We start from the raw sequence: 72,089 nt of genomic DNA on the forward strand, positions 1-72,089 counted from the left end.
ACCCCAACATGTGACAACATTTTTGGAAATTACACCAGTACATTGTAGTGCCCGTACATAGCTCGTGCTGGAGACCCACATCCCATACTGTCACGCTCCCCGGTCCCCGTGCTGCGCTCCCCGGTCCCCGTGCACTGCTCCCCGGTCCCCGTGCTGCGCTCCCCGGTCCCAGTGCTGCGCTCTCCGGTCCCCGTGCACTGCTCCCCGGTCCCCGTGCTGCGCTCCCCGGTCCCAGTGCTGCGCTCCCCGGTCCCCGTGCTATGCTCCCCGGTTCCCAACGGCGCGCTCCGCTCACCACTCCCGCTCCCGGTTCTCCTGCTCCCTCTCCCTCGCCAGGATCCTCCAGGCGTTCCCGCTCCAGGCGTCCCTCGGCTTCACTGGACACCCTGCCCGGCACTCCTGCTTCCTCAGCGCTGCTTCCTTCCCTGGTATCTGGCACTCAGGCCTCGCGCATGCGCGTTAGGGCGCGCGCACGGTCATTCACCCTTTCTTAAAGGGCCAGCACCCAGAAACAGGATATTGGCTTGCAGGTACAGGGTATAAGAGGATTCTTATTCCAGGTGGGCGGGGCCTGTTCTACATGTTTGATAGACTAGAAGTTCAGGTCCCCGTATTGTTTGCTCTGTATTAACCCTGTCCTGTCTCGTAGAGCCTGTTTGCCACGCCAGCCGCTCCGAACCACGTCCACTACAGTACCCTGACGGTGACTTCGGCGGATGTTCCACCACCTCTGCAGCTCCGCCAGTCTCCAGTCCCTGGCTCCGGTTGGTGACCCGTCCCATCGCTCAGCAGGTTCCGGATCCCGCCTGACCCTACCACCAGGCCTCGGACCCTGAGCCACGTCACCCGGACTACCGTCCAGAACTCCGTTTGTTCCACGACATCCACCTTTCCAGCTCACCTACGGACTGCCTGACTACCAACAGTGCTTCGGCTGCCATGCATCCAGACCCTCTGGCGAGGTGACCGGCCTGGCTGCCTCCTCAGGGGAAACTGGTGTACGGTCCAGAGTTTTCACCACCCGGACGTAACAGTTAGAACAGGCCATGGATCCCGCCGAAGCACTAGCGGCCTTGCAGCAGGAACTCACACGGCAGCGCGAGACCCAGACCCGCATGCTGTCTTTCATGTCTTCTGTGGATACCCGCCTGAACACGCTGCAAGCAACGGCCACGTCCTTGGCATCTCAGGTTTCCACTGCGCAATCCACGGCCTCAGCTCCCGTGGCAGTCTCCTCGAATGCTTCCAAGCTTCGTTTGGCCTCACCACCCCGGTACGCCAGAGATCCCAAGACCTGCAGGGGATTCATAAATCAATGCTCCCTCCATTTCAAGCTGCTGCCGCACCTTTTTGCCTCGGACCAAGCCAAGGTCGCGTTCATGATGTCCCATCTAGAGGGAGAGGCACTGGCCTGGATGAACCCCTTGTGGGAGAAGGAGGATCCGGTAACCACCGACATTCAGGAGTTCCTGCAGGCTTTTCGTAGCCCCTTTGACGAGCCCGGACGCGCCTCCGCGTCTGCCTCATCCCTCCTCCGGCTATGTCAGGGGACTCTGACGGTGGGCCAATATGCTATTCGTTTTCGCACCTTGGCCTCGGAACTCGGCTGGAAGAATGAGGCCCTAACCGCCGCCTTCTGGGAGGGACTCTCGGGTCGTATTAAAGATGAGCTGGCTGGCCGTGACGTGCCTTCCACCCTGGATGCCCTGATTGCTCTAGCGACTCGAGTGGATCTTCGCTTTTAGGAACGATCCAAAGAGGTGTCCCGCGAGAGGCGTCCGATACGGCACTCCTCTTCACCCCAGAAGTCCATCGCTCCCCAGTCGGCGTCACCTGGCGCGTCTACCTACGAGCCCATGCAGATTGACTGCCTGAGGCAGTCGGAGCAACGCCGAGCAGAACGACTAGCAAAGGGTCTATGCTTCTACTGCGGTGATGGCACACACCTGTGATATAGAAGGGTTAATAGTTTCTCTTTTTCTTTATTAAAGATTTATTGTTATTAGTAAGTATATCTGATGGTAGTTCATAGTCATTATGGAGCCTACGGAATAAGAGACAGACTCAAGGATTATTATGGTTTCTAAATGTTCTTCTTATCTCATATGCATGACTCTACATTTTTGTTTTGCTAAAACTTAAAGGTCATATGAACAATTAGTAAAGTTCAGCTCGAAGTTTTTTTCTTTTTCTTTTGCAATATCACATTGATCTGTAAATGGTATAAATAAACTGTACTTTGATGAAATAAACAGAAGAAATTGATCATGCCCACATGGATGCTGGTCTTTTCTCTCCGAGCGCTCGATCTTGATTAGGTCTGAAGAGGCCTAACTCAAGAGGACCTCACTGGTGATCCCATAAGCTGACTTGTGACAAAACAGAACAGCTACAACAGTTTGGCGCCCAACGTGGGGCCGTGGCCAACCAGCCTATTCGGAAGAAGTTTTGGGGACTCTTGAGACAGTGAAATTTCAGCTGCAGCAAGGTGAGAAGCTTTATTCTTACACTTCATTTCACTCTCTCTGATTTCCCGAATATTCTGGGTAAGGCTGTACACACGGTTCAAGAACTCTGGCATCACCAGTGAGTATTGTTTTTTTCATGCATGTCTGAATGAGAGTTGAAATATAGAGTAATAAGATAATCTGTTGTCCGTCCATTAACTGATTGCATAGAGTGCATAGCACGGAATTTGGGATAGTCTCTGTATAATTGCATTTGCTGTGTTGCTGTGTTTTGTGTTTTTGTGGCAATACTCTGGTCTAGGGATATGTGTTCATAAGTGGTTTCATATTAATGCCTAGATAAAGTAGGGAGGCAATAGGTTGTTGTATATTGATGAGAAGCCTCTGAATAACAAAGTGACAAGTAATTGTGATAAGAGACTTGGTGAAATAATATGTATGTATAAGTCTAATGGTTATAGGTCATACTGTGGACTGTGAAAAGATGTTCCGGTTGTGAAATGTCACAGGGCATAGCCATATAGAGTATTTGAGTGGATACCTGACATATGTATTTTTTCCCATCAGTATCAAGAGCGGTTTAGATAATTTTATTTGCATGTGAGGTTAACTGATCCTTGGAAGGTGTATTGTTACCTATGCTTCTGGAATCAATGAATGAGTAAGACAAGTGGTCCTGGGATCTGTCCTTATAGTGAGATATTGTGTGTTTCTTCCCCTCAAAATGGGGATGAAGGTTTTATAGTAAAGTAGAATATTAGTGCTGTGAAGGTATATAAGTGGTCTCAATTTTCTGCAGGGATTGTGTATTATACCAGTGGGTATTAGGATTGTGTTATGGAAAGCTGAATCTGAACGAGATAAGACTCTTGCTAAACAAACTGTGCGCTGCTGACATTCTTTTGGGAGGGGTCAAGTGAACAGCTGCGCGATTTTCTGCCCTCTGTGAGAAGTCAGCTCTGTTAATTGTTTTGGTTTAACTCTTACGTTTGTTGCTGAAATACTTTGTAAAGGACCAGCATGGAGTAGCCAAACTGCACACATCAGGTCAAGTGGGTTAGAGAGCCGTGTGGCCTTCCCACTTACATGGAGGTGGTCTAGCAGGTGAGAGGACTATCACACCTGGTCCTTCCTGCTTTAGTCATCTGGTCTATTGGGTGAGAGGTGTTTTTAACCCTTCCCAATACGCCCTACAAGTGTAGCAGGTGAGAGTGAATGCTGATTGAGCCTTCTTGCTACCACTTGAGAGCCCATTCTGACTTGCCAGGAGACGTGTGGCCTGTTAACAAGGTTCAGGGACACTGAGAGGGTATTTGCAGAAAGGTGGGCTGTGTGGGAATAAGTTGAAGCCATGGGCAACTTGTTCAGTGTGCAGCGTGGGGCTCCAGCAGGATCCAAAACAGCCAAACAGATAGTGCAAGAAAGAGAAGGCAAAGAAGCAGTGAAAAATGTCAGACCGATACTCAAAAAGGCAGACATGCCAGAGTACGGATGTTTGGATGTTGAGAAATGGCACAGATTCAGGGAAGAAAAGAGAGGTTGGATAAAAGACAAGAGGGTAGAGCAACAAGTAAATAAATGGTGTCGTGTGGCTGAAGAGGTGCAGCATTGTGGATATAAAGAGACCACAGCGGGAGATAAGGTGTATTATGAATGTTTTAATGCACCAAAAGCAGGAATTGTGACTGCTACCGCCCCCCCCTTCTCATAAGCAGAAACCCAGACCAGATGAATGGACTTGTAAACATTGTAGTCAGAAAAACCCAGACTGGAGAGGTACTTGTGCTACATGTAATGTTACTCGCCCTAAGCGGATTGCACTAAATCCTGTTCGAACCAGATCACATGTGATGACAGAGGACGCTGACACTGAGACAGAGGTAGTGAAGGAATTGAGTTTTGCGGAGGAAGCTGACGGTGAGGAAAGGAAAGAACGCGCTGGGACCAGTACAAAAAAATCAGATACATCCCGACCGAGGAAGGTCACAAGAATCAGACAGACACAGGAATATTACCCCTGGAGCCCCTCTGACCAGCTAGCTATGTTGAAACAGTTACCTGACCCTGAAAACCAACCTTTCCCATTTTACAGGCAAATACAGACAATACAGGTGACTTATAAATGCACTTGGGCAGACCTCGAGAGTTTGGTGACTGCAAAAGCAGGTGACGTGCTGGGACACATAATTAAGACGCATACTGATATGATGAAGGAGCAATCATGGGTCATGGACGTTGAGTCTGAGAGGTCTGGAATGACGTACTGTGAGGCATTGAAAGGATGGGCTACAAAGAAACAAACAGAGCAGTCTGTACTGATGACTGACGTGACACAGCAAAAAGGGGAGAGTATAGAGACGTACTTTGGGAGGTTACAGCTGAAGTGGACAGACATGGGGTACAGTGCAAGAAACGACCTTGATATCAAAATATTGGTGAATGCATTCATTGACGGTATGAATAAGTTTTTACGAGAAGCAGTACAGACAGCTAGACCTGAGTGGAGAAACATGGACCCAACAGACCTTCTGCAAGTAGCTAAGGGGGTTGAACTGACAAAATGCAAGCGACCAGTTATGTATGCTAGAGCACAAGGAAGACAGTGGAAACAGAGGGGGGGGGGGCACCAGGTGACCGAGCGACCGTACAGTGCTGGAATTGTGGACAGAATGGACATTATGCCAGACAGTGCAAAAACTCCAAAAAGGAGAGTGAGCAGACTGATTTCCCTCCTCCCTTGCCTCTGACCTAGGAAACTGGCAACCCAGTGACAAATGTGTACCCTGTTTTCGTTCCCTCAGGACCTGGTCCCACCTTACTTACGACCATAACCATGCCAGGGGGGAAAGAGGCAGAATTTTTAATTGACACTGGGGCAGCCGGCACTGTGGTACATAAAGACCTGATAAAGCCAGATATGATCACTGACGAGACTGTGGAGTGTGTTGGGGTGGAGGGATTGGTGTCTGAAACTCCCTTGACAAAACAGATGAAGCTGAGATTACAAGATAGCCAGGAAATTCTCACAAAGCTTATTGTTAGTGAAAACACTCCTATGAATTTGCTGGGGGCTGATGTGTTAAGTGCTATCCAGGCTACCATACAATACACCCCAGAAGGTATTACAGTCACAAGTCCCCTCTCTGACAAACACTTGTGCAAGATTGCAGCAATGGTGTACATGTCCAAATCTGCGAGAGTGTCCGATACCAGAACTAGTGAAGACATAGCAATGCAACAAGTTCCAGACATTGTATGGGCAAAGGGAAAAACTGATGTTGGTCGGCTTCCTATTCCCCCAGTCATGATAAAATTAAAAGAGGGCTCCACTCCTCCTTGTTTAAAACAGTATCCCTTAAGTCCAGCCAAATCAATGGCCCTGACCAGAGATATAAGAGAATATGTGGAAGCAGGGGCTCTAGTACAAAGGTCCTCCCCCTGTAACACTCCCTTGTATCCAATCAAGAAAAAAGGGCCCAAAGGTTCCCCTGACACGTACAGAATGGTGCATGATTTGAGAGCTGTCAATGCTGTCACTGAGAGTGTAACACCAATTGTTCCAAACCCACATACCTTACTGTCACAAATCCCAGGGACCTCCAAATGTTTTACAGTAATTGATTTGGCAAATGCCTTTTTCTCAGTGCCTCTACACCCTGACTGTCAGTATCTTTTTGCCTTCACACATGAGGGGAAACAGTACATGTGGACAGTCCTCCCGCAAGGAGGAATGAATTCACCTACCATTTATTCTACAGCTATGGCAGGAATTCTGGAGCAGTGGCAACCGCCTCATCCACAGGTTACGCTATTGCAGTACGTGGATGACCTTTTGCTCTGCTGTCCAGACCAGACGTCCTGCAAGGAAGCCACAATTTCTTTGTTGTGTTTTCTGGCAGAGAATGGTTGCAAAGTTTCACGTGAAAAATTACAGTACTGTAAGCAAAAAGTAACATTTTTGGGTCACTGTATCTCTGAAGGTACGAGACACCTGACTGAGGAGAGAAAACAAGCAGTCCAAAATCTCTCCTTACCCAGGTCCCACCGGCAACTGCGCACCTTTTTGGGCTTAGTGTCATACTGCAGGCCTTGGATAAGGTCTGCCTCGCAAATGATGCAACCCCTCTATGATTGTCTGTCATCTGACCCCTTTGACCTCACTCAGGAAGCTATTGATTCCTTTCATTCCCTTAAACTACTCATTGTATCTGCCCCAGCCCTGGGTATTCCAAATTACGATCAACCATTTTTCTTGTTTTGCACAGAACAGGGAGGGCATGCGACAGCCGTCCTCACACAGCAACATGGTGACAAACAAAGACCAATAGCTTACTACTCAGCGCGATTGGACCCAGTTGTCAGAGGGTCACCCACGTGTGTCCGTGCTGTAGCGGCTGCTGCAGTACTGCTAGGGAAAGCTTGCGAGATCACATTGACATTTCCCTTAACAATTTACTCCCCGCATGACATTCATGCTATACTTGTGCAAGTCCAACCAAAACACCTGTCTATGGCCAGACAGCTCAGACTTGAATGTGCCCTTCTGATTCCTGAGTATGTCACCCTCAAGAGGTGTAATGTTCTGAATCCAGCCACCCTTTTGCCAGTAGATTCAGAAAAGGGGGAATTGGTGACAATGGTAGCAAGTGAGGATGAATACTTTGACATGACGCACGAGCATGACTGCATAGAGCTGATGAGTCAGGAGACAGCAGGTTTTCCACATGTCTATGATACACCTATTACTAATGCAGATTTTGAGTTTTTTGTAGATGGCTCCAGATACCACCTGGATGGGAGATTCTACACTGGATATGCAGTAGTATCCTCGCATGAGGTAATCCGAGCTGAACCACTCCCGCCGCACATGTCCGCGCAGGAGGCGGAGCTAACAGCGCTCATTGAGGCGTGTAGAGCGGGGTCAGGTAGGAAAATTAATGTTTATTCAGACTCAAAGTATGGATTTGGGATCTGTCATGATTTTGGCCCTATCTGGAGAAGTAGAGCTTTTCTTACGTCAGCTGGTAAGCCTATTAAAAATGCAGAATTGGTAAAACAGTTAATGGAGGCACTAATGTTACCAGTCCAGGTTGGCATCATTAAGGTGAAAGCACACACAAAAGGTGACTCACTGGAGGTAGCGGGCAATAGAAGGGCGGATGCGGCTGCGAAAGCAGCGGCAAAGAGGCCTAGGGATCAGAGGATAGTGGCAGGGAGCCAGCAAGTCCCAGCCACAGTGAGTCTGGATGTCCTGAAATCCCTCCAGCATCAGGCTGCCCAAACAGAGAAGGAACACTGGGGGAAAATGGGAGCTGGGCTGAACTCGAATGGAGTATGGGAAAGTAAGGACAGGTTGTGTTTACCAAGGTCCCTGTTCCCTATGATGGCACAAGCAACACATGGCCCCACTCACGCCTCAAAAAGTCACATGTGTAACCAGGTGAATGCCTTCTGGATCGCTCCTGGCTTCAGTTACGTAGCCTCCAAACACGTACAATCCTGCATTATCTGCGCACAACACAACCCAGGTAAAACAGTAAAAGTCCCTAAGAAAGCAACACCCAAACCGCTCTATCCGTTTCAACGACTGCAAATAGACTACATACAACTACCCAAGGTAGGAGTGTATGAATACGTCCTGGTATGTGTAGATCTCTTCTCAGGATGGGTTGAGGCCTATCCAGTAAAATGTGCAAATGCTAAAACAACTGCAGAAAAACTGATGAAGGAACTAGTCTGTCGGTATGGCATCCCAGAAGCCATAGAAAGTGACAGGGGTACACACTTCACTGGAGAAATAATGAGGGACATTATGCAGGCCCTGGGAATAGAGCAGGCATTCCATACCCCTTATCATCCACAGAGCAGTGGAAAAGTAGAGAGATTAAACGGGACACTTAAACTAAAAATTCAAAAGGCCATGGCAGAGACAGGAAAGAATTGGGTAGAGTGCTTATCCCTGGCACTCTTTTCAGTCAGACACACTCCAAATAGGAAGACAGGCTTGTCTCCTTTTGAAGTCCTTTTTGGTAGTGCCCCAAAAACAGGTCTCTACTTTCCACAAGTGTTACAGATGCAACACGGCACTATGACAGCCTACGTCCAGGCCTTACAGGAAAGACTTAATGTGGTGCATAAACATGTCTTTTCATCCATTCCAGATCCCAATGCAAGTGCAGATGTGCATCAGCTGAATCCAGGTGATTGGGTGGTCGTGCGCAGACACGTGAGAAGGAGCCTAGATCCACGCTTTGATGGCCCATTCCAAGTCCAGCTGACCACATCCACCTCAGTGAAACTTGAGGGAAAACCCACCTGGATCCACGCCAGTCACTGTAAAAAGGTCACTCCACCGGCAGAATGACAGTCTTGCTAATTATCCTGCTAGGTGTAGCAGGGTTGCTGCAACAAACAAAGACACTGAGCGAACTTTTTAATACGGACTGGGATAATAAACTCATTCGCCACCATATTTCTCTTACTGAGGACATGGAGGGAGAAAAGCCAAAAGACTGTTGGATCTGCACACACAGTCCTATTTCTTCAAAGACTATGCCTTATTTAGCCTTACCTCTGGAACCACAGGAGGTATTGGTACCAGACTGTATACACAATGAAACCTGGACTCAATCTAGATTTTTGGGAGAAGATGTACCTCGTGATGTATCTGCTACATTGACTATAGTTGGATGGGTCACTAAACCCTGGTTCCAGCTAAATATCACTCGACCCGATGGATACTCGTGGTGGATGGAATACGATTCAGACATGGGCATAATTGCCAAAATAAAGACTAAGATTCCTCATTCGGGCCCCATTCCCCATGATGGATTATGGTTCAGTCTTCAATACAATGGTGTTGGAAATTGTGGAGAAGACAATAACTGTTTCTATATACATACACATGACTCAACCAAGGACAATGAGACAGTATATCAGAAGGGTATTGAGGGCTGTACATCATCATTTATTAGACGGACTTTTAGGAGGGAGCGGGGTAGCTGTATCTCGGGTATGACCGGAAAACAAATGAACAATACGTGGTGTGCTCATAAAGTCATGAAGGGGCTTCTGAATCTGCTTTATTGTGTACAAAGTCAAACTCACTTTTGTATTTTCCCAGAGGGAGTGTTTTTGGTTTGTGGGAATCGTGCTCACAAGTGGGTGAGCCCTGACATGAGAGGGGTTTGCACACTTGCCAGACTTACACCAGCCACTTTCATAGTTCCTCATAGTGAAGTAGATGTAGCAGCTGTCCCAATTCATACCTTGTATAAACGAGCAGCAGATAATAAACCCCGGCCAAATGGTAGGCCTCATGTAGTAGAATTGGGAAAAGCAAATAAGGTATTTAGTGCTATTTTCATACACCCTTTCTTAATGCAAATGTGGGACAAGCTAGTAGAGTCCACTGACTACCTGGATGATCAAATTTTTCGGGTTCTTGAGATTCTAAATGCTACCAATGCTATACAAAAACAATTAATTGTAGTCACTAACCAGCATACTATAGTGCTAGACTTTGTGACAGCAAAAGACGGCGGAATGTGTCAAATAATTGGTCCTGCCTGTTGCCATTACATTGACCCTGCAGGCAACCTCCAGGTTAGAGCAGATATACAGAAAACAAGTGAACTTAGGGATAAATGGTTAAAAGAGCACGATGCCAACAAGGACTCCTGGTGGGGAAATACATTTTCTTTTATGAATCCAGCCAATTGGTTTAAAGGCATAGCAGGTTGGGTTTCTGGCATTATACAAACCTGTATGCAAATATTGTTGTTCTGTCTACTGCTTTATATAGCTGTAAAAACATTGATATATGCATTACCTAAACTATTGAATAATGTATGTTCTAAGAGTCCCAGCATTGAACCCTCTGTAGTTTACTACGGACCCCAAATGGCCTCTGCTGACCGGGAGTAGGTGTCCACACTGAGGGTGGATGGGTGAAGTGGTAGGAAGACCCCTCATGGGTACTAGGCCCATGAGCCAGCAGCTCCTGTTTGGACGCCTACTGACCCTGTAGTGAAGGTTAAACCATTTACAAAAGGGGGAAATTGATATAGAAGGGTTAATAGTTTCTCTTTTTCTTTATTAAAGATTTATTGTTATTAGTAAGTATATCTGATGGTAGTTCATAGTCATTATGGAGCCTACGGAATAAGAGACAGACTCAAGGATTATTATGGTTTCTAAATGTTCTTCTTATCTCATATGCATGACTCTACATTTTTGTTTTGCTAAAACTTAAAGGTCATATGAACAATTAGTAAAGTTCAGCTCGAAGTTTTTTTCTTTTTCTTTTGCAATATCACATTGATCTGTAAATGGTATAAATAAACTGTACTTTGATGAAATAAACAGAAGAAATTGATCATGCCCACATGGATGCTGGTCTTTTCTCTCCGAGCGCTCGATCTTGATTAGGTCTGAAGAGGCCTAACTCAAGAGGACCTCACTGGTGATCCCATAAGCTGACTTGTGACAAAACAGAACAGCTACAACACCTGCTACGCTCTTGTCCCGAGAAGCCGGAAAACTCCAAAGCCTAGGCTTAGTAGGAGAGGCCACCCTAGGTGCTGGGACTCTCTCAGACTCCGTTACCTGGACTATTCAAGTCACTACAGAAGGGACCCGGTTCACGGCCGAGGCGTATCTCGATTCCGGAGCAGCAGGCAACTTCATCCAGCAGGCCACGGTGGATAAGTACCAGGTGCCTGTCCTCCCACTAGAGAAACCACTGGTGATCGCCTCTGTAGATGGGAGACCCCTCTCTGACACCGTCTCACTGATCACCAAGCCTGTGGAAGTACGGATCGGTGCCCTGCACACCGAGAAGATCACCTTCTACGTCCTTCCTCGCATGTCTCATCAGATCCTGCTGGGACTCCCATGGTTACGGACACACGAATCGTCGGTCAGCTGGAGTACAGGTGAAATCACCCGATGGGGCTCCTCATGTCACGAGAGATGTCTGAAATCCATCCAGCCCGTCCGACGTCCTCCGGTTCCAGAGTCTCTACCTGGACTGCCTGCGGCCTACTGGTCCTTCTCGGACGTGTTTGATAAAAAGGAGTCAGAGGTACTACCGCCTCATCGTCCCTACGACTGTGCCATCGATTTACTGCCAGGAACTACGCCTCCTAGAGGAAGGATATACCCCTTGTCCCCTGCTGAAACATGGGCTATGTCTGCCTATATCACAGAGAGCCTGGCTAAGGGGTTCATTCGGAGATCCTCGTCCCCTGCCGGAGCAGGTTTTTTCTTCGTCAAGAAGAAGGAAGGAGATCTGCGCCCTTGCATTGACTACCGGGGATTAAACCAGATCACCGTAAAAAACAAATACCCTCTGCCGCTTATCCCCGAACTATTTGATCGGCTCCGAGGAGCTCGTGTATTCACCAAATTGGACCTCCGTGGGGCCTATAACCTGGTTCGCATTCGCTCTGGAGACGAATGGAAAACCGCATTCAACACTCGGGATGGGCACTACGAGTATTGTGTCATGCCCTTTGATCTGTGTAATGCTCCGGCAGTCTTCCAAGAATTGGTGAACGACGTGTTCAGAGATCTCCTCTATGTCTGTGTCGTGGTATATCTGGATGACATCCTGGTCTTCTCTCCGGATCTACAGACCCACAGAGAGAACGTGCAGCTTGTTCTCCAGAGGCTTAGAGAGAACCGTCTGTATGCCAAGTACGAGAAATGCATCTTTGAAAAGTCATCTCTTCCCTTCCTGGGTTATGTAATCTCGGACACTGGCCTGCAGATGGACCCAGAGAAAGTGTCTGCCATCATCAACTGGCCTCCTCCTTCCGGACTGAAGGCTATCCAACGCTTTCTTGGCTTTGCGAACTATTATCGTCAGTTCATCCCGCATTTCTCTGCCTTGACTGCGCCTCTCTCTGCCTTGACTAAGAAAGGAGCTAATCCTAAGGACTGGCCACCGGCGGCCGATGCCGCGTTCTGCTCATTGAAACAGGCGTTTGCTTCTTCCCCGGTTCTCCATCGCCCTGAATTGAACCGACAGTTCACCTTAGAGGTGGATGCCTCCTCCTCAGGAGCCGGGGCAGTGTTGATGCAGAACTCCCCCTCCGGAAAGATGGTCACTTGTGGATTCTTCTCCAAGAGCTTCTCGGCACCCGAACGCAACTACACCATCGGGGATCGGGAACTACTGGCCGTTAAGCTGGCCTTGGAGGAATGGCGCTACCTCTTGGAGGGAGTGGTTTACCCTGTGATGATATACACGGACCACAAGAATCTGGAGTACCTGCGGTCTGCCCAAAGATTGAATCCGCGACAAGCCCGCTGGTCCTTGTTTTTTGCTCGATTTGATTTTCAACTCCATTTTCGGCCGGCGGATAAGAACGTGCGGGCAGACGCTTTGTCCAGGTCCTTCGTGCCCATGGAGTTGGAAGAGGAGCCGTTCCAGCCCATCATCAACCCCAGTAAAGTAATTCCGGTGACTCCTGTCACTCTAACTCAGATACCCCCTGGGAAAACCTATGTCTCAGATACTGACAGACAGAGAGTCCTGCACTGGGGCCATGCCTCGAAGATCGCCGGCCATGCTGGTCAGAAGAAGACTTGGAGTACGATTGTCCGTCACTACTGGTGGCCGTCCCTCCGTAAAGACGTCGCAACCTTCATCTCAGCCTGTCCATCCTGTGCCCGGAACAAGACACCCAAGCATCTACCATATGGACGTCTTCTGCCTCTGCCCATTCCTTCCGTTCCGTGGCAACATATTGCAATGGACTTCATTACGGACTTACTCTTATCCTCCGGACACACGGTCATATGGGTTGTGGTGGACCGTTTCTCAAAGATGGCTCACTTCATTCCCATGGCTGGGCTGCCCTCTGCCCAGGAACTAGCTGACTCCTTCATACAGCACATATTCCGATTGCATGGCTTCCCCGCACACATTGTGTCCGACAGAGGAACTCAGTTTACCTCGCGCTTCTGGAGGGCGCTCTGCAAACATCTGGGAGTATCCTTGGACTTTTCTTCGGCCTACCATCCTCAGTCGAATGGCCAAGTGGAACGGGTCAATCAGATCCTGACCTCCTTCCTGCGCCACTACGTCAACATCCATCATGACGATTGGTCCACGCTCCTACCTTGGGCTGAATTCTCCCACAACCAACACATCAGCGAGTCCACCTCCAGCTCTCCCTTCCAGGTCGTTTACGGACTTCAGCCTTCTGTCCCGTTGCCAGTATCCTCGGCTTCCGATGTCCCCGCAGCAGATGCTCTGGTCCAGGACTTCTCAGCTACATGGAACTCTGTCAAGTCTTCCCTAGAACGTGCTTCTTTGCGGATGAAGAGACATGCGGACAAGAGGCGCCTGGATCCCCCGTGTTTCTCCCCAGGTGATCTGGTCTGGCTTGCATCCAGATATGTCCGATTGAAGTTGCCATCGTACAAGTTGGGTCCTCGTTACATCGGGCCGTTTAAAGTCATCAGCAAGATTAATGCAGTCTCCTACAAGCTGCAGCTCCCGGCCACGATGCGGATACCCAACTCCTTCCATGTCTCCTTGCTCAAGCCTGTTGTCCTTGGTCCCTTCTCCGCTGGTCTCGGTACTTCTCCTCCTCCCATCGCTGACGATGACATCTATGCGGTAAGGGATATCGTGGCCATGAAGACCGTGCGAGGTCGACAATACTTCTTGGTGGACTGGGCGGGTTATGGTCCCGAGGATAGGTCCTGGGAGCCCCGGGAGAATGTTGGCACTCCTCTGATTCGTGCCTTCCTGTCCCGGTTGCGGGGAGGGGGGCGTGGGGGAGGGGGTACTGTCACGCTCCCCGTGCTGCGCTCCCCGGTCCCCGTGCTGCGCTCCCCGGTCCCAGTGCTGCGCTCCCCGGTCCCCGTGCACTGTTCCCCGGTCCCCGTGCTGCGCTCCCCGGTCCCAGTGCTGTGCTCCCCGGTCCCCGTGCTATGCTCCCCGGTTCCCGACGGCGCGCTCCGCTCACCACTCCCGCTCCCGGTTCTCCTGCTCCCTCTCCCTCGCCAGGATCCTCCAGGCGTTCCCGCTCCAGGCGTCCCTCGGCTTCACTGGACACCCTGCCCGGCACTCCTGCTTCCTCAGCGCTGCTTCCTTCCCTGGTATCTGGCGCTCAGGCCTCGCGCATGCGCGTTAGGGCGCGCGCGCGGTCATTCACCCTTTCTTAAAGGGCCAGCACCCAGAAACAGGATATTGGCTTGCAGGTACAGGGTATAAGAGGATTTTTATTCCAGGTGGGCGGGGCCTGTTCTACGTGTTTGATAGACTAGGAGTTCAGGTCCCCGTATTGTTTGCTCTGTATTAACCCTGTCCTGTCTCGTAGAGCCTGTTTGCCACGCCAGCCGCTCCGAACCACGTCCACTACAGTACCCTGACGGTGACTTCGGCGGATGTTCCACCACCTCTGCAGCTCCGCCAGTCTCCAGTCCCTGGCTCCGGTTGGTGACACGTCCCATCGCTCAGCAGGTTCCGGATCCCGCATGACCCTACCACCAGGCCTCGGACCCTGAGCCACGTCACCCGGACTACCGTCCAGAACTCCGTTTGTTCCACGACATCCACCTTTCCAGCTCACCTACGGACTGCCTGACTACCAACAGTGCTTCGGCTGCCGTGCATCCAGACCCTCTGGCGAGGTGACCAGCCTGGCTGCCTCCTCAGGGGAAACCGGTGTACGCTCCAGAGTTTCCACCACCCGGACGTAACACATACATTAAGCAGGCTCTCCTCACTACAATAATGTCAAACTTGTGGAGGCTAAATGTGGTTTATGCCAATTATGGGGTTCAGAAGGGAAGGGGGCATTTGGATTTGGGAGTGGAGATTTTGCTGGATTTCTTTTTTGAGAGGGGAGCCATAGTTCTTTTCCAGAGCCTTTGGGCTCCCAGTAATGTGGAAGCCCCCAATATTTCCAGAACAGATTCCGGATCCAGGAGTGGGGACTTGAATTTTTGTAGGTTGAGTTGAATGCTGTTGGTGGGAGATTGGGGTACAGAACACTTTGGATTAGTTCACAATAATTCTCTGTGCTATGCTGCGCAGTTACATTGGGGTTTCCATCTACATCTCCAAAATACGAGATTCAGGTGAAACCCCCGACAGATCTATTCACTAATGAGGCAGCAGAGTTAGGGCATGTGCGCACCTTGCGTCGTATCACTGCAGGAAATTCTGCAGTAATTTGACAGCTCATATGTGATTCAACTTGCTGCAGAAACACTGCGTAATGGATGCAGTGTTTCTGCAAAAAAAATGCCGATTTCATGCACTCGGGATGCTGCCTCTCTCATAGACAGAGTGGGAGCAGCATCCAAAGCGCACGAAAGAAGTGACATGCTGCATTTTTGAACGCAGCGATTTGGATCAAAATTTCAGCATGAAAATCACTGTGCTCTCAAACGCAAAGTGCAGATGGATTATGCACAATCGTCATAGATTGTGCAGGGGACGCAGGACAGATGCATTTACGCTGCAGTGCTAAACGCAGCGTAAATGCATGCAATATGCACACGTGCGCATACAGCCTTACTCCTGACTGTTTGGCCTTTGTTCAGTGCTGTTCTTCTTTTCAAAGATGCACAAAACTGTTATTGACTGCACTTTTGTGTACGGCTAAAAAGACAAGTAAAAAGATGAACCACACTGGACCATAGACCAGATGGGAGGTCAAAGTGACACCATGTGCCTCCTTTCAGTGAATTTTCAGTTTGGAATTTTTTCTCAATCACGTTTTTTAGACATTTATTGATAAACCACAATGTAAGCGCTCAGCATAGAACACAGGATACATGTGAGCTGAGCCTCATTGCTTGTTGATAATTGGAAGGCTGAATAAAAAAAATAACAGTAGTTCAAGAGTTGGCTTTATTTATTTTATACGCAGTTCATCATGCGGTGTAAGTACTTATGTAGCTTTATTCCTCAGGTCAGTACGATTACAGAGATACCAAATGGTTTTTTTTATGTTTGGCTACTATCACACTATAGATGCTTTTTTTATAAAATAGTTTTTTGCAACACTGAATTTTGAAGGCTGTAGTTTTTTTAATTTTTCTGCTAACACAGTCATGTGAGGGCTTGTTTTTTTGTGGGATGAGTTCGAGTTTTTATTGATACCATTTTGGGACACATAATTTTTTTTATCACTTTCTACTCCACTATTTGTGAGGCTAAATAAAGAAGAAACAGCAATTCAGGAAGTTTTCTTTTGTTTGCTTTTTACACCACTCACCATGTCCAAAAAGGGATAAGAAAGCTTTAGTCTTCAGGTCAGTACGAATACAGCAATACTGCATTTATATTGTTTATTTTATGTTATCACACCTATACACAATAAAAACAGTTTTTTTAAAAAAAAAATGTGTTTTTGATTGCTGTATTCTGAAAGCAATAGCTTTTTTATTTTTCACTGATGGTGCTGTGTGGCAGCTTGTTTTTTAGGGACAAGATGTCATTTTTAGTTACTGTATACCATTTTTATTTACCTATGACTTTTTGATCATATTTTATTCTATTTTGTTTTTTTGGCAGCTGTATGATGACATAGTTTTTCCTACTCTTTTTTTTTTTTTCTACAGTAGTCACTGCTGGTGTTAACTAGAATAAAAGTTTAATAGATCAAGTTGTTCCAGATGTGGCAATAGAAAATGTGTATTTTTGTTGTGTATTTATGTTTTTACATAAATGAATGTATTTATTGGTATAATATTTATTTTTCTGTTCTTTATTTTTTTATTTATTTTATTTTATCATATTTTAAAAAAATTTCGCTTGTTTTCTTAACTATTATTATTATTATTATTATTAAAAATAATAACTATTAATCAGAGCATTTGGGGGATTAGAATGCCAGGGACGACGCGGGGCTCTGGGTCTCAGCTGTCATGTAAGCCAAACTACCAGCGGCGATTGTGCGTGCACAGCTCCTGTGCCCCCACGATCGCCAGGACATACCGGTACGTCCAATCACGGGAACTTCCCACAAAATAGGACATTCTGGTACATCCAATGTCTGGAAGGAGTTAACCACAACTTTGTATGCTGAAATCACAGACATTACGAAGTCTCTGTTTACATTAAGAATATTAAAAAGTGTTCGAAAGAGTCCTAGGAGAGCTTAGAGTGTTACACACTTGCTTTCAGGACATTTCGAGGACAGTCATGGGGTGTAGTGAGCGTGACCCATGCTTGTCAAATTAATGGTGATAGGCGGTGTTCACTAAGCCACAAAACTTACTTCAACGGGGACTTGAGTCAGATTTGTGGTGAGGCGCACACATAGTGTCATGCCTTCATAGAAATGCATATAATTATTTTATTATGCCAAGTAATAAGATTACATTTAGTAATTGACATTGATACTGTCCACTTGTCCAGTGATATCCAACAGCGCCATCTGTTGACAATGTTGTCTTACTGCAGTTAGTTTAATGTTTCACTGGTTACTGTGCAATGAAAATTGTCCTACCAAGGCTTATGTAGTTACCCATCAGACCTTGCATAGGCTCTGCCCCTTCTTCTTCAGCAGCCATTTCAGTTACATGAACACACACATTCTGCATGCTGAATATCTCCCAGATCTCTGCTCCTTATGTTTGCCTCTACATAGCACAGTCGGTGAGTTATGATCCCCTGGTTAGGGCTCATCAAAATTATAATGTAGTTGGTCTGTTCTGCAAGTATTATCCTGTCATTAGCTAATATGTATTCGCCATGTAGTGCATTTACCCTCCATGTCCTGTATCAAATGGAATGCTATGTAACTCAGATATGTTGTATGTTGTACTTAGTATTTTCATTTATTTCTTGTAGTTTTACACTGATCTCATTAATAAAAGTTGTAAAGGACCCCCAGCGTCCGAGTCAATGCATTGATGGGAAAGAGTTAAGCTGTCTGTCAACTCGTCTTCCAACGCACAGATTGAGGGTGCCAGAACAGTAAAACGACTACTATTAACGGGGTTGAAGCATAGACGCCGACTTCTATCAGAGAGCAGTCAAGCCGCATACAGACACCATGTCAGATAGAGGATCTGAAGTTTATGTAACACGCTCCCATGTAAGCTCGTCAGCTTCAAGGAAGTCTGTGAGCAGCGCTGCAATTGCCACCGCCAGGGCGAAGGCGGAAGCCGCCAAAGTGAGAGCTGCCTTTGCTGAACAAGAGTTGAAATTAAAGACAGAAAAAGCACGTCTAGAAGCCGACCTTGCAAAACTTGCTGTAGACACAGAAGCAGCAGCAGCAGAAGCTGAAGTACAGGCTTTAGAAGAAGCAGCACGCAGCGACAGTAAAAGTTTCAGGTTAAGGCTCGGACCCGAACTCAGTCATCGGGATATCTCACAACGCACTTCAGACTACGTACTAAAGCATACCGCATCAGACGACCATCTACATTCAGCTCCAAGAGAGAGACTTAATCCTGCCATTCAGCCATCAACCTTCATTCAACAAACATCCCATGTTAAGCATGAAGGTAATTCCGTCCACCTAACACCATCAGTGTCACCTGCACCCAAGTTTGTAGATTCCTATTACACAGCGAACCGTCCCAAAATGGAGGACCCCGATGGTGACTATCATGGCGACAACGTATTTGATGGCAACAATAACTCACTGGGACCTCATCATAGCAACATGTATCAGGACCACCCTCTCAGAAATCAAGAGCTACCAGATTTCCTCAAGTTCTTCGCACGCCGTGAGTTACTCACCAAAGGTCTTTTAAAGTTTAACGACCGTCCTGAAAGTTACAGAGCGTGGAGAGCTTCCTTCAGAAACGCCACGGCCGGCCTGGACATCTCTGCCAATGAAGAGATCGATCTCTTGGTCAAGTGGCTAGGAAACGAATCAGCAGAACATGCAAAACGCATCAGGGATATCAGCATCAACCACCCGAGCAAAGGTTTGTGCCTGTTATGGGAGAGACTTGATGAGTGCTATGGCTCTTCAGAGAGGATAGAAGAATCCCTCTTCAAAAGGTTGGAGGACTTTCCCAAGATCTCTAATAAGAGCTTTCACATGCTAAGAGAATTGAGCGACCTCTTGGTAGAACTCCAAGTCGCCAAGTTTGAAGGAGACCTGCCAGGCCTCGCGTCCCTAGATGCAGCCAGAGGTATTAAACCCATAGTGAATAAGTTGCCTTACAGTCTGCAAGAGAAATGGTTGAACCGGGGTTCAGATTACAAACAACGTCACAACGTGCCGTTTCCTCCATTCCATGTCTTCGTAGATTTTGTGCGCCAGCAAGCCAAGATCAGGAATGATCCCAGCTTTGACCTTTCCACCGCAGATCTCATCAACCCACGAACAGGTAAGCCTGCTCCAGTACGCAACCCTCGAGGCTCACCTATCACTGTACACAAAACTAATGTGTCTGCTACAGATTCATCACGCAAGACCCACAGTACAACAGAACCTGAAGGGTCACTAACAATTGACCCAGACAAAGAGTGCCCCCTACACAAAAGGCCTCACCCACTGCAACAGTGCAGGAGTTTTAGAGGAAAATCTCTTAAAGACCGTAGAATCTTCCTCAGAGAAAACAACATATGTTACAGATGTTGTGCATCCACATCTCACTTAGCTAGAGACTGCAATGCCAGTATCACTTGTTCGGAGTGTAACAGTCAAGAGCACAGCACAGCTCTACACCCAGAACCAGCCCCACAGAATTCCACGCACATCGACCGACTTACAGAGCACGGCGGGGAGGAGACAGACAGTACACCTCCTGAAGTGTCACCCCAGTGCACTCAAGTTTGTGGAGAAGGTCTCACTAACAAATCCTGCTCAAAGATCTGTCTGGTTACAGTTTACCCTATGGGCTACAGAGAAAAAGCGGTTAAACTCTATGCTATACTCGACGACCAGAGTAATAGATCACTCGCCAGCTCAGCTTTCTTTGACATCTTTGGAATCAAGGGACTTAGCTGCTCCTACTCACTGAAAACATGTACAGGAGTGAGTGAAGAATCTGGCAGGAGGGCAACAGGTTATCAAATCGAATCCCTAGATGGGAAGACATCCTTACCCCTTCCTACATTAATCGAGTGCAATGCCATCCCGAACAATAGAGAAGAGATACCCACTCCAGAAGCGGCACTACACCATCCCCATTTGAGAAACATAGCGCATCTCATTCCTGCACTTAATTCTCAAGCCAAGTTGGTCCTTTTGCTGGGGAGAGACATCATCAGAGTTCACAAGGTGAGGAAACAGATAAACGGTCCTCATAACTCGCCCTACGCTCAGAAGCTAGATCTTGGATGGGTAGTTATAGGGGACGTCTGCCTCGGGAATGCTCACAAGCCGAACAACGTCCACTCTCTCTACACGAACACATTGGAGAGTGGCCGTCCATCCTTTTTCCTACCCTGCCCCAACAAATTCCTAGTGAAGGAGAATCTCACCAATTCGGCACACTTAAATGGTGGGAAAGACAGATACGCCATGGATGAATTGTGCGACGGAGACAAAGATCATCTAGGGTGCGCTGTCTTTCAAAAGACCAAAGAAGATTATAAACTAGCCCATTCCATTGAAGATGAGACCTTCCTAGAGATAATGGATCAAGGATTTCAGAAGGATGAAAACGACAGCTGGGTGGCTCCACTACCATTCAAGCCACAAAGACCCCGTCTTCCTAACAACAAAGAGCTGGCACTAAAGTGCCTTACCTACTTAAAGCGCACTTTCTTAAAGAAGCCAGAAATGGAGCTACATTTCTTTGCTTTCATGGACAAAATATTCAAAAATGGTCACGCAGAGGTAGCTCCACCTCTGAAAGAGAACAATGAATGCTGGTATCTCCCGACGTTTGGTGTATATCACCCCAAAAAGCCTGGACAGATACGCGTAGTGTTCGACTCCAGCTCAAGATACCAAGGACTCTCCTTGAATGATGTCCTTTTGACAGGTCCCGACCTCAACAATTCGCTCATTGGTGTGCTCATCAGATTTCGGAAAGAAGCAGTTGCCATCACTGCAGATATACAACAAATGTTTCATTGCTTTTTAGTCAATGAGGAACATAGAGACTTCTTACGGTTCCTTTGGTTCAGAGATAACGAACCTACTAAAGACATTGTAGAGTATCGTATGAAGGTGCATGTTTTTGGCAATAGCCCATCCCCTGCAATAGCAATCTATGGTCTTAAGCGATCTGTGCAAGGAAGCGAAAAAGACGTTGATGAAGATGTTAAACAGTTCATTGAAAGAGACTTCTACGTAGATGACGGCCTAAAGTCTCTTCCATCTCCTCAGGCTGCAATCAGCCTACTCAAGAGAACTCAGAATGCACTTGCTTGTTCTAATCTCAGATTGCATAAGATAGCTTCTAATAGCAAAACAGTGATGGAAGCCTTCTCTGTTGAAGACTATGCCATGGATCTGAAAGACCTAGACTTATCCACAGACTCTCTTCCTGTACAACGCAGTCTAGGGCTCAATTGGGACTTAAAGTATGATACCTTCACATTTCAGGTCGCCTTAGAGCAAAAACCCTTCACACGACGAGGAGTCTTGTCCACAATCAACAGTCTATATGACCCCCTCGGATTCGCTGCACCGGTGATCATCCAAGGTAAGATCTTGCTAAGAGAATTAATGGTAGGCTCTGTTGATTGGGACACCCCACTTTCTCCTGGGAAAGAAATCGCATGGGTAACCTGGAGGGACTCTCTAAAGACATTATCTGACCTGCATATACACAGGCCATACATGTGTATTCCCTCAGAGAAAGTTCTCTCTAGGAAGCTGTGCATATTCAGCGACGCCTCAGTTAAAGCCATAGCCGCAGTCGCCTATTTGAAAACGATAGATGTCATGGGTAATGTCCACATAGGGTTCGTCATGGGAAAGGCCAAGTTGACTCCATGTCCAGAATCCACAATACCCAGACTAGAACTCTGCGCTGCTGTTCTTGCCACAGAACTGGCGGAACTTATCACATCAGAACTCGATCTACAGCTTGAAGATGCAGAATTCTTCACTGATAGCAAAGTAGTGTTAGGCTACATTCATAATGAGACTAGGAGATTCTATGTATACGTAAATAACCGAGTACTTAGAATTAGGAAGTCTTCACAGCCTTCTCAGTGGAGATACGTACCAACCGACCAAAATCCTGCAGACCATGCGACCAGAGCGGTACCGGCATCACGCCTCAAAGACACTAACTGGCTAGTCGGGCCTGCACTTCTGTATCAACCAGTACCCACTGCTCACGAGACACATACACATGAACTCTTCGAACCCGAATCAGATGTAGAGCTACGGCCTCAAGTTTCCACACTTAGCACAACGATCACCAACAGGCACCTTGATTCCAGCCGCTTCCTCAGATTCTCTACCTGGAGATCGGCCTACAGAGCCTTGACTTGCCTGATACATGTCATTAGATCCTTTAAAAACAGACAATCGAGACCAGCTCCATGCAAAGGCTGGCATCGTTGTCATAAAGCTTACACAGTGGAAGAGCTCACGCAAGCCAAACACGCAATCATCTGTTGTGTACAGCATGAAGCTTATACCCAGACTCTAGAGTCCCTCCGGAACCACAGAAGTGTCCCAAAAGATAGTCCCCTTAAAAAACTGGACCCGTTTGTAGATACTCAAGGACTGCTGAGAGTCGGGGGACGAATTTCAAATGCAAAGCTTGAAAATGACGAGTGTACTCCAATCATTGTTCCTCACGGCCATGTTGCTTTCCTGCTGGTTGAGCATTATCACGCACAGGTTAGACATCAAGGGCGCTTGATAACTGAAGGAGCCCTACGGGAAGCGGGTTTCTGGATAACAGGAGCTAAGCGACTTGTGAGTAGAGTCATCTTCAAATGTATCATCTGCAGGAAACTCCGTGGTTCTTGTCAATCCCAAAAAATGGCAGACCTACCAGCAGACCGTTTGAGTACCGAACCTCCTTTTACTAACGTGGGCCTCGATGTGTTTGGTCCCTGGTCAGTTGTCACACGTCAGACTAGGGGAGGACATGCAAACAGCAAGCGCTGGGCCGTCTTGTTCACATGTTTGAGTATTAGAGCCGTACACATAGAAGTCATTGAGACAATGGACACATCCAGCTTCATAAATGCCTTCAGACGATTCATTTCTCTCAGAGGACATGTAAAGCATATACGCTCTGACAGAGGATCTAACTTTGTAGGAGCATGTGGTGAACTAAAGATTCCCTCAAATCTGGACATTAACCAAGTAGAAAGACGTCTTTCAGAACTAGGTTGTACGTGGACCTTTAACCCACCGCACTCATCTCATATGGGAGGTGTGTGGGAGCGCATGATCGGCATCGCTCGCATAATCCTCGATTCCATCTTTCTGCAACTTGGTCCTTCGAAGCTCACTCATGAGACTCTAACAACCTTCATGGCCGAGGTAGTAGCTATAATGAACGCCAGACCACTGGTTCCCATATCCAATGACCCTGATGACCTATCTCTGCTCACCCCTTCAACTCTCCTCACCCAGAAGTTTAATGTGAGTATGCCGACTTTTGGAGAGTTTACTACAAAAGACTTGTACAAATCTCAATGGAAAAGAGTTCAAATGTTAGCAGACCTTTTCTGGACTAAGTGGAGAAAACAATATCTCTCTACATTACAGACAAGAGACAAATGGCAAGATAGTAGACCCAACATGAAACCTGGGAATGTCGTCCTAGTGAAGAACACTCAGTCTAAAAGGAACGAGTGGCCTCTAGGATTGGTAACCAAGGTCTTCCCAAGTCAAGACGGACAGGTCAGGAAAGTGGAAATCAAGATTCCCAAGCAAAGTGGAAAGCTGTTTCTTAGACCTGTATCTGAACTTATTCTATTGCTCTAGTTTAAGTTTGTGGCATTCCCCCGGATGCCAGACGGGGAGTGTCATGCCTTCATAGAAATGCATATAATTATTTTATTATGCCAAGTAATAAGATTACATTTAGTAATTGACATTGATACTGTCCACTTGTCCAGTGATATCCAACAGCGCCATCTGTTGACAATGTTGTCTTACTGCAGTTAGTTTAATGTTTCACTGGTTACTGTGCAATGAAAATTGTCCTACCAAGGCTTATGTAGTTACCCATCAGACCTTGCATAGGCTCTGCCCCTTCTTCTTCAGCAGCCATTTCAGTTACATGAACACACACATTCTGCATGCTGAATATCTCCCAGATCTCTGCTCCTTATGTTTGCCTCTACATAGCACAGTCGGTGAGTTATGATCCCCTGGTTAGGGCTCATCAAAATTATAATGTAGTTGGTCTGTTCTGCAAGTATTATCCTGTCATTAGCTAATATGTATTCGCCATGTAGTGCATTTACCCTCCATGTCCTGTATCAAATGGAATGCTATGTAACTCAGATATGTTGTATGTTGTACTTAGTATTTTCATTTATTTCTTGTAGTTTTACACTGATCTCATTAATAAAAGTTGTAAAGGACCCCCAGCGTCCGAGTCAATGCATTGATGGGAAAGAGTTAAGCTGTCTGTCAACTCGTCTTCCAACGCACAGATTGAGGGTGCCAGAACACATAGGCATGCAGAAAAAACATGATAAACAGAATCCAGAAACAATGCAGTCTTCTCTGGAGGAAAGCTCATTTAAAATGAACTGAGAAAAAATGGAGAACTGTTGTTTGGTTGGGTGAATCAAAATGTCAAATTCCTTATAGAAAACACGGACACCATGCCTTGCAGGCTCAAGAGGATAAGAACCATTCAGCTTGTTATCAGAATACAGTTCAGAAGCCTGCATCTCTGATGGTATGGAGCTGCTTTAGTGCCTATGACACAAGTTGAAAGGAAATATCAATACTGAGCATTATACAGAGATTTTAGAACATATGCTCCTATCCAGACAATGTCTATTTCAAGAAAGGCCTTGCATATTTCAGCAAGACAATGCTAAAACACATACTGCATCCATCACACCAGCATTGCTTTGCAGAAGAAGAGTTTGGGTGATGAACAGGCTGCCTGAAGTCCAAACCTTTTACCAATACAAGACATTTGGTACATTATGAAACTAAATATCCAGCAAAGACTCAGGACTATTGAGTAGTCACTCACTAGGGAAGAATGGGACTACATTCCTCTCCCAAAAAGCCAGCAAATGGTCTCACTTGCCAGACATTTACAGACTGCTGTAAAATAGAAGAGCAGATGCTACACAATGGTAGACATGGTCCTGTCGCAATGTTTTCGAGATGTGTTGCTATCATAAATTTCTAAATTAGATATTATTTTCAAAGGAAATGGAAAAGTGTATGTTCTGTTGTGAATAAATTATGAAGAGATTTTGAAATCATTGCATCCTTGGTTTTTTTCCATTTTACACAGCATCCCAACTTCTTGAGAATTGGGTACAGGTAGGTGTAATGTGTAGGTTTCCCAGTACTGTGGGCCACATAGTGTTTGGTTGGTCTGGTGTTCTTATTTTTATGTTTTATCTACTGAACGTAGTTTTAAAAGTTGTAGTGAGGTGATAAAATCAATCTGACATCACCAGAAACACTATTTACATACAGATATAGGGTTAGTCCACAGATAAATAGCATTAAAATTTTGTGTAGACAGCTGAATCAACTTCTCTTTCCTAGTCCCCCAGATGGTGTAGGGAAGAGATTAATCCAAAGCAAACTTGGAGCGCGGATCTAATGAAGCCCAAACCCAGCCACTTTGAGTGACAGCTCACTCTGCACACACACACACACACACACACACACATACACACACACATACACACACACATACACGTACACACACACACATACACACACACATACACACACACACACACATACACACACACATACACACACACACACATACACACACACACACATACACACACACATATACACACACACATACACGTACACACACACACATATACATACACACACACACACATACACACACACACATACACGTACACACACACACATACACACACACACATACACACACACACATACACACACACATACACACACACACACACATACACACACACATATACACACACACATACACGTACACACACACACATATACACATACACACACACACACACACACACATACACACACACATACACACACACACATACACACACACATACACACACACACATACACACACACATACACACACACACACACATACACTGCAGCCAGGCTATCCCTCACAGGGCCAGGCCATGAATACAGCCATGCTTCCCTCCCCTACACCGCCCCGCCGACTTGGAGAGAGTCATTACACAGAGATTCAGCAGCCTCTCAGGGTTTTAATGCTTTATATCTGCAGGTAAGTATCATGTCTGTTGATATCAGATTTTCTTTAAAACCACAAAGTGTTGAACATTTCCAATATTACAATTTGACCACTAGAGGGGAGTAATGTACAGATCAGCCTTTCTAGAATATGCATTTGATTACAATATATTTCTTTTACTACTTTTTACAGATGGACAAACAGGTAAATGTAACATGTAGTTCATATAATAAGCACCACAGCTCCATGTGGATCTCCACACCGTGACTGTGTCTTCAGGTCCTGCTCCATTAATTTACTCAGCAATCTGAATGGTGCGACATTTTGTAAAGTAAGAGATTACTTACTTAGTGCACTCAAACAAGTGGAAGAGGACTCTTTGTTTTCCTCAGTTGCTATTAGTGTGCAAATTTTATTAATGTTTTCTATGTTGTTTTACTTGTCATGTAATTTATCTGAACATTAAAGGTAATGAAGGTGGAGGGATGGCTCGCAGGTCCTCAGGTCTGGTGGGTCATTGGCTACCGTGTCCGGTTAAGCAATAGGAGCAGATAATATGACAGGTGGTCCATATGTAGGGTAGAAAGTTGTAGTGGTGGGATAACCAGCAGACACATCTACTGGAGGACTGATAGTAGTAATTGACTGCCTATAAGGGCCATGATAGGGAAAGAGCACTGGTGGGAAAGGGAGCTCCCCTCTTGTTGACAACTACTGCAGTCTTAACTCCTTCCTACTGTGGCCAATTTTTGCATTTTCATACTTTCTTCCCCTTTTTTCAAGATCAATAACTTTTTAATTTTTCCATCTACAAAGTCATATGAGGGCTTGTTTTTTTTGTAAGAGAGTTTAATTGTGAATAGCAACCATAAATTTGACCATATAATGTAATGAAAAAAAAGTAAAAATTGAAAACAAAAAAAGCTCTACCCTCCATTGTTTTTAACATTTTGCTCTTACAATGTTAAACGTTTGGTAAAAATTACCAATTATTGACATTACGATTATCATTTCTATATAAAACATATATATGAGAAAAAATTCCAGTCGCACACTGTGAAAAACCAAAATAAATTCTACCTTATACATAAATGGAGGTATTTAGAATATTATAATGGCCATTGTAATACCAGCCCCGCGCTCCTTCATGGACCCAGCAAAGTAGGTTGCCATGAAGGGGCGCTGGGCTGGTATTACAATGGCCATTATTTAGGTTTTTAAGACCCGTGAGGTATTCAGAAAACCCACAGCAAAAAATACGCTATTACATTTCAATAGCTATCATCCTCCTCACTCAAAAAAATCACTACCACTAAAAAAAAAACAAAAAAAAAAAACAGGCTGTCGTCCGCTCCTCGCCCCTGCACTCCTCTCTCCCCCTTCACTGCTCCTGTATATGTCTGCAACCGCAGAATAAAAAGTTTTGTGTAACTGACAGAGTGAGCTGCCGCCTTGTTCTTCTATATGCTGGATCTCTGAATTCTCTTCATGCTGCTGGCTGAGCACCACTCTGCAAGGCACTATCCACACAGGCGCATGTGCATTCCTGGAACAGCTGAACCATAAAACCTGTGAGTACGGTTCCACTGCCCGGCAGACCTGCTCTGCAGTGCCCGATCTTGCTTTGTTTATTCTAGGTTCTTCAAAGTAGCCACCTTTTGCATTGATTAATGCTTTGCACATTCTCTTGATGAGCTTCAAGAGGTAGTCACCGGAAATGGTCTTCCAACAGTCTTGAAGGAGTTCCCAGAGATGCTTAGCACTTGTTGGCCCTTTTGCCTTCACTCTGCGGTCCAGCTCACCCCCAAACCATCTCGATTGGGTTCAGGTCTGGTGACTGTGGAGGCCAGGTCATCTGGTGTAGCACCCCATCACTCTCCTTCTTAGGGGTGCTTCACACACAGCGAGCTCGCTGCCGAGATCGCTGCTGAGTCACGCTTTTTGTGACGCAGCAGTGACCTCATTAGCGATCTTGCTGTGTGTGACACTGAACAGCGATCTGGCCCCTGCTGTGAGATCGCTGCTCGTTACACACAGCCCTGGTTCGTTTTCTTCAAAGGCGCTCTCCCGCTGTGACACACAGATCGCTGTGTGTGACAGCGAGAGAGCGACAAATGAAGCGAGCAGGGAGCAGGAGCCGGCGTCTGACAGCTGAGGTAAGCTTGTAACCAAGATAAACATCGGGTAACCAAGGTGGTTACCCGATATTTACCTTAGTTACCAGCCTCTGCAGCTCTCATGCTGCCTGTGCTGCCGGCTCCGGCTCTCTGCACATGTAGCTGCTGTACACATCGGGTTAATTAACCCGATGTGTACAGCAGCTAGGAGAGCAAGGAGCCAGCGCTCAGTGTGCACGGCTCCCTGCTCCCTGCACACACAGCTAAGCGGTGTGCGCTGGTAACTAATGTAAACATCGGGTAACCATACCCGATGTTTACTTTAGTTACCAGTCTCCGCAGCTTCCAGACGGCGGCTCCGTGCAAGCGCAGCGTCGCTTGCACGTCGCTGCTGGCTGGGGGCTGTTCACTGGTCGCTGGTGAGATCTGCCTGTTTGACAGCTCACCAGCGACCATGTAGCGATGCAGCAGCGATCCTGACCAGGTCAGATCGCTGGTCGGATCGCTGCTGCATCGCTAAGTGTGAAGGTACCCTTAGTCAAATAGCCCTTACACAGCCTGGAGGTGTGTTTGTGGTCATTTTCCTGATGAAAAATAAATGATGGTCCAACTAAATGCAAACCAGATGGAATAGCATGCCGCTGTAAGATGCTGTGGTAGCCATGCTGGTTCAGTATGCCTTCAATTTTGAATAAATCCCCAACAGTGTCACCAGCACCATCACACCTCCTCCCCCATGCTTCACGGTGAGAACCAGGCATGTAGAGTCCATCCATTCACTTTTTCTGTGACGCACAAAGACACAGTGGTTGGATCCAAAGATCTCAAATTTGGACTCATAAGACCAAAGCACAGATTTCCACTGGTCTAATGTCCATTCCTTGTGTTCTTTAGCCTAAACAAGTCTCTTCTGCTTGTGGCCTCTCCTTAGCAGTGGTTTTCTAGCAGCTATTTTGCCATGAAGGCCTGCTGTACAAAGTCTCCTCTTAACAGTTGTTCTAGAGTTGTGTCTGCTGCTACAACTCTGTGTGGCATTGACCTGGTCTCTAATCTGAGCTGCTGTTAACCTGCGATTTCTGATGCTGGTTACTCAGATAAACTTATCCTCCGCAGCAGAGGTCTTCCTTTCCTGGGGTGGTCCCCATGTAAGCTAGTTTCTTTGTAACGTTTGATGGTTTTTGCCACTGCACTTGGGGACACTTTCAAAGTTTTCCCAATTTTTCTGACTCACTGACCTTCATTTCTTAAAGTAATGATGGCCACTCATTTTTCCTCACTTAGCTGCTTTTTTCTTGCCATAATCTAGTCTATTCTGCAGGACTATCAGCTATGTATCCACCAGACTTCTGCACAACACAACTGATGGTCCCAACCCCATTCATAAGGCAAGAAATCCCACTTATTAAACCTGACAGGGCACACCTCTGAAGTGAAAACCATTTCCGGTGACTAACTCTTGAAGCTCATCAAGAGAATGCCAAGAGTGTGCAAAGCAGTAATCAAAGCAAAAGATGGCTACTTTGAAGAACCTAGAATATAAGACATATTTTCAGTTGTTTCACACTTTTTTGTTAAGTATTTCATTCTACACGTGTTAATTCATAGTTTTGATGCCTTCAATGTGAATCTACAATTTTCAGAGTCATGAAAATAAAGAAAACTCTTTGAATGAGGTGTGTCCAAACTTTTGGTCTGTACTGTATCTATAATGCAACCGTACTCTATATAGCTGTATAATTAGCAATTGACATGCTACGCTCCCTCTATTTTTTTTTTAAAGATATTTTAAGATTCTTATAGCAATGTAACCTCTATGATGAATAGTAAATAATGTAATAGTTAAATTTTTTATTTCATGGGTGACAGAGGAAGTCCCCATCCCTTTTCACTATCTAACCACTGCAAATCAAAGAGTGCAGTAGCATTCAGGGTAAGTCAAGATATGTGCAAACATTGGATAAATGAAATGTAAACTGCATTACTGTCATATAAACTATATTTTTGTATACTAAATTAGCTAATTAGAGTACAAATTGGTCTCTCTCTGTTCACTAACTGCCAACTGCCCCCAAGATGGCCACCACCCTTTATCTCAGCTTGCAGCTCCACCTCCATTTCAATCTATTCAGTGCAGTCTTTCATCTGTCTTGAGAAACAGTGGCCTCTTGTGGCTGAATAACGACATTTCAGTCTCTTATAAAGTATTATCATGTTATTACAGACAGTGGTAAGCTTACATACAATAAGTACAATGTTTACACTTCTGCAACTCAAATATGTACATGCTGGTGAGCCGGTACAGGGGCATGCCATACACATCTTTAACCATGTACATATTTTTGTCCATGGGCAATGGGGGCTGTTTCATCATATCACAACATCACTGTCATGCACCTCCAGTCCCATGTACGCTATCTGAGCTGTTGGGCTATGTTTGCCCGGCAACGTGTATTGCGGTGCAGGAACCCGAAGAGCCTCTGTGCTGCAATACATTTTAGCTGGATGTGTGTCCTCACACGCACATCCAGCAGAAGAAGGCGCTGGGGTTGGCAGGACCCTGTACCTCTGTGACTGGTCATGGATAATGTTAAATATTCGTACTCGTTATGCTGTTAGTGAGTACTGTCCGCTACTCCCATATTCGTTATGAGTAGTGGGCGCAATGTAAGTCAATGGGAAATATTCGCTAAGTAGCGAGTAACCCGAAAGTCATACTATTCGCTACTCACATGAAAAGTATGGCTTTCGGGTTACTTTCTACTTAATGAGTATTTCCCATTGACTCACATTGCGCCCGCTACTTGTAACGAATATGGGAGTAGCGGACAGTACTCGCTAACAGCATAGCAAGTACGGATAGTTAACTACTCGCTCAACACTAGTCATGGTCTTTGTGACCGTGATCGTTACACCCCTGTATAGCACTACAGGAAGGGAATTATGTACTCAGGCTTCCATATAATATATAAAGCTAAATGTGTGTATGTATGTGTGTGTGTGTGTGTGTGTATGTATGTATGTATGTCCGGGATTGGCATCTGCACCGTCGCAGCTACAGCCACAAAATTTTGCACACTCACACGTCTGGACCCCGAGAGCGTCATAGGCTATCTTTTGAGGGGAAATTTTAACCCTGCGCTTTACAGTTATTCACCAAAAAACCTGCCTCCATTAAAGCGAATGGAGCTAGGAGCCACAGTGCAGCCAGAACTTCAGAAGAATGCACAGCCTCGCTCTTAAATGGAATGTTGGTGTGTCACAATGCAGCCAGGGAAAGAGACAGATACAGACAGGGAAAGAGGCAGACACAGACAGGGTAAGAAACAGACATAGACAGGGTAAGAGACAGACACAAAGAGACAGACACAGACAAAGAGACAGACTGACTGGGAAAGAGACAGACAGGGAAAGAGAGGGAAAGAGAGAGACAGGTTAAGAGACAGACACAGACAGGTAAAGAGACAGACACAGACAAAGAGACAGACACAGGGAAACAGACAGACAGGGAAAGAGAGGGAAAGAGACAGACAAAGACAGGCAAAGAGACAGACAAAGAGACAGACACAGGGGGGCGTGGCCTGCACGCTGATGGCAACGGCTGCTTGAAGGAGAGCTCTGTGCTGACAGCAGGATAAACCGGCTCTTATCAGCTCACAGATAACAGGATTACCAGCTACAGGAGGTGTGAGTAACCCCAGCCCCCAGCTATGCCTAAGGGGAGACCTAAAAAGACTGGCACTCCAGCCAAACTGACAGACTTCTACCCCCTGGATAGGGATCTCTGCTCACCAAGCAAGATGGCTTCACACTCAGCTTCTTCCCACTCCTCACAGGGAGAAACAGGCTGTTTAAGAGGCTGCACAGCCATTCCTTTGACAGAGGAAACAATGCAAGCTCTGCTGAAAACGCTGAGGGCTTCCTTGCAGGCTGATCTCAGAGAAATAGTAAGAGAGCTGAAGGAAGAGATCAGGTCTCTAGGGGTTCGCACAGAGCATGTAGAAACTAAGATGGCTGAGTTTGCAACATCACATAACAATCTGATAGATGCTAACACAGCTTTGGAAAAGGAGGTGGAGGCACTAAAGCTTAAAATCAGTGATATAGAGGACAGATCCCGAAGAAATAACCTAAAAATCAGAGGGATTCCCTCATCAGTAGCAGATAAAGACCTCCAGGAATACTTCCACAAGTTTCTGCAGCTTATACTCCCTGGATGGGACACCAGAGACCTGATAGTGGACAGGATTCATAGAGTCCCGAAAGCCAAAGGCATAGATCCAGCTCTGCCTAAAGATGTCCTGGCTAGACTTCATTTCTATAAAACAAAAGAAGCTGTGCTGCACACACTGAGGGGAAATCCAGCCCTGCCAGACACTTTCATGGGACTAAAAATCTTCCCAGATCTTTCTGCTGCAACTCTTAATAAAAGAAGAGAATTTGCCCACCTTTCTAAACTCCTTAGAGATCAAGACATCAAGTACAAGTGGGGTTTTCCGGTGAAGATGATAATTTTCAAAGATGGAGGCACTCACATATGTCATACTCCTTCTCAGCTGGGCAAATTGCTGGATGACTGGGGAATAGCCCACCCACCAAACCCTGGTGGGCAGGAGAATCATAGAGGCCCTCCAGACAGGATTAACCCTGAATGGTCAGTAGCTTAGCTGGGACTCCTTCCTGCTTATGGCACCTGCTGTCCCTGCTCCTGTGACACGGGATGTCACGTAGCCCCCCTGATGTTCTCGCCTATGGCGAGCGGTTATACACCGGGCACCCTATTCGGGGCAAACCGGTGTTGTTGGAATTTTTTTGTTTTTGTTCCTCTTCTCACAAATGTTCCTTAATTTTTTCTGGAAATTTCTCTCAATTCCTTGCTGGTCTAGCCCCTCTCATCCCTGATGGCGTTCCTAGGAATTCAACCCCCCCTGCGGCTCCAATATGAGAATTAAGATATTATCTATTAATGTGAACGGGCTCAACTCCCCAGCAAAAAGGTCAATGATGTGGAGAGAGGTCAAGGCATCTAACTGTGATATAGCGTGCATTCAGGAGACCCACCTTCTTTCCACAGATAATAAACGGCTACTTCATCCAAGCTTCCAACACACCTTTTTTGCTAATGACTCAAAAAAAAGAGGAGGAGTGGCCATTTTAATAAAGAACTCAGTGGCCTTTAAATTGATAAATGTCAGTTATGGAGCGGATGGAAGATATATTATTTTGTCTTGTTATATCAACAGCGTCCCTTATACCTTGGCAACGGTCTACTCCCCAAATTCATCACAATTGAACTTTGCTAGGAAATTTTTCCAAGCATTCAAAGATACTGCCACAGGGGCGGAAATCATCTGTGGAGACTTTAATATACCTGTAATACACTCCATGGATTGCTCCAACACCAGCATCCCACATGCTAAGGAACTTAAGCATCTCATCAATGAATTCCATTTTCATGACATCTGGAGATATTTGCACGCATCAGAAAGAGACTATACGTTCTTCTCTTCCAGGCACCGCTCATACAGTAGAATTGATTTTTTTTTGGTCGACAGCAAATCTATAAGTAATTGTGTGGCAGCTGATATTGGTTTAATTACTTGGACAGATCATGCGCCGATCTCTTTGTCTGTTCAGGGTAGCTTTAATGTTCAAAATTCCCCTTGGTGGAGACTGAATACCAGCTTGCTTGGTAGGCAGAAGGTACATGATGAAGTAGAGTCAGTGTTAACAGAATATTTTAAACTTAATAATAATGGGGAAATTTCTGACGAGACCCTGTGGGCTGCTCATAAAGCCGTAGTCAGAGGGCAGCTCATAAAAATAGCCTCCATCCAAAAACGGAAAAAAGACGCAGATATTAAATATATATTAACCCGTATTCATCACCTTGAATCCCTGAATAAAGCCAAAGCATCCCCTAACTTGACTAAAGAAATTGTAACCCATAGATTCCAACTAAGATCCCTACTCCTGCAAAAATACGAACATAATCTTAAAAAAAATAGATCGACATTTTATGCTATGGGGGATAGAGCGGGGTCCTTATTGGCAAGAAGGACGAAAAAACGTGAGATCCAATCTAAAATAGAATTCCTGAGGGACCCGAACGGAACAATCACTAGACATCCCATTGAAATAGCAGAAGCATTTGCGAAATACTATGAGGCCCTGTATAATCTAAAATATGATTCCAATACGTCACAGCCGACTCAAGTGGATATACAGGGTTTCCTAGACACCCTGGATCTTCCCCGGGTCTCAGATGAGCAATTAGAGGAACTTAATCTTCCCTTTACTACACATGAAATCCTAGGTGCCATCAAAATGACTAAGTCTAACTCTGCCCCGGGCCCCGATGGGCTGCCATACGAATATTACAAACAATTTACATCCACTCTGTCCCCCTTTATGTCAAAAACCTTCAATTTTTGGCAAAATAAAGGGTCAATTTCTCCAGACAACTTAGAAGCGATAATTATCACGCTACCAAAGCCAGGGAAACCTGCAGACACCCCGGGTAATTTTAGGCCCATCTCACTCCTAAATTGTGATGTTAAAATTTATGCCAAACTAGTGGCAGAAAGACTTCACAAAGTGATCCCGACCTTAGTGGCTCCAGATCAAGTTGGGTTTGTGACAGGGAGGCAATCTAAGGATGGCACCAGACGGATGCTTGACTTGATTGGACTGGTGGAGATATCGGGTGAACCCAGTGCATTCCTGTCTCTTGATGCTGAAAAAGCCTTTGACAGGGTGCACTGGGGATACCTGGAGAGAGTTCTAACAAAATTCGGGTTCTTGGGGAACATCAAGTCATCCATTCTAGCCCTCTACTCTTACCCAAATGCGTCAGTGTTGGCATCGGGGTTTCTGTCATCTAAATTTCAAATAAGTAATGGCACCCGCCAGGGGTGTCCATTGTCTCCCGCTATTTTTGCTTTAGTGGTAGAACCTCTGGCGGAAGCTATACGAAAAAACATAGCCATTTCTGGTATAAGAGTTGGGGAATTTGAACATAAACTTGGTTTATACGCAGACGATGTGATAATTTCCTGTTCTAACCTTGCAGTGTCGATTCCAGCAGTGGTGAACACATTATCAAACTTTTCTAAAGTGTCGTATTATAAGCTTAATGCGGCAAAGTCTTTGATACTGCCGTTTAATGTACCGGCGGAGGCCAGGAGTGCGCTGGAGGGGGCCTTTCAATTCAAATGGTGCGACAGGGGGATACCTTATTTGGGTATTAAGCTGACACCATCGCAGATGTTAATTAAAGAAAATTTGGAACCTCTGATCCAAAATTTAGAAAAGGAATTGGGAAGATATGAAAAAATATCATTGTCCTGGATGGCCAGGATACAGTCCTTTAAAATGGTTTTCTTACCCAAAATATTGTATGTGCTCAGATGCCTTCCCATCAAAATTTCTCACAAAACCCTGATGAAACTTCAATCGTTGACTAACAAATTTGTCTGGGGTAATAAAAGGGCTAGGGTCGCAGGTAAAGTGTTATACCCCCCATATGACTTAGGGGGATTGGGCACCCCAAACATAACGGCATATTATAAAGCCTTACTAATTGAATCACTAAAGGAATGGTGGCGTCCAGGTAATTCACATAGATGGGCTCAGATTGAAGATTTCCTGTCCCGCCAGGGCTCGGTCAGAAGAATGATGGAAGCAGAATATTTGAGCCGTTCACGGTTCTCCCCGTGTGTTCCCACCATGTCAGCCTCCCTGGAGGTCTGGCGAAATGACTTGATTCATAAGATTCAGATTCCTCTTTCAGAGATTTCCCTCAAGTCGTTGGAATCTCAAATCCCCTTTTTGAATCTGGCCAGGTGGGAGGGATCGGGCATTACAGTGCTGGCGGATCTATACTCTGATTTGGGTGTTAACCCCTTTAATGAAATAGTACGGGAACACCCCTCTTTAAAGGGCTGTTTCTATCAACACATCCAAATTAGTCATTTTCTGGCCTCTAAATTTCCTCCAAAGTCAAAGCCTCTGTTACCTACAACAAAAGCTTTGGTATTTAAAAAGATAATTAAATCCAAAGGTATCTCCTCGACATACAAATGGCTCAATAACCCCCCCGAAGAGCAAAAATCTCCTTATATGAATAAATGGGACGTGGAGTTGAGTGTCTCTACCTCACCTTCAAACTGGCACTCGGCATCAGCAAATATCCAAAAATATTCCAAGTGTATAAATCATCTGGAGCAACTGAAAAAAGTACACCTGCGATGGTATCGGTCCCCAGCCAACTTAGCACAGTTCCTCCCAAATTATTCGCCACATTGTTGAAAGGGCTGCCTCCAAAGGGGTACTCTTGGTCACTGCTGGTGGGCGTGTCCCAAGGTTTTCTCGTTCTGGTTGGAGGTGTTTGGCCTGATGGGTGAGCTGACAGGCAATCGTATTAATCCGAATCCAGCTCTGGCAGTGCTAAACGTGGGTATAGAGGAGTTCTCTTGGGAATCCAGGGGTTTATTAGTTCACATTCTAGTAGCTGCCAGATATTGCATACGTTTGCACTGGAAATCCCCAAAGACGCCTACATTAGTTGAACTATATAACCGAATTAATCTCCAATGCCAATACGAGTTCTGTCTGGCTCACTCCATCCGCGCCAAAAACAAAATACTTCAGATTTGGGACACGTGGTTAAACTCTGTATATGCATCCCCTGTCAGGCATCTGTTTCCAGGGCAAACTGTTGATAATTAAAAACGGGTCAAATAGGCTCAAAGTGTGTGTTACGCAGGGAGTTCACCCATACACCCATACCACATGTCAATAGTCAAGGTGTTTAAATCTCTGTTGTTGTTACTGCTCGGGCTACCCCAAAACGCCATCCAATTCCCTCCCTCCCCCCTCCCCCTCCCTGGTTGCCTCCTTGCAACCATCCATGGTTCTCCCCCTCTCCCCCACCTCTCTCTCCCCTCCCTTTTCTTATCTTCCTTTCTTACTCTCTGGTTCTGGTTGTTTGGATCCTCATTTTGAGGATTAAAGAGTAAATTGGTAGGTTGATTCTATACGTATTGGGTATTGATTAACCTAAAAAAGTTGCAACTTGCATCAGACATGATTGGTGGTGGTGTGACAGGAAATGTGAATCATAATCAAAGGTGACACTACCACATGTTACAGCGTTGTTTTCTTTGTGTATTATTGCCAATGATACCTGAATTTCTCCTTTTTTTTGTAATGTAACTTCCTACAATAAAAATTGATTGGATTAAAAAAAAAAAAAAAGAGACAGACACAGGGAAAGTGACAGAGGGAAAGAGGGAAAGAGACAGAAAGGGAAAGAGGGAAAGAGACAGAAAGGGAAAGAGAGGGAAAGAGACAGACAGGGAAAGAGAGGGAAAGAGAGGGAAAGAGACAGACAGGGAAAGAGACAGACAGGGAAAGTGACAGAGAGACAGAGACAGACAGGGAAAGAGATAGATAGACAGACAGACAGGGAAAGAGATTGAGACAGACGGAGAAAGAGACAGAGACAGTCAGAGACAGACAGGGAAAGAGACAGACAAAGAGATAGACAGAGAGACAGAGAGATATATACAGAGGGGGAGACAGACAGAGAATGGGAGAGAAACAGGGAGACAGTTACTATCCCGGGCAGCGCCGGGTGCTGGACCCCGAGAGCGTCATAGGCTATGTTTTGAGGCGAAATTTTAACCCCGCGCGTTCCAATTTACTAATCAATTTTGCCCCTATCTATATAATGGGGAAAAAGTGAAACAAAAAGTGTATCCGCACCGTCGCATTTACAATCACAAAATTTTGCACAAACACCTCATGTGACCCAGGGAACGTCGTAGACTATGTTTTGACAGGAACATTTAACTCCGCGCTTTACAGTTACTCTCCAAAAAACATGCCTTCCTTAAAGTAAATGGAGCCTGGAACTACAGGTTATTAGTAGGAGCTGTGATTGGTTGCTATAGGAACAAAAGACATTCATAGTATATGAAGCTTATATGTGAGGTAATAAGATGTCAGATAGAGAGAGACAGAGAGAGACAGACAGAGACAGACAGGGAAAGAGACAGACAGAGACAAACGGTGAAAGAGACAGACAGAGAAAGACCTGGAAAGAGACAGACCTGGAAAGAGGCAGACGGAGCACATTACTTGGCCAATTTAGTTAAATCTGTGTGGAATATCTGTGGTGTTGAAATATATGTTGTGAAATGCTTCTATTAGCTTAGTTTTTGCCTTTTAATAATTACATTTCTATCTATTTGTTTTGTGGTTTTTGTGTGCAGAATACATTTTTGTTAATACATTCTATTTTGTTAACAGCAGTTATTAACCCGGGCGAAGCCGGGTAGTACAGCTAGTTAGGTCATATAACTTCTCAGTGACTTGTTTTTCCGATACTTTACAGTAGGGGGAGTATTATCCTATATATGAATCATCTAACTATTTCTTTCGTATTGGAGTCTTATTTGTAGCAAACAATTGTGGCCCCGTATGTTTTTCTTACTGTAGGTTTTGTAATTAGTTATTCATTATTGCTGCCATGTCGCAGTGTGTTCATCATCATTACATTACCATATCTTTAGGGGTTTTTTGTTTCATTTTTCCTTTAGCAGAAATGTAACTAGCAATGGAAGATGTAATCAGACATTCTCCGGAGAGTCGGTGTCTGCACTCTATCATGGCAATGTTCCTTTACTGATTTCATATTTAATCATTATTATAATTACAGGAAAATATGCAGATTTCTTTACATTTATTTCTTTTATGATCCTGTTGTTTCCTGGTACCTTGTATCTACCGTCCATTCAGTATGGAAATTAGACATCTGTGACCCAGCAAGAGTTTAATCCAAAAAATCAAATAAAAAACAATCTATACATCAAACTCACACATCTATTAGTCAGTGAGCAAGACTTTCTGCAACAACCTGAGCAAATAGTCCTTTACCCAGCCGTCTTCCAGCACCTTGCCAGTTGTAGTGGTGTAATACATTGACATTCTATATCACACAGAGTGTAACTAACAGAACGCAACTAGAGTCCGATGGGCCCCAGTGCAAAGTTTGAGCCTGGGCCCCCCACATGTTGGTCAGATATATGGGCCGTTCTAAATTATATAAAGACATACAAGTTGCCTCCCCCTTCACTATGTACATAGTCCTGACACCTATCCTGTATTAATGTCCCCATCCGGGGCCACTTCCTGGCAAATATGTCCATCATCCTGGTGTATGACCTTATCATGGCTATATCCCATAACAGTGTGTCATGACCACATTTTTTGCTTAAAATTTTATTTTCCTATTTTCTTCCTCTAAAACCAGGGTGCGTTTTATGGTCCGGTGCGTCTTATAGTCCGAAAAATACGGTAAATGAGATCCGGCACTCAAATGTAGAAATGCAAAACATTTTTTTTTACATTTCTAGATTTGAGTGCCAGATGTCATTTAATTGTTTATAGATCATTTTATGTTATAGATCATTTTTACTTTCTGGGCCTGTGATTGTGAGTGACGTATCACAGCTCAGGATCCATGTTCCTAGTAATCCTTCACCATTTCTATTTCTCACTAAGAATAATATTCCCACTCAGGCCAGAATGTACCAGTTGGCTAACTCTGGCATTCACAAAAATTGCACAATCTGCATTCAAGGAAATGTTTTTAAAAGACAAAAAAGGTTTCAGAGTTTGTGAACAATGTCGAAAAAATGTGTTTTCTATTTGTCTGAGGCCTTGTGACCGCATCTTGTTTTATCAGAAATGACCTCATCTCGGCTGATTGGCTGTAGGCAGTCATGTGACAGCCACTGTATTCCTGGGGGTCAGCGGCTGGCTCTCAGAAGAGGTGACCTCATACACAGCTGAATATGTGCGGCCTTTGAACTCTTTGGAATGTAGAACTGGGGAAATAAAGAACGTCTTCATTTTCTTTTTTCATAAGATTGTGAATGATCTACAGATAAAAATTTGTTTTAAGTAAATATGTCCTAAAATGTTGAACAAACATTGTTCTGAAAATAACGTAGGATTATAAATACACATCAACTTCACGGCTTCCTGTTTATCACGAAAACATGAAAAACAAGTCACCACCTATATACATGATAGGTGATTATATTATAGATTAGAAATGATTATAACTTAGATCGATGGGGGTCTGACCTCTAGGTTCTTGGCAGAACGAGGAACTTTTATACCTATTAGAATGGAACAACAGTGCCCATGCTTTACCATATCTCCATTTGGTCCCTATGGGGTTGCCAATGGCTATGCTTAGTTTGCTCTTTCAGCACCATAGAGAATGATTGGAATGGTGGGTCTGGCATCTGATCTTTTGCTCCATTTTAAATAGGGATTAAAGTGCCCTCATTCTGTAGATATGTGGATACTAATGGTCAGACTCCCATCGATCAGCAGGGTGTCACTTTAAAAGGAGTTGTCAAGCAAATTTATATAAATTGTCAGGGAGGCTAACATATTTAACACTGTGTAATGTACTCATTGTTAGGATTCTGCTGTTTCTACACTCCCAGTGCTTTCCACATGACTGTCGTGCAGTGTTCAGCGTTTTACTCATTGGATGTCAAGGTGGCGTCAGACTCAGTTCACACAGCAGAATCTGACAAACAGACTGGGATCACTTAGTTGCCCAGGCTGTCATGGGCGTCAGCTGGTTCTGGCTTTACTTCTCTCCAGTACAGCAGGAGTTAATTCCTGCTGGCTTGTGATCATCTGCTGAGAGCTTAGGCTGCTGATCACCAGCTGCCTTCACCCTTTATAACAATCTGGATACTGGGGCTGAGTGCCAGACATAGCTTTTCTTCCTGGTTCTTGTGGTTTTCCTGTGATATGGTGATCTACAAGTTGTGGTTTTGCGTGGTGTGTGAGTCCTTTAGTTGTGTGTTAAAACTCTACCCTTTTGCTTTACTCTCCTGTTCACATAGTGTCCCCCCCAGGGTCACGCTGGGGGCTCGAACCTGGCTACTATTGAGCCTACTTTCAAGATAAGGGATAGCGCAGGGGCCCCAGCCTTAGGGTCAGCCTAAGAGCCCCTGCTCTATCTGTACATACCCCGTGACATTGACTGCTCATATGCAATTTGGATACTTGTGATCACATGCAAACCTGTTATGGTCAGGAGACCGCTGACATTCCCATAGATATCCTATTCAGGAGTAAACTCCTTCCCTATCCAGAGATAGTGGCAACCCGAGAACAAAAATTCACTAGCCCCTGGAATCCAGAAGGAAAAAACCTGGAAAGCCCAGAAGAAAAAGGCACAAGAGTGGTTGATAAGTAACAGGTGTCAACCCCCTGACTAATTATATGCAACTTGAAATAGAAATGGAGTGTGCCTACTCTACCTAGATGCCTCATGACTGCCTAAGAAACTAGATAGCCTCAAAGAAGAAGGAAGAAATCCTAACTTGCCTCAGAGCAGCCCCAAAGGGATAGTTAAAGCCCCCAACATATATTGATGATGATATAAGAGGCAAACAATGCAAAGTTGGTTAGGGATAGATTTAAGCAAAGCGAGGCCCTGCTAACTAAGACACAAAAGGATAAGATAGATCACTGGGTGCTGCCAGCAAAACCATAATATATGTCAACTCCTGATGATCAAAATTCCTTTAGGATCACATGATCCTCTACCCACTGCATCAGGGAAATCTTGTGCAAAACACCAGGCAGGATTAACATCCAAAAGAAATTTTCTCGAAAATAGGCTAAGTAGTAACTGCCATAAGCAAAAATATATTCAATGTCCAACAGGACAGATAGTGAGCAGTCCATTCATGTGGAATAATAAATTGTATACTAGGTACAGCAAAAAGTAAATCTGCAAAAGTGATAGCAAAAGGTCTTCACTAGATTCCCAGCAATTTTCTTTTATTAAATCTCATCAGTGGGAACACAATGGAGCACAAAGGCATAAATGACCAAAAACGCAGGACCATGTTCAGACAGAGAGAAAAAAAAAATCACTGTGCGTTTTTTTATTGAGAATGAACAGTTTTCATAGCATTTCAAAGGTAATTGAAACAGAATCAAAATAAGCATTGCACATACGAGGAAAATACATGAAAACTATTCAGTCATAGGCTAGAAAACAAAATACTTATCCAAGGCTCTAAAGGAAAGATCAGGATGACTAGGGAAAAACACAAATGCTGAAGTTGAATCCAAAGAAACAACAAACTGAAGCAGACAACACTGGGGATCTCCAAAAAAGAGACAAACTGGAGCATGCTGGAGAAGTATCTGCGGGGTCACAGGCACATGGTCAACATGACAGGAGGACCTGGTGTTCAAGCCATGTTCACTGGAGCTAAACTGACTCAGAAAAAAACATCACCGGCATCAGTTTGAGGCAAAATTTCTTCCTTTTTACACCAAGGGCTGACCATGACAGGCCCACTGGGATTAGAGCCAAGCTCCGCACCTGTCTCACTGACAAGCACTGAACCAGACACACTAACAGCACAGGCCACTACAGGGAGCCCAGAAACATTCTCAGCAAAAATCTTAACCCCTTCACAACCAGCTGCAGCCAAACCAACAGAAACACCATCAATGACACAAACCATTTCTCTTTTTGCATATCTTAATTGAAACCAATGAGAGAAGTGGAAGAGAAAGAGATTGATTTGGATCTACAAGTATGCAAATTCCATATAAGCAGTCATGTGATGAGTGCTGGGAGTGCAGAAACAGCAAAATCCAAAAGCTAAGTACTTTACTCACTGTTAGGAATCCACATGATGTAGCAAAGTGTATAGATGTTCTGGATAACACCTGTAAAAATCTGTTTTCCAGTACAATATTGTTGATGACCTATCCATAAGGCCAACATACTCATTAGTCAACAATAGGTTGACTAGGAGTCAAAAATGGATAAAAGAAAACCCTATTTCAGACTGCATCAGCTATGAAGGATATTTAATGCAGATTCTGCAGCTAGCACGTATTACCAGCCAAAAAAATCCACCATGTCCAATCAGTCTTCTGAATGATAATGAACATTCATCAGTCAGCTATCACTCTAAATAAACAAACATTTAAGCAATCCATTTGATGATTGTTATGGTCAAAAGTAACCATTTCTTCGAGATTTTTACTTAATGTGTATGAGGACCATTAGGATAGGCACTTCATACAGAAAAATATACTGTTGGTATACAAAGCCTAGTCAAAATGCACAAGAACATGAATATAACCTTTAAAAACAATGATTTATTATACTTTATATACTTTAAATTTTCAAATAAACCACAAAAAGGGAATGACTGGTGGTGCTCTAGTCATGTACTGCACCACTACAAATTTTAATAATTCCCTTTTTGTGGTTTGTTATATGAAATTTTAAAGTATATATAATAAAGAACTGTTTTTAAAAGGCATGTTTATGTTCCTGTGTTTGGACCATTAGGACTGGTCATCATTATCAAAACAGTGGGTGGTCACTGACTCCCCGCAGCCCCATGATCAATTATTTGTATGAGCTGTACTGGCACAGCTCCTCATTTGAGTAGTGGTTGTGAAAGTAATGCATGTTCTTTCCTATTTACTTGTATAGGATCTTGCAGTATTACTCATGACCACTACACAATTGTATAGTGTGCCAGTGTTGGTGTCCTTCAATTATACTATTCATAGGTATAACTGCAGCCACAACAACTATTATGAAGCCAAGGAACTGAGGAGGTCCACCAATGTGCAAAAATTCCACACCATCCATAGAGTCACCAGATTTTTGCCACGTAATCCAATAGCAGCATAATGTAGAGACAGAGATCCCGATTCCAGTGATGTGTCACTTACTGAGCTGTTTTATGACGTTTTAAACAGCAGTAGACTATCACTAGCATACTAGTAAACATGCTGTCATGTAGTCCTCTACATTCAGGAGTAATCCCGCCCCCACCACTGATTGACAGATTTCTCCCTCAGCACAGTGTACATAGAAATCTGCCAATCAGTGGTATAGGTGGGGTTATACAGAGTTCAGCATTAAGAGAACTGGTCAATCTGCACCAGATAAAAGAGTAGTTTTATCCAAACTTCAGGAAGCAGCTCAATAAGTGACACACTGGAATCACTGGCCCTAACCCTGCATCATGCTGCTCTCAGATGGTGCCAGATTCCCTTTAAATTAGACCATTTTTTTATCTGAAGCTGCAACTGGGGGACCCTCTACATACACATTTAGCAAATTAGTAATTTAATGGAAGCTGTATGAATTAGAATGCATGAAGGAGCATACATAGTACTTCACATGTCACATTTGATTAGTAGTTTGCATTTTGTTTCCTTGTCAAAACCAGAAGTGGAAGTTAAAAAGAAAAAACTATAATTGAAAGATTGACACCTGTTCTGTGTTTTGGAGACATTTCTGATTTTGACATACAAATACTGATGCGATACTGTCACGGAGGAACCATGACAGAGTGTGTCAAAGGATCGCAGCGTACGACTATGCACATACTTGTATGGGTTAAATCTGCTAGCTGTGCATATTCTCCTTGGTCCAGTGCTGCAAGGGTTAAGCAGTTTGTTTGGTCTCCTATCTCAGAATCAAAAGCCATATCTCAGCTGTTCTGATTTTCCCACTCACCTCTGCTATAAATACCCTCCTCTCAGCTCATGGACTTGCCAGTAATAGCTTAGCTATACCTAGCCTTAGGAGTGAGCTTGTGAGCTTGTGAGCTGTGCACAAAGTCATTTTTTGGAGCTATAGCCAGAGGTTGCTGCTTGGAAGTTTGTGTGGTGTCTTCCCTTTTTTTAATCCATTTTCAGTTTGGCTCACTTTTCTGTTCCCATTACTCCTTCCCGTAGTTTTGTGTGCTTTGTACGATTGCTGTTTCTTTTCCCCCTTTCTGTCTTTTCCCCTTTGAGTCCTTATCCTAGAGCAGAGCTAGTGTACCCGCTGCCCTATGCACTAGACAGGGTTGTGTTCAGGGAAAGGAATGTAATCCCTACATGGGGTGAAACAACCCGTCTAGGGATGTCAGGGAGCTCAGGGTTGCTTAAGGTAAGTGTGAGGGGTTGTCCCTCCCTATTCTTCTATAGTGGTAATGTATCCCTTCTCCTGTCCCGCCTTGCACCGACCAGCCGTCTTGGTGGAGCGTGACAACCAGGAGCTGCGCTGGAGTGATACCTAGAGATCTATGTACTTCTTCTCTTATGAAATTCAAACAACTCAGGACAGGAGTAATTCGTTGGTGCATTAATATGTGATACAATAGTGTTAATAACGCATATATGTTTCATCTATCTTTACTATAAACAGAGATTTTGCTATTTGTTAATTAAAAAATTATCAATTTGTTTTTTTACATGACAATCAGATGGATGAGAATTGAGAGAGCAATCATTAGAATTACTGAGTCACCTCTGAAGGATGCACGGTTATTACATGGCAGCGCCCACAAGTCAATTAAATGAATTCTACAGTTTAAACTTGCAGAGCAATGAAATTCTGCAAGCAGCAGGCATCAAAATACAGCAGGACTCCTTACTAGATCTACAAAGTCATGGTCAAGAACCCATAATGATGTCCATAGATATAGCTACACCATATCCCATTTATCTCCGCCATCTGTGGGAAATCATACAGCCATCATACTGTATTTCAAGTTCCGTGGGGTCTCAAATGCATATACAGTTCAAACCAGAAGTTTCCATCCACCATCTATAAAGACACATGTGCATGTTTTTCTCACTATCTGAAATGGAATCAGAATAAACCTTTCCCATTTTAGGTCAATTAGGAACCAAAATTATTTATATTTGCCAAATGCCAGAAAAATGAAAGAGAGAGAATGTTTTAAAGCATTTTTATTACTTTCTGGAAAGTCAAAAGTTTATATACATTTCATTAGTATTTGGTACCATTGCCCTTAAACTGTGTGAATTGGGTGAAACATTTTGGATAACCTTCCACAAGCTTCTCACAATAGTTGGTAGGAATTTGGGCCCATTCCCCCTGACAGAACTGATGTAACTGAGCCATGTTTGTAGGTCGCCTTGCTTGTACCGCGGCCTTTTCAGCTTTGCCCATAAATTTTCAATAGGCTTCAGATGAGGGGTTTGTGATGGCCACTCCAAAACATTGAACTTGTAATCCTGAAGCCACTTTGTAATCACTTTGGCAGTATGCTACAGGTCATTGTCCATTTGGAAGAGCTATTTCTGCCCAAGGTATAAGTTCCTGGCTGATGTCTTGAGATTTTGCTTCAGTATTGCCATATAATCTTCTTTCCTCATAATGCCATCTATTTTGTGAAGTCCACCAGTCCCTCCTGTAGTACAACAACCCCACAACATGATCCTGCCAGATCTGTATTTCACAGTCGGGATGGTGTTCTTAGGCTTCAAAGCTTCTCCCTTTTTCCTACAAACATAACAATGGTCATTAAGGCCAAACAGTTAAATTTTAGTTTCGTCAGACCACAGGACATGTCTCCAATAATTAAGGTTTTTGTTTCTGTGTTCATTTGCAAACATTAATCTGGCTTTTTTATATTTTTTTTATTGAGTAATCGCTTCTTCCTGGCAGAGTGGTCTTTCAGCATATGTTGATACAGTACTCGTTTCACTCTGGATAATGACACCATGTTGCCAACCTCCGCCAGCATCTTCACAAGGTCTTTAGCTTTTGTTCTTGGGTTGATATGCACATGTCTGACCAAAGCACATTCATCTCTGATACACAGAACCTGTTGCTTTCCTGAGTGGTATGATGGCTGGACAGTCACATCTTGTTTATTCTTGCATGTAATTGCTTGTACAGATGAACGAGGCACCTTCAGGTATCTGGAAATTGCACCCAAGGATGAACCAAACTTGTGCACGTCAACAATTCTCTTCCTGAGATGTTGGCTGATATATATTGACTTTCCTATGATGCTACATAAACAAGCAGTATGTTTCAGAAGCTTCCAAAGACATGACATCATCATATGGGCTGTCCTGTATTGTTTAAAGCCATAGTACTTTTAGTGTATGTAAACTTTTGGCTTTGCAGAAAGTAATAAGAATGCTTTAAAACAATCTCTTTATAATTATTCTGGTATTTGGCAAATATGAATAATATTGGTTCCTAATTGATCTAAAACAGGAAATGTTTATTCTGATTTTATGTCCACAATCTTCATATCCTTAACATGTGGACCATGACAGCGGTATAATAGTGAGTGAAAACACTATGAGTCTTCATTAGGGGAACAATTACTTTGTACATACAGCAATACATGTCCCTCTCCCTGTTCATAAAACTCTGGAGGTATGCATTTCTGTGACTACCCGTATGCACCATGACTTGACCTCCATCCGGGTCCACGGACACAGGTTGATTGTCACTAACAGACTAGAGCCAAGCCGCCCGCTCAGCAAGATCCTGAGAACCCCGAAACCCTTTAACCTCTTTACAGATATCTGGAATTACAAGGTCCAGGAGATCGCTGCCTATGCAAAGTCTGAATCCAGAGAAGAATGGTCTTCAGACAGGGTCAAAACCAGGAGCTACACAAGAGACAAAATCAGCAGGCAAAAGGGTTGTCAGCAAATCAGGGTAAGGTCAAACTGGAGATGGCAGCAAGGTACAAAAATGGCAGGCAAATGAATAGTCAGAAATCAGACAGAGGTCAAAACACAGGTAGCAATAGTACAAGGGCAAGGAACCAGAGACGCTGCAGTGAATATACATTGGCTATATCTGGTGGCAACCTGCTGACTGGAGGAGGAATAAGAATGGTGTGGTGCTTTTACACTGGCCATAGATGAAAGGTGATAACTTCAGCTGGAAGGCACATGCCACCACAGTCAGCAAGTGGTACTGCAGGTCCCAGGGAAACTCAGCTTAGTGGATGGGCAGAGCCTGTGCCCACCAGAGCCACTGGTACTGTCTCCTCTCCCATCACCAGCACTGCCAACGGCAGGAGTACAGCAGCACCTGGTGACCGAAGCAGAAGTTGCAGGAGCGGACTCTGGTGGAGATGTGATGCTGGCTGCTCTGCCACTTTTTTTTTAGCTCTATCACACAACAATTTTTGTTGTACCTCCAGCCATAAAATCTGTGTGTATGTCGCTTCAAGTAAAATAGAATCAGGTCAATAGGGAAGATATATTATATACTGCACCACAAGTGGAGAAAAGCTGAAGAAACTTCCAGCAGAGTGTTGGACAAAAATTACATTTGTCTTATGGACATTTTTCATACATGTAATAGACGCCATACCTGCTTGTAAGAACCAAACCCTTGCAAATTTAGTGATGCAACTTCATATTGAATTGAAGAAAATGCAGCAGGTGCATTTTTTAAAAAATGGACAACGTTAAATCCAAAGTTCTAAGCATTTCGAGCATTTTGGGCATTACATGCCCTTGGTAATTAATAAGGGCATGTAATGCCCGAAACAGGTAGCTCTGTTGTCTACTTACCTTTGGTTTTAACTTTGTTCAAGTTTAAAAAAAAAAAAAAACTGAATAAATCGTGATGTTTTAGGAATTTATTCAAGTGGATACTAGATTTTCTTCAATTCATTGCGGATTCACCTGCCTTCAAGAGCTGGCCTAGTGTTTCTGAGCACCGCACCCTACTGAGTATTTCCCCTGCCTTGGTGAGCTGTTGAAAAGTCTTCTCTCTTTTGTCTTTGTGACGTAACCCCTCATCCTATGTGCAATTCAAAATTCTCTTATCTTAATTAATGGTAGGGTTGCTGGGTTCTATCCATGCTCCAGAGCCCTGCTTTAATACTAGAAAATGGTGAAACCCAAGTACTGCCCATTTATAATGACATAGTGAGCATATTCTTCAGCTGCGGTGCAGTAAAGGACCATAGAGGATCTCTGGAAAGGAAAGGTTCAAGCAAGTAAACTATGGTGGATGACAACCTAAACCCTTCAATTTATTAACTTGTATAATTGTATAAATAATCTATAAATTCTAAAAATCTGGAAAGGTCTTATGGTAAAATCTACTGTCACGCAGTGACTACCGGGGTTCCGCCGGGTACATAGGGATCATGGCGAGCGCCGCAACACACAGGGTACACAATGTTGGCCCTTGTGCTAGGGAAAGAGGAGCAGGGTCACCTCCTAAACTTACCTGAGACTGATCCCTGTACTCCCTAATGTCCCTATATTGGTTCTTTCACCCAATCGCCGATCATGTGCCTATCTATTCCTGTCTTTCTCTGGACTCAGCCTTGTATAGTGCGTAGGGCAGCGGAAAAATAGTCCCGCTCTAGGTCAAAGACACAGAGAGGATTAGACAGATAAGGGTAAAAAAACAGAAATCATACAAAGCACTCAAAACAACAAGAGGTAATAATGAGGAAAGGACAAGAGGGAAAAAAGAAAAGAGGACTCAGGAAGGGAAAACAACGCAATTTTCTCATAGCAAATGTTCTCCGAATGGTTTCCTGGTTCTCAGCTTACAGTCTATTGCTAGAGGCAAGTATAGCAGAAACTATCACCAGCGGTTACCTGGACTAGGAGAGAAGTCTTTATAATAGAGCTAAAACATCTGACTATTGCTTACACTCAGAGTTCAGGAGAGCACCGGATTTACTTAACCCAACCAGCGCTGGTTAAAGGAGAATCTGCACAAGCCAGCATTTTTAACCTCCGCAAGTCTGTATGAAGCCCTGCACTGCAAACTCCTGACACCAGAAATAGGAGGGACCACTCTGCGTCTTTGTACCCTCGTGACATCTACATTATGGCCTTCTCCTAATGGCCACCGACAATGAGTAAAAATTTTTCTCAATGGATTTCTATAGTAAAGAACTTATTTATATAGTAACATTCTCTGGTCAGAAGACCTCAGTCACCTCTTTATCCTCTATAATTGCACCTTTGCCATGGTGTAATCATACAAATTCGTAACACACTTCCATAAGGATCACATTTACATCTTCACTAGTCTTGAAGGTGTCTCTTTAAAATACAGTGCACTAATATGTTTGGAAAGCCGTATGTTTTTATAATATGCTATAGACTGCCTGTTCCGCTAATTAACTATCACCGCCAGCTGAGACATGAGTAATTATTTCATCTGCATGTAAATGACAGAATATTTTCTCGTAGGACAGAGATCATTATTGTAGACTGAAACAGCATGTCACCAGCCAATTCCAACAGTATGTTAAAATTACAGTGAAATGTTTCCAAATCAGCATTAAACAGCAATTTGTATGCAAACCGTTCCCCATTTTTGACTCATTTATCTTGATAGGGTAGGTACTGTAGAAAGGGTGGTGTAAGTAATCTTAAAAAAAAGTGCACACAATGCATCAAAAACTAGATGGAAAGTTGTAAATGAGTTTATAATCTACATTAAGCAGCCTTGATTTTCTGATCACCCCAGTGGTGCATATAAATTGGATTTGTTAGATCATAAATCACGACATTGCCTCCTAGTACAGAGGAAAGTAAATTGGTGAAAGCATCGACATTTAAGAATCATAGTCAGAAATGAAGGCTTTATAATGGGAGATGGAGATGTCATCAATATTGTGTGCAGTGGATGGTATAATAAAATATTATATGTGTCAGATAAAATTCTAATCATTTTTGAGGGGTTCTCCCATCTTCCAAATTATGTGATGGAATTGACAAAATAATATTAAAATTCTAAGTTTCCATTCAGCTTTGAAGAAAAGGATATCTGTTTTGGTTTTTTTTCATTTTTTTGCTTTCGTTCATAACTGTAGGCCATGATACTATATCACATCATTTGATTTATATTGGTGTCTGTTGTTTTGACAGTAAAAATAGAGCTGTGTGCTGCATTATTCTTGCCAGTGTGTCGCCCTGGACAAGCCAGGGGCCACAGAGAACAACACCACAACACCCCACACTCCCAGCAGGCACATCAAGGTCAGACACAAAACCCTTGTTGCCCTCCTCCAGGGGCTGATGTCCACACCAGGGGGGTGGGCCAGGCGGTTGGTCCCGCCCACCGAGGAGTTCACAGTCCTGGAGGCGGGAAAACAGACAGTCTAGCTTGGACAGTGAAAGTGGAAGGAGGAAAGTGTAGTAGGAGAGCAACTGACTGACAGCATCCGGGTGTGTGGCCCGGGCGAGACAGCAAGGTTGGCAGACGGTGGTGACCGTCTGCAGGAGTGGCCGATTGGAGTCTACCGTAAGGACCGTGGACGGGTGGTGGCCCGGCGGTACCGGACCGGTACGCAAAGAGAAGCCAGCACCATTGGCAGGGGCTTTTCGGACCCCGGCAAGGCTTGGAGTCGCCGTGAAATTGCCGAATCCGTTAGTGAAGGGGACCTCCTAGGTTTCCAAACAGTCAAGTCCCGACAGAAGGCAACAGTCCAACCACAGTGAGAGAGACACCGCCACTGCCAAGGCAACCGTTTCTCAGGGCCAGCGCCTGCGGGCAAAAGGGGCTCCTCCGGCCCATGTCCAAGCCGGGGAGCGGGTTACCGGTGGGAACCCATCGAAACCGTACAGACAGCGTAGGTGCAGGGAAAAGACAGTCACCGCTAACCTGCCGGGAGCCACAACACCGCAGCCATCCGAGGGACCCGTCCAACCAGCCGCTTGTTTACCGTGAACTGTGTCATCATCATTGGGCTGAGTGAGTACCTCCGTGCTGTGCGGCACAGCGCTGCCCCTGCGACCCTGCACCTCATCAGGCCCCGCAACCCGCCTGTCATCAATCCCTACCCCATCACCGGGCCCCGGGACAACCAACCCCCCTACCCACGGAGGGGAGAATTAACAACCAAAGCTGCTCCCTGTCACTGCTCCCGGGATCCCCGTCCAGAGCAGCGGTGGTGTCCACAAAATCACCACAACCGTGGGTGGCGTCACGGACAATATTCCCAAAACCAAACCACCCCTTTTCACTCACGGGCGAGGAGCGCCGCTCGAGTCCCCGGGATCCGGCCCATCGCTCGAGCCACCGAGCAACGGCAGTAGCAGCCAGACCCGAGCAGTGGGAGAGCGCAGCGTCCCCTCCTCCGCCCGCGACACCAGCATTGGAATACCCAAGAATTCATCAAAATCAAGGGGCAATTAAGGGGCTAAGCTGCAGTACCAAGGGCAACTGCATGTGCAACAAAACCGTTGTGCCTAGATTCAAAGGGAAAATGCACAACCCATTTGTTTTAGTGTTTGGCAAGAGCCATAGTAGTTAGATATTACCAACTAAACAGTAAGGATCAATAATCCTGGAAATACTCTTATATATACATATTCTAGCTTTAGGCTACTACTCCAGTGTTGCAATTTGCTCACTTTCCAAATCTCTCAGAATATCGAAGAGGCTCTTTGAAAAGGAAGGAAACCACAAGACTCCTTGAAGATTTGGCAAATCTCCTGGGCACTACTGAAGCCACCTGAAACCTCCGGGAAACCAGCATTGAGAGGTTTCTTGGCTCATCGTCAGCTGCCCTTTTGTCCAAAGGACAGAAATGTGGGTGTGTAAGGAGCATGGAAGGTTGTATAGGAAAAGGGGATTTATTTATTCCATACAATATCCATAATTGTCTTCTTTTTTCTCTTAGAGCCATAAGCAACGTAAAAATTGGTAGTGGAGAATACTAGACGGATGCTGTGTCCTCTTGTGAAAAGGGTTTGCTAACATATGGAATCCATTAGGCAGAGCAAAGCCTCCTCAAGAAACAGGCTATGCAAGTTAGCTGCCTTAGAACCAAGGTCTTTCACCCCACCACCTAGGACCCCGCAAGAGTCTAGAAATAGCTGTCTGCAAATGATTATATCTTTATTTTGAAGAAGTCTCTGATTTGCCTTATGTAGATAGTCATGTTTCAAGGTTAAAGGAGAGAACATTGACTTAGGGTAGCTACCTTCAAATAGTGTCAGTATTGAGCCTTTCTTCCACTTGGAAAAAAAATTGTCTGGAGCACAAGACACCGCTACCCAGACAGCTGTCACGCTCCCCGGGTCCCCTGCCCAGCTCCCCGGCTCTCCTGCCACGCTCCCCGGCTTCCCTGGCTCGCTCCCCGGCTCCTCTGTCCGGCGTCCCCCGCTCCACAGCCTCCAGGCCCCCTCACCTATGATCCCCAGGCGTCCCGGTCCCCGCTCCCAGCGTCCGCCGGCAGCTTCGCTCCAGCCCGGCTCCCTTGCCTCCTGTTCGCCGCTCCCTGCCCTGGCTTCTGGCACCCGGGCCTCGCGCATGCGCATTAGGGCGCGCGCGCGGTCATTGACCCTTTCTTAAAGGGCCAGCGTCCACGGACAGGATATTGAACACACAGGTACAGGGTATAAAGGGGTTTAATGTCCAAGTGGGCGGGGCCTGTTCTTCGTGTTTCCTAAGCTAGGAGTCAGGTCTCCTTGTGTCTGCTGGTATACTTACCTATCTCTCTTCTAGAGCCGCTCCTGCCTCGCCATCCGGTCCTGCCGATTCCCGAACCCCGAACGCTGACTATCTGCCATCCCGTCAGTCCGTACCATCTCTGATCCCTGTGGTGATCCGTCCTCTCGCTCCATCGGTTCCGGACTCCGCCTGACAACATCTCGGCCTCCGAACCTGAGCTCCGTCACCCGGACTACCATCAGTGACTCCGTGGTCCCAGGGACTTCTACATTCCACTCTCTCTAACGGACTGTCCTGCTACCTGTTGTGCTCCGGCTACCGGACCCCTTGCCTTCAGTAAGGTGTTCGGCCCAGTGGATCCACCTCCTGGGTCTGCCCGTCCACCTGGCCCTAACAGTAAGAACAGGCCATGGATCCTGCCGAAGCACTAGCAGCCTTGCAGGAGGAACTCACACGCCAGCGTGAGACCCAGACCCGCATGCTAAACTTCATGTCTTCTGTGGACGCCCGCCTGAACACGCTACAAGCGTCGGTCACATCTTCAGCATCTCGAGCTTCCACGGTACAATCCACGGCCACAGCTCCCATGGCAGCCTCCTCGGATGCTTCCAGACTTCGTTTGGCCTCACCACCCCGGTACGCCGGAGATCCCAAGACCTGCAGGGGATTCATCAATCAGTGCTCTCTCCATTTCAAGCAGCTGCCGCACTTGTTTGCCTCCGATCAAGCCAAGGTCGCGTTCATGATGTCCCATCTAGAGGGTGAGGCACTGGCCTGGATGAATCCCTTGTGGGAGAAGGAGGACCCTGTGACCACTAATATCCAGGACTTCCTGCAGGCATTTCGTGGCACCTTTGACGAGCCCGGACGTGCCTCCGCGTCTGCCTCATCTCTCCTCCGGCTACGTCAGGGGACTCTGACAGTGGGCCAATATGCCATCCTTTTTTGCACCTTGGCTTCGGAACTCGGGTGGAACAATGAGGCTCTAACCGCCGCCTTCTGGGAAGGTCTCTCGGGTCGAATTAAAGATGAGCTGGCTGGTCGTGACGTGCCGTCCACCCTGGATGCCCTGATTGCCCTAGCGACTCGAGTGGATCTTCGCTTTCAGGAACGATCCAAAGAGGTGTCCCGTGAGAGACGTCCGATACGGCAATCATCTCCTCCGCAAAAGCCCGCCGTACTTCAGTCAACGTCATCTGGTGTCTCCGTCCACGAGCCCATGCAGATCGACCGTTTGCGGCGGTCCGAACAACGCCGAGCAGAACGGCTCGCCAAGGGTCTCTGCTTCTACTGCGGAGAGGGCACACACCTGCTACGCTCCTGTCCAGAGAGGCCGGGAAACTCCAAAGCCTAGGGTTGGTAGGAGAGGCCACCCTAGGTGCTGGGACTCTCTCTGACCCGGTTACGTGGACTGTTCAAGTGACAACGGGAGAGACGCGGTTCACGGCCGAGGCGTACCTCGATTCCGGGGCAGCAGGCAATTTCATCCAGCAGGCCACGGTGGATAAGTACCAGGTGCCTGTTACTCCACTCGACAAACCCCTCGTGATTGCCTCTGTGGATGGGAGACCCCTCTCTGACACCATCTCGTGGATCACCAAGCCGGTGGAACTGCGTATCGGTGCCCTGCACACCGAGAACATCGCTCTCTATGTCCTCCCACACATGTCTCACCAAATCCTGCTGGGACTCCCCTGGTTACGGACACACGAACCGTCAGTCAGCTGGGGTACTGGTGAAATCACCCGATGGGGCTCCTCTTGCCACGAGAACTGTCTGAAGACTATACAGCCCATCCGATGACCTCCGGTTCCAGAGTCCCTACCGGGACTGCCCTCGGCCTATTGGTCCTTCGCGGACGTCTTTGATAAAAAGGAGTCAGCGGTACTGCCGCCACATCATCCTTACGATTGTGCCATCGACCTGCTCCCGGGAACTACACCACCTCGAGGACGGATATATCCGCTGTCTCCTGCCGAAACAAGGGCCATGTCTACCTACATCACAGAGAACCTGGCAAGGGGATTCATTCGGAGATCCTCCTCTCCTGCTGGAGCAGGCTTCTTCTTCGTTAAGAAGAAAGAGGGCGACTTACGCCCATGCATTGACTACCGGGGATTGAACCAAATCACCGTGAAAAATAAATACCCCCTGCCGCTCATCCCCGAATTGTTTGATCGGCTTAGAGGAGCTCGTGTGTTTACCAAGTTGGATCTTCGGGGTGCCTACAACCTGGTCCGCATTCGCTCTGGGGACGAATGGAAGACCGCGTTCAATACTCGCGATGGGCACTATGAATATTGTGTGATGCCCTTCGGCCTGTGTAACGCACCAGCAGTCTTTCAGGAATTGGTGAACGACGTGTTCCGGGATCTTCTCTACGTCTGTGTGGTGGTGTATCTTGATGACATCCTGGTCTTTTCTCCGGACCTCCAGACCCACAGAGAGAACGTGCAGCTGGTTCTACAAAGACTGAGGGAGAATCGTCTGTACGCCAAGTACTAGAAGTGTGTCTTCGAGCAGTCTTCTCTTCCCTTCCTGGGTTACGTGATCTCCGATACCGGCCTGCAGATGGATCCGGAGAAGGTCTCTTCCATTCTCAACTGGCCCCCTCCTTCTGGACTGAAGGCAATCCAACGCTTTCTGGGATTCGCAAACTATTACCGTCAGTTCATCCCTCACTTCTCTGCTCTGACTGCACCTCTCTCCGCCTTGACCAAGAAGGGGGCTAATCCAAAGGACTGGTCACCTGCGGCCGACGCCGCGTTTGGCTCCCTGAAGCGGACATTTGCTTCCTCCCCTGTGCTCCACCGTCCGGAGTTAAACCGACAGTTCACCTTGGAGGTGGATGCCTCCTCCTCGGGAGCCGGAGCAGTGCTCATGCAGAAGTCCTCCTCCGGGAAGATGGTGACTTGCGGTTTCTTCTCCAAGAGCTTCTCAGCGCCTGAACGCAACTACACCATCGGTGACCGAGAGCTATTGGCAGTCAAACTGGCTCTGGAGGAATGGCGCTACCTTCTGGAGGGAGCAGTGTACCCCGTGATCATTTATACGGACCACAAGAACCTGGAATACCTGCGGTGCGCTCAGTGACTGAACCCACGGCAAGCCAGGTGGTCCTTGTTCTTTGCCAGGTTCGATTTCCAGCTCCATTTCCGACCCGTGGACAAGAATGTGCGAGCAGATGCCTTGTCCAGGTCATTCATGCCCATGGAACAGGAGGAGGAGACATCCCAACCCATCATCTGTCCTAGTAAAATCATTCCGGTGGCCCCTGTCACCCTGGCCCAGATACCGCCCGGGAAGACCTATGTCTCTGAGAACGACAGGCAAAAAGTGTTGCACTGGGGCCATGCCTCGAAAACAGCCGGCCATGCTGGTCAGAAGAGAACATGGAGTACAATTGTACGTCACTACTGGTGGCCATCCCTCCGCACGGACGTCGCTTCTTTTGTCTCAGCCTGCTCCTCTTGTGCCAGGAACAAGACGCCCAAACACCTGCCATATGGTCGTCTTCTGCCTTTGCCTATACCCTCTGTTCCGTGGCAACACATTGCAATGGACTTTATTACGGACTTGCCCCTGTCCTCCGGACACACAGTCATATGGGTCGTGGTGGATCGGTTCTCCAAAATGGCTCATTTCGTCCCTATGGCTGGACTGCCCTCAGCCCAGGAACTCGCTGACGCCTACATACAGCACATCTTCCGGTTGCATGGCTTTCCATCACACATTGTGTCCGACAGAGGAACTCAGTTCACCTCCCGCTTCTGGAGGGCTCTCTGCAAACATCTGGGAGTGACTCTGGACTTTTCTTCAGCCTACCATCCTCAGTCGAATGGCCAAGTGGAACGAGTCAATCAGATCTTGACCTCCTTCTTACGTCACTACGTCAACGCCCATCATGATGACTGGTCCACGCTTCTTCCTTGGGCTGAATTCTCCCATAACCACCACGTCAGTGAGTCCTCCTCCAGCTCTCCCTTCCATGTCGTTTACGGACTTCAGCCTTCCGTCCCTTTACCTGTATCCTCTTCCTCAGATGTCCCTGCTGCTGATGCTGTAGCCCGTGACTTTGCAACAATTTGGGACTCTGTCAAGACGTCCCTTGGACGTGCTTCCCTGCAGATGAAGAGACACGCAGACAAGAGGCGTCTGGATCCCCCGTGTTTCTCTCCAGGAGATCTCGTCTGGCTTGCTTCCAAGTACGTCCGATTGAAGCTACCGTCATACAAGCTGGGTCCTCGCTAAATCGGGCCGTTTCAAGTCCTCAGCAAGATCAATGAGGTCTCCTACAAGCTGCAGCTCCCGGCCACGATGAGGATACCCAACTCCTTCCACGTCTCCCTGCTCAAGCCGGTTGTCCTTGGTCCCTTCTCCGCTGCTGCCAGTTCTGCTCCTCCTCCTATTGCTGATGATGACATCTATGCGGTAAGGGATATCGTGGCCATGAAAACCGTACGGGGCCGGCGGTTCTTCTTGGTGGACTGGGCGGGGTATGGTCCTGAGGATAGGTCCTGGGAACCCCGGGAGAATGTGGGTACTCCTCTGATTCGTGCCTTCCTGTCCCGGTTGCGGGGAGGGGGGCGTGGGGGAGGGGGTACTGTCACGCTCCCCGGGTCCCCTGCCCAGCTCCCCGGCTCTCCTGCCACGCTCCCCGGCTTCCCTGGCTCGCTCCCCGGCTCCTCTGTCCGGCGTCCCCCGCTCCACAGCCTCCAGGCCCCCTCACCTATGATCCCCAGGCGTCCCGGTCCCCGCTCCCAGCGTCCGCCGGCAGCTTCGCTCCAGCCTGGCTCCCCTGCCTCCTGTTCGCCGCTCCCTGCCCTGGCTTCTGGCACCCGGGCCTCGCGCATGCGCATTAGGGCGCGCGCGCGGTCATTGACCCTTTCTTAAAGGGCCAGCGTCCACGGACAGGATATTGAACACACAGGTACAGGGTATAAAGGGGTTTAATGTCCAAGTGGGCGGGGCCTGTTCTTCGTGTTTCCTAAGCTAGGAGTCAGGTCTCCTTGTGTCTGCTGGTATACTTACCTATCTCTCTTCTAGAGCCGCTCCTGCCTCGCCATCCGGTCCTGCCGATTCCCGAACCCCGAACGCTGACTATCTGCCATCCCGTCAGTCCGTACCATCTCTGATCCCTGTGGTGATCCGTCCTCTCGCTCCATCGGTTCCGGACTCCGCCTGACAACATCTCGGCCTCCGAACCTGAGCTCCGTCACCCGGACTACCATCAGTGACTCCGTAGTCCCAGGGACTTCTACATTCCACTCTCTCTAACGGACTTTCCTGCTACCTGTTGTGCTCCGGCTACTGGACCCCTTGCCTTCAGTAAGGTGTTCGGCCCAGTGGATCCACCTCCTGGGTCTGCCCGTCCACCTGGCCCTAACAACAGCACACTGTTGCATCTATACACCGCTTCTCACGTATACAGATATCCTTGATAAATGCTAGCGTTGAAACGTTGGACATAATCTGTTAATACATGTCGAAGACGCAATAAATATTCTTCTCCGATTCATTTGTGTCAAGAATTTTCTGTGCCAAAGATTTTCGATATGACTGTAGCATAAGTTGGTATACACAAAATAGGAACACGTCCACACCATGGCCACTTTACAGACAAATCCCAAGAGAAAAACACAATATGACTAGAGATGAGCGGACCCGTGGAAGTTCGGTTCAGCAGTTGCAGCCAGACTTTAGGTAAAGTTCGGTTTTTGACACAGACATGACCTGAACCCAAATGGAAGTGACTAATTGGGCAATTCTGTTCCAACATGCAGCCAGCCATAAACAGATCACTCCCTGGTGAGGGTAGGCGGAGTTTCTTCATTTTTTTTGGTGTTTGTTTGATGCCCACTACATCTGATCATCATGTTATTACCCCAGTGTGAGCCGTTAAAACACTGCAAGCGGCTTGTACTGGGCTAAGGACTTAGCAGACCCGAGCACAACGATGCTCGCGTGAGCGGTGTTCATACATAAAGCAACCGAACTCCAAATCCAAACTGTGTATCTTTTGTATAATCTGTGTTCGTAACTAACAGAAAACCTCACTCATCTCTAAAAATGAGCATATACCCTATAATAAGCAAATAAGTAAATTGTAGCAGTACATGTAAATAAGTAAATAGTAGTAACACTCTAGAATTGAACCCTTACCTTGCATCAGTGACATCAATGTAAAGAAGGACAAGGCCCAACTGAAGCCACATGCCCATGAAAAGCTGTAGAGAGGAAATGCCTAGCTCACAAGGAGGAACTACGCTCCTATTGAGCATATACAAACTTAAACTTATGCTCTGGCTCATTTTGGGGGCATTTTGTATATTTCTTTTTACTCTGTACAAATAGGAGTATAGTCCCTCCTTCTCAGGTAAACATTTCTTTCTATATCTTTCCATGGGCAGGTGGCTAAAGTTGGGTACACCTTGTCGCAGTGAGATGGCTTTTACACTTTTTGATCAAACTGTAACCAAGTACCCTATGTTATTTACATGTACTACTACTATTTACTTATTAGAGGGAATATTTTGATTGTGTTTTTGTCTTGAGTTTTGTATGTGATGTGGACACAATTTGAACGAGCTCCAGTGATGATAATTTATTAACAGATCCATCTTAAAATAAAATGATGACCACCATGTGTGTTCATCTTGAGTCCGATGAGGTGGTCACTTATTTTCAAGATGGAAATGATAATCTCTATAAGAATACAATCCACAGAAATATTTTTACACCTCATACATGTCATTACGATACATCATTTTTTAAAAAATAGTTGTTTCTTTTTCATGTCTGTACACAGCCTAGTTTGCTATGGCAGTGTAGCCCTTGAGTGGTGTTTTCTTGCACTTTGTGCCTGAATGTAAATTAACTTATAGCTGCATGCATTTCCAAGCTTCTGTCATTGAAAACATCACAACTAATTAATCAAAATGATGTTCTAGGTCCTGTGAGACAGTAAAAGACCGTGACGACAGCTAAATAGAGTAAGTGTATGTTAACATACGGCAGATATGTATGAACATTTTGCTGCTCGGCTCAAGTCAAGATACTTTGCAAGAAAATGAAAGGAGCAGGACAAACATTCTAAGAAATTTCTGGTTCCTTTCAATAAAGTTCAGTTTTCCAAGTCTTTAGAGAAACCTAATTGTATTATATATTATCACCAACAATTTTATTGGTTCTATGCAGAAACCCACTGATTTGTCTGAATGAATAAACATCTACAGCGACAAGAGGACTAGGGCCATTTTCACATTTTGTTTTTACCCCCGTTCAGTGCCACGTTTTTACCTCCGTCCCATTGGAGCTTCAGTCCAAACACCCCGGCAAAACGTGTTTCAGACACATGCGCCGACGGGGCCATTGACTATAATGGTGCAGACGGAGTCAGAGTGTCTAGAACCATTTTCGGGCGTATAGGCTTTCTGCAGGGGGACACCAAGACGTCCGATATAAAAAGTCAGCAGTAAGGTACATTTAAGGTGTCTATTTATATTAGATTAATTCAGACGGAACCCATGATCTCTCCCCATCCAATGTTTGTAGAGAAATCCTGACTCCACTGATGACAGATGACAGTGTTTTATCAGTGCAGATGTGAATGTTGGATTTCAAAACAGATTGGTTTCCAAGGCTTATTTTCTTGCGTCCATTAAAAACAAACCAAGATTGCATGAGGCAAGAAAAATAGAAATGAAGCAAAAAATTTATCCTAACATTTATGCCATCAAGCCAGGTGCTTGTTACAGCCATCTCAATAGTAGAGAAAGGGGTTGTGGAGCTTTTAATACAAGAGCCAAGAGCAATTCACACTAATTAGGGGTCACTTTCGGAGAACTTGTGGAAGCGATGAACACTGGAATCACACATTTTTTCAATAAAAGATCTTTCCAGCCTTAAGATATTGATAACACATCTTTGGGATAGGTCATTAATATCAGATCAGTGGCGGTTCAACTCCAGGTGTAAAAAAGCAGGACCACAGAAGGCACACTTAAAGTGAACCTGTCAGGGCAATATGCACCCAGAACCACGTGTAGTCCTGGGTACATATTGCTAATCCCTGCCTAACTGTCCCTGTATACACTAGCATAGATAAAGAGATCTTTAGAAAAAGTATTTCTAAAGCTCTTTTATCTTATACTAATGAGCACGGGGACTAGTCCCAAGGGCGTTATATCCCTCGACTAGCCACCCTCTTAGCATGTTATGACGCCCACAGGCGTACCTGTGTTTGCTGTGACCATGCTTCTGAATGCCCGGAACCTCCAGTCATGCGCAGTAGACCTCTCTGAAGCTGGGACGCAAACACCCAGCTTCATACTGCGCATGACTGGAAGTGCCCAGCATTCAGAAGCTCTAACTATAAAGAACCCTTTCCTATTTTGCTTATATAGGTTACCAAAGTATCATAATAATCCTATTTGCCCACTGGGGCAGTCTATTGTTTCTGGATTTGGCAACATGTGCAAACATGTGCAGGTTTATCAATTACTATCTCAAACGACTTGTGGAAACTATTCCATCCTACCTGAAGGACATGAAAGACATCTTAAGAAAAATGTAGGATCTTCATCTGGATCTTGGTATGCTCTTGGTTACAGGAAACATGGAATCTTTCTAACCTCCATCTGTCACAAAGATGGCCTACAAGCGGTAATTTTTTTTCTTCATGTCAAACGTAGACAAAAAGTTGGTTCAACTCATTCTCCTGCTTTTGGAGTTTATTCTCACCCACAATTTTTTCTTTTGTTAGGAAAACTACCTACATACAACTCCAGGGAACAACTATAGGTGCCTACTGTGCAGTAGCTCATGCCAACCATTTCCTGGGGCTAAGGAAGAGATGGGTCCTCCTGGCAGATTCTATATATATGGAGCAAAAAGTCCATCTATGGACTAGATATATAGATGACATTATCTTTATTTGGCAGAGAGGTCTGAAGGATTTGGAGATCTTTATGAAAGCTGCCAACTACAACAACATGAATATTAAAGGGAACTTGTCATGAGATTTTCATGTGCGAACAAACACTAGCATCTTCAGCTGCTGTATTCCATAAATCTTTTTAAATTTTTCTGCACTCTATGTAAAGCAGGATGATGCAGTCCGATGTGCGTCCCTGGTGCAGTGTTTTTCTCTCTTCTCCCCTGCAAATCACTATTATCTTGCTTTGATTGATGTGGGTGATGCCTCCTGCGTAATCCACATACCCGGATGAAATCTGCGCAGAGACAGTGCCAGCTCACGCATGTGCACTTAGCTGTGTCCTACTGTGTGCAGAGCCTAAAAAATAAGGGCACATGCGTCATCCACATCACTGGGTGCAATCTATCACCTGCACAGAGTCATTGCTGGCTCACGCATGACCACTTATGTTTAAGGATCTGCCTGCAGTAGAGTAGAGAAAAGTCTCTCCCTCTCTCTCACTCTCTCTCTCACTCTCTCTCTCTCTCTCACTCTCTCTCTCTCTCACTCTCTCACTATTGATCATATGACACTGCAAGTGAAAGGATCTTGTAAAATAATACTTGCGTTTGCATGCCTTTCTCTTTGGAAAAACAGTATCCGCTTTTGCAGCAAAAAAAGTTCAGGACGCATGTTAAAAACACCTGCCATTAATATGACTTGACATCCAAGATATGTCATTGATAATATACCTACAGGCCAATTTCCAAAAGCCAAAAGAATCTTTTCTAACAATATTTTATTAAAAAGACTATTGATCTGAAAAGATTTCAAGAAAGATCATATTGTGATGACAATATCATCAAGGGCTATATACGAGCGAAAAGAACTGAAAGATGCACAACAAGACATGGTGATATTTATCTTTACAGTCAACTCAAGATCAGACAAGGTAGGTGCAGTACCTATTAACCCCTTTAACCCCCAGCATGCTTTCACCTTAATGACAAGGCCTTTTTTGCAATTTTGACCAGTGGAACACTTCAACAGATTCCAGTGATTATGACATTGTTTTTTCATTACATATTGTAGTTAATGATAGTCATAAATTTAGGCCGATATTTTTTGCGTTTATTAGTGAAAATGTTGGAAATTTGGCGAAAATTTTGATATTTTCAAACATTGAATTTTAAGGCTATGTTCACAATCGGCATGTTTTTTGTCAGTGCATCTTGAGTGCATCCTAAAATGCACTAAAAATGCGCCGTGGCAAAAACGCATAAAAAACGCAATGCTTTTTTACCGTGTTGTTGCCGTGTTTTTACCATGTTTTGCCCAATGCTTTTTTTAAGTCAAATCTATTGACTGGAGGGCTCAAAAACGCGGTATAAACTAAAAAATAATTTACATGCTGCATCTTGAAAAACACAGCTAAGATGCAGCCAACAAAAGATGCCCAGTGTGGACAGCAAAATCGAAATCTCATAGACTTTGCTGGGAGAAGGAAATGCATGCATCAAAAACACACCAAAAACGCAGCAAAAGATGCTCTGTGTGAACGTAGCCTTATGCTGTTAAATCCAAGAGTTATGTCACACAAAATAGTTAATAAATAACATTTCCCACATGTCTACTTTATATCAGCACCATTTTTGAAACAGATTTTTTTTGTTAGGAAGTTAGAAGGGTTCAAACTTTATCAGCAATTTCTCATTTTTCCAATAAAATTTACAAAACCATTTTTTAGAGGCCACATCACATTTGAAGTGACTTTGAGAGGCCTATGTGACAGAAAATACCCAAAATTGACACCATTCTAAAAACTGCACACCTCACACTGTTCAAAATCACATCCAAGAAGTTTATTAACCCTTTAGGTGCTTCACGGGAACTTAAGCGACATGGAAGGAAAAATTAAAATTTTACTTTTTCCCACAAAAATGTTAATTTAGCCATAACAAAATTAGCTGAAATCATTAGCGGACGCCGGTGCCTCAATAGTAGACCTCCCCACAAGTGACCCCATTTGGAAACCAGACCCTTCAGGATATTACCCACAGTGTCAAACACAGTGAATGTGGCAGAATTAATAATTGCAAATAAGTCCTTGTTGTGACGAGTACATTGTAGTGCCTGTACATTGTTGTCAGCTTGTGCTTCTGGAAATCTGCACCCCATACATTTAGGCAGGCTTTTGTTACGGGCCGTCGGTGAGGTTCTTGAGGCTGAGGCGAAGTCCTGTAGTGGGGCTTCAGAGCATGTGCGAGCTTGCAAGCAGGCTTTTGTTCTAAGTCACCTTTTGCTCCTTCTGAGCATTCCTACCACGTGGCGATCGTCGATTGGTCATGAACTGGGATCACATGACTATGACGTGTCGGCTTCTGATTGGCCGCGAGTGACGCCATCGCTGACACGTGATCACATGACGATGACATACTGTCTGGTGATTGGCCACGGGTGACGTCATCACTGACACGGGGTCACATGACCATGACATGCTGGCTGCTGATTGGCCGCGGGTGACGTCATTCTTGACAAACTTGTTGATGATTGGTGGATTAAGCTCGGAGCTCATCCATCTTGTGGGAGGTGCTTCATCTAAAAAGATCCCTGCAGCAAGCTGTTCGGCGCTCAGTCGTTCATGGTGCATGCATGGGGTAGACGCCTCATGTGTGATGTCCAATACTACCCGCTTCCTTGTACTTTAGTGGAACAGGTTAGGTAGGGTCTCAGTACCAACTAGTATTACACTAGAGCCCGTTTCCATCTACCTGTTAGGGCCAGGTGGACGGGCAGACCCAGGAGGTGGATCCACTGGGCTGAACACCTCACCGAGGGCAAGGTGCCCGGTAGCCGGAGCACTAGCAGGACAGTCCGTTTAGAGGAGTGGAGTAAAGAAGTCCCTGGGACCACGGGGTCTCTGATGGTAGTCCGGGTGACGGAGCTCAGGTTCGGAGGCCGAGATGTCGTCAGGCAGAGTCCGGAACCAATGAAGCGAGAAGACGGGTCACCACAGAGATCGGAGATGGCAGGAACTGACGGGATAGCAGGCCGTCACCGTTCGGGGTTCGGGTATCGTCAGGACCGGTTGGCGAGGCAGGAGCGGCTCTACGAGAGAGATAGGTGAGTATATCACAGACACAAAGAGACCTGACTCCTAGCTTAGAAAACACGAAGAACAGGCCCCGCCCACTTGGAAAGGATCCCCCTATATACCCAGTACCTGATCCTTCAATCTCCTGTTGGAGGACACTGGCCCTTTAAGAAAGGGTCAATGACCGCGCGCGCGCGCCCTAATGCGCATGCGCGAGGCCCAGGTGCCAGAAGCCAGGGCAGGGAGCGGTGAACAGGAGGCAGGGGAGCCGGCCTGGAGCAGAGCTGCCGACGGGCGCCGGAAGCGGGGACCGAGCCGCCTGGGGACCGCAGGTGATGGGGGCTGGAGGCTGTGGAGCGGGGGACGCCTGACAGAGGAGCCGGGGAGCGAGGCAGGGAAGCCGGGGAGCGTGGCAGGTGAGCCGGGGAGCGAGGCAGGGGAGCCGGGAAGCAAGGCAGGGGACCCGGGGAGCGTGACAGTACCCCCCCCACGCCCCCCTCCCCACAACCGGGACAGGAAGGCACGTATCAGAGGAGTACCCACATTCTCCCGGGGTTCCCATGACCTATCCTCAGGACCATACCCTTCCCAGTCCACCAGGAAGAACTGTCGGCCTCGTACGGTTTTCATGGCCACGATATCCCTTACCGCATAGATGTCATCATCAGCAATAGGAGGAGGAGCAGAACTGGCAGCAGCGGAGAAGGGACCAAGGACAACTGGCTTGAGCAGGGAGACGTGGAAGGAGTTGGGTATCCTCATCGTGGCCGGGAGCTGCAGCTTGTAGGAGACCTCATTTATTTTGCTGAGGACTTTAAACGGCCCGATGTAGCGAGGACCCAGCTTGTATGATGGTAGCTTCAATCGGACGTACTTGGAAGCAAGCCAGACCAGATCTCCTGGAGAGAAACACGGGGGATCCAGACGCCTTTTGTCTGCGTGTCTCTTCATCCGCAGGGAAGCACGTCCAAGGGACGTCTTGACAGAGTCCCAAATTGTAGAAAAGTCACGGACTACAGCATCAGCAGCAGGGTCATCCGAGGAAGAGGATACAGGTAATGGGACGGAAGGCTGAAGACCGTAAACGACATGGAAGGGAGAGCTGGAGGAGGACTCACTGATGTGGTGGTTATGGGAGAATTCAGCCCAAGGAAGAAGCGTGGACCAGTCGTCGTTATGGGCGTTAATGTAGTGACATAAGAAGGAGGTTAAGATCTGATTGACTAGTTCCACTTGGCCGTTCGACTGAGGATGGTAGGCTGAAGAAAAGTCCAGAGTCACTCTCAGATGTTTGCAGAGAGCCCTCCAGAAGCGGGAGGTACACTGAGTTCCTCTGTCGGACACAATGTGTGATGGAAAGCCATGCAACCGGAAGATGTGCTGTATGTAAGCGTCAGCGAGTTCCTGGGCAGAGGGCAGTCCAGCCATAGGGACGAAATTAGCCATTTTGGAGAACCGATCCACCACGACCCATATGACTGTGTGTCCGGAGGACAGGGGCAAGTCCGTAATAAAGTCCATCGCAATGTGTTGCCACAGAACGGAGGGTATAGGCAGAGGCAGAAGACGACCATATGGCAGGTGTTTGGGCGTCTTGTTCCTGGCACAAGAGGAGCAGGCTGAGACAAAAGAAGCGACGTCCGTGCGAGCGGATGGCCACCAGTAGTGACGTACAATTGTACTCCATGTTTTCTTCTGACCAGCATGGCCGGCTATTTTCGAGGCATGGCCCCAGTGCAACACTTTTTGCCTGTCAGCCTCAGAGACATAGGTCTTCCCGGGCGGTATCTGGGCCAGAGTGACAGGAGCCACCGGAATGATCTTACTAGGACAGATGATGGGCTGGGATGTCTCCTCCTCCTGCTCCATGGGCATGAATGACCTGGACAAAGCATCTGCTCGTACATTCTTGTCCGCGGGTCGAAAATGGAGCTGAAAATCGAACCTGGCAAAGAACAAGGACCACCTGGCCTGCCGTGGGTTCAGTCGTTGAGCGGACCGCAGGTATTCCAGGTTCTTGTGGTCCGTGTAAATGATCACGGGGTACACTGCTCCCTCCAGAAGGTAGCGCCATTCCTCCAGAGCCAGTTTGACTGCCAATAGCTCTCGGTCACCAATGGTGTAGTTGCGTTCAGGCGCTGAGAAGCTCTTGGAGAAGAAACCGCAAGTAACCATCTTCCCGGAGGAGGACTTCTGCATGAGCACTGCTCTGGCTCCCGAGGAGGAGGCATCCACCTCCAAGGTGAACTGTCGGTTTAACTCAGGACGGTGGAGCACAGGGGAAGAAGCAAATGCCTGTTTCAGGGAGCCAAACGCGGCGTCGGCCGCAGGTGACCAGTCCTTTGGATTAGCCCCCTTCTTGGTCAAGGCGGAGAGAGGTGCAGTCAGAGCAGAGAAGTGAGGGATGAACTGACGATAATAGTTTGCGAATCTCAGAAAGCGTTGGATTGCCTTCAGTCCGGAAGGAGGAGGCCAGTTGAGAATGGAAGAGACCTTCTCCGGGTCCATCTGCAGACCGGTATCGGAGTTTACGTAACCCAAGAAGGGAAGAGAAGACTGCTCGAATACACACTTCTCATACTTGGCGTACAGGCGATTCTCTCTCAGTCTTTGTAGTACCAGCTGCACGTTCTCTCTGTGGGTCTGGAGGTCCGGAGAGAAGACCAGGATATCGTCAAGATACACCACCACACAGACGTAGAGAAGGTCCCGGAACACGTCGTTCACCAATTCCTGAAACACTGCTGGTGCGTTACAGAGGCCGAAGGGCATCACACAGTATTCATAGTGCCCATCGCGAGTATTGAATGCGGTCTTCCATTCGTCCCCAGAGCGGATGCGGACCAGGTTGTAAACACCCCGAAGATCCAACTTGGTAAACACACGAGCTCCTCTAAGCCGATCAAACAATTCGGGGATGAGCGGCAGGGGGTATTTATTTTTCACGGTGATTTGGTTCAATCCCCGGTAGTCAATGCATGGGCGTAGATCGCCCTCTTTCTTCTTAACGAAGAAGAATCCTGCTCCCGCAGGAGAGGAGGACCTCCGAATGAATCCCCGAACAGGTTCTCCGTGATGTAGGCAGACATGGCCCTTGTTTCAGCAGGAGACAGCGGATATATCCGTCCTCGAGGTGGTGTAGTTCCCGGGAGTAGGTCGATGGCACAATCATAAGGACGATGTGGCGGAAGTACCTCTGATTCCTTTTTATCAAAGACGTCCGCGAAGGACCAATAGGCTGAGGGCAGTCCCGGTAGGGACTCCGGAACCGGAGGTCGTCGGATGGGCTGTATAGTCTTCAGAAAGTTCTCGTGGCAAGAGGAGCCCCATCGGGTGATTTCACCAGTACCCCAGCTGACTGACGGTTCGTGTGTCCGTAACCAGGGGAGTCCCAGCAGGATTTGATGGGACATGTGTGGGAGGACGTAGAGAGCGATGTTCTCGGTGTGCAGGGCACCGATACGTAGTTCCACCGGCTTGGTGGTCCACGAGATGGTGTCAGAGAGGGGTCTCCCATCTACAGAGGCAATCACGAGGGGTTTGTCGAGTGGAGTAACAGGCACCTGGTACTTGTCCACCGTGGCCTGCTGGATGAAATTGCCTGCTGCCCCGGAATCGAGGTACGCCTCGGCCGTGAACCGCGTCTCTCCCGTTGTCACTTGAACAGTCCACGTAACCGGGTCTGAGAGAGTCCCAGCACCTAGGGTGGCCTCTCCTACCAACCCTAGTCTTTGGAGTTTCCCGGCCTCTCTGGACAGGAACGTAGCAGGTGTGTGCCCTCTCCGCAGTAGAAGCAGAGGCCCTTGGCGAGCCGTTCTGCTCGGCGTTGTTCGGACTGCCGCAAACGGTCAATCTGCATGGGCTCGTGGACAGAGACACCAGACGACGCTGACTGAAGTACGGCGGGCTTCTGCGGAGGAGAGGAATTCCGTATCGGACGTCTCTCACGGGACACCTCTTTGGATCGTTCCTGGAATCTGAGGTCCACGCGGGTGGCTAGTGCGATCAGGGAATCCAGGGTGGAAGGAACATCGCGGCCTGCCAGCTCGTCCTTAATACGGCTGGAGAGTCCTTCCCAGAAGGCGGCGGTGAGGGCTTCATTGTTCCACCCCAATTCTGAGGCCCAAGTGCGGAAGCGGATGGCATACTGCCCTACCGTCGTAGTCCCCTGACGTAGCCCGAGGAGTGATGAGGCGGATGCAGCGGCACGTCCAGGTTCGTCAAAGGTGTTTCTGAATGCCTGCAGGAAGTCCTGGATGTTGGTAGTCACAGGGTCCTCCTTTTCCCACAAGGGGTTCATCCAGGCCAGTGCCTCACCCTCTAGATGGGACATCACAAACGCCACCTTGGCTTGGTCGGAGGCAAACAAGTGCGGAAGCAGCTTGAAATGAAGGGAGCACTGGTTTAGGAATCCCCTGCAGGTCTTGGGATCTCCGGCGTACCGGGGTGGTGAGGCCAAACGAAGTCTGGAAGCATCCGAGGAGGCTGCCACGGGAGCTGTGGCCGTGGATTGTACAGTAGAAACCTGAGATGCCAAGGATGTGGCCGTCGCTTGTAGCGTGTTCAGGCGGGTATCCACAGAAGACATGAAGTTCAGCATGCGGGTCTGGGTCTCGCGCTGGCGTGTGAGTTCCTGCTGCAAGGCCGCTAGTGCTTCGGCGGGATCCATGGCCTGTTCTTACTGTTAGGGCCAGGTGGACGGGCAGACCCAGGAGGTGGATCCACTAGGCTGAACACCTCACCGAGGGCAAGGTGCCCGGTAGCCGGAGCACTAGCAGGACAGTCCGTTTAGAGGAGTGGAGTAAAGAAGTCCCTGGGACCACGGGGTCTCTGATGGTAGTCCGGGTGACGGAGCTCAGGTTCGGAGGCCGAGATGTCGTCAGGCAGAGTCCGGAACCAATGGAGCGAGAAGATGGGTCACCACAGGGATCGGAGATGGCAGGAACTGACGGGATAGCAGGCTGTCACCGTTCGGGGTTCGGGTATCGTCAGGACCGGTTGGCGAGGCAGGAGCGGCTCTACGAGAGAGATAGGTGAGTATATCACAGACACAAGGAGACCTGACTCCTAGCTTAGAAAACACGAAGAACAGGCCCCGCCCACTTGGAAAGGATCCCCCTATATACCCAGTACCTGATCCTTCAATATCCTGTTGGAGGACACTGGCCCTTTAAGAAAGGGTCAATGACCGCGCGCGCCCTAATGCGCATGCGCGAGGCCCGGGTGCCAGAAGCCAGGGCAGGGAGCGGTGAACAGGAGGCAGGGGAGCCGGCCTGGAGCAGAGCTGCCGACGGGCGCCGTGAGCGGGGACCGAGCCGCCTGGGGACCGCAGGTGATGGGGGCTGGAGGCTGTGGAGCGGGGGACGCCTGACAGAGGAGCCGGGGAGCGAGGCAGGAAAGCCGGGGAGCGTGGCAGGTGAGCCGGGGAGCGAGGCAGGGGAGCCGGGAAGCAAGGCAGGGGACCCGGGGAGCGTGACACTACCTTAGTGGAGCCGGGTTAGGCAGGGTCATCACACTCACTGCTCTCAGTGTCTCTCTAATTCTTCTGTGCAGTTTGCATAGAAAGCTCACTGACTCCCTTTGTGTGGTTAGCACCACAAGGAGTTCAGCATGGACTATCATTGGGCCTAAGCAGTATGGATAGTACTGTTTGCACCTACACACTCCGTACACTTTACTATCTCTATGAACTGCAATAGAGGATAGCAATAAGGGATCTCCGTGACCTGTAACGGTTTTCCTACCTACATTGCAGTGTGTTTGCATCCACATCAGTGTGAAGTAACACTGGTGTTAGTTAGTGGACTGCGGTTGGGGTAACCATCCGCATATGCTTTGTAGTTCCTGTAATTGGGCAAGAGCTACAGGTCCACTCTTCATACTATTTGCATTCACACACTTGCTGCACTAT

General features: G+C 46.5%; 1 protein-coding gene across 1 annotated transcript; it reads left to right on the plus strand.

Annotated features, from left to right (window-relative positions):
- The first annotated feature begins 17,874 nt into the window (after positions 1 to 17,874).
- Positions 17,875 to 25,730, plus strand: LOC142290981 (uncharacterized). Its single transcript, XM_075335142.1, has 2 exons — positions 17,875 to 18,099; positions 18,295 to 25,730. Exon 2 carries the CDS (start codon positions 18,500 to 18,502, stop codon positions 24,314 to 24,316), a length of 5,817 nt encoding a protein of 1,938 aa, XP_075191257.1. The 5' UTR covers positions 17,875 to 18,099; positions 18,295 to 18,499; the 3' UTR covers positions 24,317 to 25,730.
- Positions 25,731 to 72,089: the final 46,359 nt, after the last annotated feature.

The sequence above is a fragment of the Anomaloglossus baeobatrachus genome, chromosome 2 (assembly GCF_048569485.1).
Source record: "Anomaloglossus baeobatrachus isolate aAnoBae1 chromosome 2, aAnoBae1.hap1, whole genome shotgun sequence".
Lineage (NCBI taxonomy): Eukaryota > Metazoa > Chordata > Amphibia > Anura > Aromobatidae > Anomaloglossus > Anomaloglossus baeobatrachus.

Excerpts from the sequence above, each read along its gene's own strand:
- LOC142290981 (XM_075335142.1), top strand. The coding sequence starts at position 18,500 with ATGTCAGATAGAGGATCTGAAGTTTATGTAACACGCTCCCATGTAAGC.